Here is a 72,089-nt window from a genome sequence, read left to right on the forward strand (position 1 = left end):
GAAACTAAATACATGGATTAAACTTCCTAGATCCTGTAAGCAGGACATGAAAGGGAATTTGCTACGTCAAAAGCGAACAGGTCTGTGTTGAACTGTCTCATGTTTTTTGCTGTCTTTCTTCTCCCTCACGTCACCATAGAGCTGGTTGTGCCTAGGATTCATGCTGTTGCAGATCTGCCCCGATTTACAACTGGCACATGCAAGCATCTATATACCAGCTCATAGTCATATATACCGGTCTTGACTATACTGAACAAGGCAAAATCTCAAGATATTACAGGTTCTTGATAAATCTTGGCATTTGAAAAATGGAACATCATAAAAAGTAGGCTTTACTTTTACTGAAAAAGTTAAAAACTGAGGTAAAAGAGTATTAAAAATGAACAAATTAAAAAGAAAAAATGAAATCATAAAAAAAGTAAGAACAATCATAAATTTTTTCAAAATGTAGTGATAACGCATCATGATAACACCACAATATTTTAAATTGCCATTTTCTCTTGAAAATGTCATGATACGTTCCCTTTCGAATCAATTTTCCATTATACTGCAGCATTATCAAAATATCACCTTTATCTATGTAAATAATATGCATATACATTATACATGCACATGCATGCATGTACACGTCACATACATGTGATCTATATATGTGCAAAATTTACAAGAATTTATACTGGATATATTTGTGTAAATATTTCCTTGAACTTCCTCGTATCTGTGTTTAGAAAAGGTATTTGTGCAGTGGAATTTCATCTTTAAATCTTTGTCATAATTCTAACCATGGGAATGTAGCTGTGGTCAGTGTAAGAATCTCAAGGACTTGGGAAATGTTGGTTAACTAGTTTGCTTAGTAAAGAGTCTGTAGACCTAGTTTTTGGTTGAGCTTATTATGTGATTGGGGGTTTCAATACAGGAATTTCTTTTGATGACTGCAGCTCTTTTATTTTTCTTAACTTGAAGGCTTTTGTCAAACTTGGATGTGCAAAGGCTTGTTCCTTCGTGTCTGTTATACATTTTCCTTATTGCTTTTTATGGTTTCCCTGTATCATGTCCTTGTAATTTGATTCTCTGAACTCTAATGCTAGAAAATTTTACGTCTATTGGTTCTCATCCTTCAGAGACTATGAGTTATCAATTTTAGCGGAATGAAAGTATAGGGTTATGTGTATTTGAAGGGTCAGTTTTCACTGTTTGTATAATTTTTAACTCAATTTTAGGGTTTTCCCTATGTGCAGGTTCATCAAAGAGGTTATCTTGGAAGCTAAATTAAATATGCTCTGGATTTAAGTTAGTTTATTTCTGGTATTGAATTTGGACACCTGAATTCAGAATATCTAGCTAACTGAGATTATTCAGCTCAAATCAGAATGCATTCTTCTGAGCACAAAGTTGTATTGCAATCTTGAGATGGGTGTCTTGGGGGATAAGCTATCTCTTCCTTCAGACTTATGTTAAAGCACTCTTTTTCTAGTGTTCCTCAACTTTGTTATCCATTTTGTATGATATTTGCAAGGTTTTTCATGCTTTTACCTGATAAGCCATCAAGGAAGATTGAAGGCAAGAGCCTTAATGAGGCATTGGAAGTTCTCAATCTGCTGACCCTGGAAAAGCCTTGTAGTGAAGGACTGAATGGTCATCTACATCTTATTCAGGATTGCATAAAGGCCCTGGTTAACACAGAAAGAAACAAGTGCAGCAAAAGATTAAACAAGGTAACGTGTGTAGATCCAGCCAATGGTGATCAACTGATTGACAGTAGTCCTGTTATAGGATATAGAAATTTATGGAGGCTCTCAAACAAGACGGATGCCCCTGCTCTCCTTATGCAGATGCACAGTCAAGGGATTATACTTGATGCTGATGTTTTAGCTAAAGGCCTGAGTGCCTGTGGATCTGAGAGGTTTCTTGATCCTGGGAGGCAATTTCATGCCCTTGCAATTGGAGCTGGTTTAGATTCATATATCTCTGTTGGGACTTCTCTTGTTGGTTTCTATGTTAGGTGTGGATACTTGGAGGATGCATGTCAAGTTTTCAGTGAAATGTCCCTGAGGAATGTGGTGTCATGGACAGCAATAATTTCAGGTTTTGCACAATATGGGCATGGTAATAAGTGTCATGACCTCTTCTGCAAAATGAGATTGTCTGAGTTGAAACCCAACGATTTCACATATGCAAGCGTCTTGAGTGCATACATGGGTATTGGTGCTTTAGGACAAGGGAAAGGAGTCCATTGTCAGACAATTCGAACTGGCTTCAGTGCATGCACTCATGTTGCAAATGCTTTAGTCACGATGTATGCTAAATGTGGTAGCATTCCAGATGCATTTACTGTTTTCTCTGAAATGTCAAATAGAGATCTTATCTCATGGAATGCCATGATAGCTGGATTTGCACAGCATGGACTTGCCAAGCAGGCCATTGGCTTGCTTAGAGAAATGGTTGAACAGAAGATTATTCCTGATGCCATCACCTTCCTTGGTGTCTTGTCTTCATGCCGACATGCAGGTCTTGTAGATGAAGGCTGGAATGTTTTCCATCTCTTGGTTCATGAGTATGGTATTGAAGCAGGATTGGACCACTATGCTTGCATTGTTGATCTTCTTGGCCGTGCTGGCCTCATTGATGATGCAGAGAATTTCATCAGAAGTATGCCAGTCACCCCAAATGCTGTCATATGGGGTTCACTTCTCTCATCCTGCCGGCAGTACAGGAATGTCAAAGTAGGGAGTTGGGCTGCCAAAAGTCGGCTGTTGTTGGAACCCAACTGTGCTGCAACTTATGTCCAGTTGGCAAATCTATATGCTAGTGCTGGCTGCTGGGGTGAGGCAGCTAAAGTGAGGAAGTGGATGAAGGAAAAAGGGTTGAAGACCAACCCTGGATGTAGTTGGATTGAAATAGGGAATAGGCTACACAGATTTAGGGTAGAAGAAAGATCAAATCCTGCAACGAATCAGGTGTATTCTGTACTTGATAGTTTGCTAGACCAAATGAGAAACCTAGGCTATGTGCCTGTATTAGAGTTGCTTGAATAAGGTTAACATCTTTGATTGGCATGCTGCTGCAATATCACCACTGTGTATCCCATAAACCGAAGATGGAAATGGTGCTCTTTTGCATTCTTTTAGTATAAGTTTTGTACTTATACAACATTGTACAATCGCTTGTAGATGTGGATCTGTCGAGGAAGAAGAGGTAGAGTTAAGAGGAATTTCTATTATTTAAATGTATCTTTAGGGATTCACAACAATTTCCTGGATTTCATCCATGCTGTGGTTATTATTCTTTAAATAAAATCTTGGGTATTTCCCTTGACTAGCAGCTGTGAGTTTCTTTTCCTCCATCAAATCCATGCAACCCTCAGAAATGATAGGCAAGTACATGATTCTGAAATGTATAATTCAGATGGTTCCATTATAGTTATATGGCAGGTTTGCTCATTCTCTTCAGGATGTTTTCTATGGTTAAAGCTAGGACTGGGCAATTGGCTGGCATGGTCTCGTGGACAGGATGGGCCAAGTCAACCTGGCCCATCAATAGGTTGGGATGGGTCTGGCCCAAATCCTGGATAGTCAAGGTTCAAATACCTGGCCCAAATGGACTGGTCCATGTCTGTCTGCTGGTCTGACCATGTTTTAAAAGGGAAAGCCATATGGCCCATGTACTTTAACCAGGTTGGCCAGCTTGTTGACATGCCACGGGGCTGTGGCCTGTCAATGATCCAAGGACTCATGCATGTCTCCTCATAAAAGTATCATTGTGATTCACCTTGAAAATGTTGGTTCTTTATGAAGAAATGCTATGTCCTGACCCTAATAATTTGCTAATACAATTATAACTCTCATTCAAGTTTCAGCACTTTTTCTGCATCTTGATGCATAGCGCTTCAACTTTGTTTAAAGATTGTTTTTCATCCCAAAGTAACAATGAAAAATGCATTGTGTAGTGCCATCCATATTTGCCATGCATAAGAAGGATGGAACAGTGAGTCATGCGTGTGGCAGATGTTTGCAAACCCATGTTGAATTTCTAACCCAACTAGTGACAACCAAATTTCTTTGGGTTCTTTTTTCTATTCATCATGAAATCAAAGAGTTACTACCAAAAAAAATTAGGAGGTAAAATTCACTTGAAAATAGAGAATGCTACAGAAAATTGAGTTTTAGTGGCAGAGATGTAGTTCTTAGTGCTGCTACACTCGTTTCACCCTCAACTTAAGCTTTACCCCTGCTGCGAGACATGTTATAATTTTTCCTTTTTCTTATCTACTATACCCTTGTCGCTCTCTTCTTTCACAAACCCCGGACCTTCTCTTGTCCTCATTCTGCCTTCCAAACCCTACACTTCCTATCAGGCATCTCTCACGAACCTTGTCATCCCTCCATTCTTTCATTTGTTCCAAACCTCTCCCTCTCCTCTCTTTGGGTTCTAGGGTTCGCTGTTCAAATATTTCTTTGCTGGATTTTCATTATAATTTGATCGGACTTGTTCAAATTTAGGGTGCTGGATTTTCTAGGGTTCGATCATTTTATGATTGGACTGATCCAACGGTCCAGAGTAACCCTATATATTTTTTGAAACCTACCCACCCTTACCTCTCTCTCTCTCCAGCTGCAATCCCTCAACGCGCCTCTCTCTCCCTCTGGCCCACCTGCCTCCGCGCCAGTGACAGCAGATCCTCCATCTGTCTTCAGGTGGTAGAAAGAGAGCTCGACGCCATCTTCTTTCCTAGGTAAGGTTTCCTATTTCTCATTCTTTTCTTTTGTTTTCTTTGGGTGTTTTGTTTTACCTCGTCTCTTTCCCTTCGGCTGCAATCGCCCGATGTGCCTCCCTTATGTTTTGTTATATAGTACTTTATATTCTGGTGGTCGGTATCTTGCTATTTTCTGCTGTGTATCCCATATGATCGAGAAAAGGTTATTGCTTGTTCGGTTTCTGCACCAGCACTTCTCCTTTTTCCCAAAAGCTCTTAAAAATTATGTTATTGGGTCATTAGAGACATTTTAAAATAGGCTGGAAGATTGTAAATAGCTTCACATGAGAGGAAGAGAGAGACACCCTAACTTTACTGTACTCTAGTAGAAGTCATGGTAACAGGCTTTTATTTGAACAATCTGATACAATAGGTGTTTTAGGCATGGATTGGGTATTAAGATTTGCATATAGGTTCAAGCGTTTCTAGTGAAAAACATGAATATTTCCAATTGTGAAATTCTGTTACATTGAACTGTGGATTTTTTAAGCCCTAAGAGCCCTGCTTGCGCAATCAGTTAGATGAACTAAAACTTGTTTATTGAATAATTAAACCATGTATACATCATATAAATAAGGTTTGATCCCGTAAACAAAAATAATGTTCAAAATGGGTTGTTTTACTAGACATTTTAAAATAGACTCATGTGGCACCCATATTTGCTGATACTATAGTATGCATTCAAGCGGAACATCTGAAAAGTTATTTAGACTCATGGAATTTAGTTCATATTGACACTCTGTAAGGAAGTTTGCACATCAAAAAATTTCCAGCATTTGCAGACGGGATGCAGTAATGAAAATTGGCAACTCATAGTGAATCAATTGCATGTTCATTAATTTCAAGTCACTTTTGGCAACAATGATGACTCTTCATTATGATCTTTGAACAAGAACAAGGTATCAAGAGAAGAAGAGAACAAATTCATATTTTGTTTTGTGACCAGAGATTGCCTTTTCAAAATTGAAGACTTCAACTAGGTCAGTAAAAGATGTTCTGGTTGATTTACTTTAAAAGATAGGGAGTCATGCATATCAACTAAAACGACATGAAGCAATGGAGATATAGCAGAACCCATTTACATAAAATTGAGATTTTAATTCATGTATAACTTGTTGATGGTGTTTGTAATCCTTTCTGTAAACCTAAGAAAAACATGCATCTAGACTTATAGCAGACTGATAGGACGAATGGACTTGTATACTTTCTATGGGTTTGTTGATAAAAAAATTTGAGCGTTAGAAAGAAGGGACTTGCCGGAATTTTGTGTAATCCTTTCTGAAAGTGCAAGTTATGATTGACTTTTGCTTGAGAGAAAGATAAGGTCAAAACATGTTTTTTGATATTAGTAGCTTGAACCGTACCACTGTGGATTCAAGTATGCAAACAAAGATAAAAATATGTATAAATATCAGTTAAAAATTAAATAAAATAGAAGTAAAAAATTAATTTTATGAAAAAATACCTTTTTCGAACTCGGGTGTCTGTTTAGCTTTTAGGCTCCTTTGGTCTGTCAGCATCTTAGGGTAGAGACGAGAGTTCTTCAATGGCTTTGGGACAGAATGCATGCATGGCTTGAGTAGGCTTGTTCTTGCAGGGTCAGCGTTTCAGTATCTAATTTCTAGATCAAGCTATAGGGGTGAGCTTCTATTTATAGAGTTCAGAACAGGATATGGAACATTGAATTTTCTGAGTCCATATATGATCCCAAACAGATCTGAGTCTATCCCAAATGGGGGTAAGACTAATCCATGAGAGTCTTCTTGGATGAAGACTCATTCAAGAGGAGTCATCTTTCCTTGAGAAATACATAAGGTGGTTGGGAAGAGATAGGGATAAACCAAATGGCTTAGCCACAAATTCGGAGCAACGGATGATGAAACATTTGTACCATCCCATAGTGGATGACACTCTATTTTGTTGTCCCCAATATCGGACGACGGTCCATTTTGTCATCTCGTAATAGACTTTAGTTCGGTGAGCCGTCCTCTAAGTAGACAACCAAGTTGTCCAAGTTTGAGGGATACCTTATTGCTACTTCGTACCTTCAAACACTTATGTTGAAAGATGTTAGTAATTGGGCATTATAAAATTTTGTTATCTACAAAAGCCCTTCTTTGTCAATAATCAAATGTGATTTGATTTATAATAAAGAAGTAGGCACTCAAGGCTTGAAACATTGTCAAGACTAAGTTCAATCCTGTTGAACGAGGTTGAGCTAGTATTTGAAGAAAAATTGGGTTGCCGAAATCATGATTGGTCTCACTGAATGCAGTCAGGCCAATTTGAAAATCACTAGGTTTTGGCGACCATTTGGGTCTCGTCGAACGAGATCGGGTCAGTGTTTTTGAGAGAAAACAGGGTTGTCGAGACTATAGTTAGTCTCATCGAGCAAGGTCGATGCCAGCATTCGAAGGGAGTTGGACTGTCGAGACCATTATGGGTATCACTGAGCGAGGTCGGATTAGTCTGAGGACAATTGTATTGCCAAGACCATTTGGTGGTCTTGCCGAGCAAGGTCAATGCCAGTGTAGGGATAAATAAATTGCCGAGACTATTTGGTGGTCTTGTCGAACGAGGTCGGTGTCAGTGCCAAAAATAGAAAGAATTGGGATATAAAGACCGTTATGGGTCTCGCCGAATGAGATCGGGCTAGTTTAAGAACTACTTTATTTATAGTAGATAGAAAATATTGGGCTTCTGCCAGGGATAGCACAAAAGGAATGCAGCTTCATTTCATGCCTTTTAGGCATGTTTTAATTTTCAATGCCTTTTGGTGATTTTCTTTTGAAAATTTATGGGGCAAAAATTAAAAGTCATATATTTCTTATGTGTTCATGGATAGGGCAGAGTTGACCCAATAAAACCTTAGGGTGGAGGTGTACTTCATAAAATGATCAATTTAGACGTAAGACTTCTTGCCCTAGTGAGGAGAGTCAGGCATACTTTGATCAGGTGATAAAGAAAAAATGGTAGATCTAGTTGTGTACTCTTCGTACTCAGAATCCCTATGGCTAAACTCTTTGATGCATGCAATGAGCTTTTATGATATGTAGTGAGACTCATGCATTTATAATAAGGTGGGTAACCTATGAGAATTATGAATAATTGATCATATAAGGTCACAAATTTTTGCTATTTCTTGAAAAATTAAAACCTTCTTAACAATGTTAATTAATTCTTGCACTTAGATTCGTACATTTCAGACTTTCCTCCTCTAAAGTTGGTCTAAGATAATGACACTTGGCTTCACTGGTATTTTTCTCTTTTAATTCTACTTTGGTTTTTAAGTAACTAGCTATAGGGACATGATATTATGTTTCACGATATTCTTGTTAGGCTTAATGTTCCCCACTAAGGCTTGAACTCTGAAGGATTAGAGCTTGACGAGAATATGTTCAATTGCATCATCTATCTTTTGTTGAGCTCCTTAGAGTCTTTGATTTTAAATCGGGAGGGCTTTATTCCTCACTTTTACCATCTTTTGACTTAAGGCCTGACCACCATGAGTCTCATGGCTTTTCGATCTAGGAAGGATGGCCCTAACTATGCAACATCTTCCTTCAAAGGTCGTATGACTAGAGCTTGCCACCTTGTCATAAGTCCAGAGGTAAGTATTGATTTTCTCGTAGCACACACTTTTCTATTCCAACCTCTACCCTTAAGGAAACCTTATGACTGGAGCCTGCAACCTCGTCATGGGCTCGAAATAAGTGTTAGTTTAAATGCACTGCTCTTTTTTGTGTTTTGCTTTCTTTTCCTCTTTTTCTTGTTTTTTTAATATTTTTCCTTATCGAGATAAAAGAAAAGGACTCCTTAGGGGGGCAACTTATGAAGTAGAAAATAATCAACACTCAACCCTTTTCCTGAAGAGTTGGTTGCCTAGATGGGTTCCATAGACTTTATACTTACACATTGATAATGATCTTATGACCCTATAATACATCCTTATAGACACATGGGCTATAATAATTGGATTACAATACCTTAACATCACTGTGTCACTTTCTTATCTTTTCTTAGGACTTAGATATCTTATTTGGTAGACTTTCGGGTGTAGGGACCTATTTAAAGAAATGATCATTTTGAATAGAGCAAAATCCATTTTGAGAGAAGATTCTTGACCTTTAATGATCTTTTAATAATATGTCTAGCATCATGATGAAGCTCTATCCTTCTCCTATGACTATTGCATTCAAGGTCAACTAGACTGTCAAGATTGTTCTGGGTCTTGTCGAACGAGGACAGACCAGTTCAAGAACAATTGGGATGTGAAGACCTTTTTGTGGTCTCACTGAACGAGGTCATGCTAGTGTTGAGGACAACTGGGATGTGGAGACCATTAGGGGTCTCGTTGAACGAGATCAGGCCAATGCCCAGAGGTAAACCATGCTTTCAAGACTACTTGGGTCTCGTCGATCAAGGTCAAGCTAATTTGAGATTTGTATGCTTAGATGCTAGAGGTTCCTTCTTGCCTAAAAAAATTGGACTTTATATAGCTTTACTGAGTCTTAGATAGGTTAAGACTTCTTTGACATGCACTCACATGATTTTGACAGAAAGGCCATTGGAAATGATGAGAGAAAATGAAAGAAGGGTTTGACAAAAGCTTCCTTAGTCTTGTCAATAGGAATAATATAATCCTACGATGAAGAGGATAGCTTGACTCTAGAAAGAGAATTCTTTTTTAATTTTCTTGGCTTTTCTCATTTTTTGGGTTTTTTAAAATATTTTTTTTTAATTTTCAAAACTTTTCTATTTTTTGAGAGTTTTTTTTATTTTTTTTATTTTTTATTTTTCAAAAGACTACTTTACATAATCGAGGTTTTGAAGGCTTTACCTGGGGCGGTGGGATGGTAACCCGTGTAAGATGTTTTTTTTCTTCCATATCATTATAGTTTTGTCTTTGTGGTTGCCTTTTTCTTAGCATGCCAACCTTTTTCAGATGAAGAGGAAGAGGAGCTCGAGTGGTTGTTTAACCTTCGTGAGCCCAAGCTGAGTTGATGTAAAGGAAGTGCTAACCTTGTGTTCTCAGGTGCAACTGAACTCTCCATTGAGCTAATGATGGTTGATCCATTTCTAAAATGATCATTCAAGACCCATGTGAGCTTTTTCCCTTTTGCCCATTCTCTGTTCATGTCCTTCGTAACCTAGACCTTTGGTTCCCATTTTGGGTGCGACTGAGAGTGGCTTTCTGATGCCTTTGATGCCCTGTTGGTTTCTACTAATCTTTTGAAATGTTGGTACCCTATGTATAAGGCATTTCTCCACTTGTTGAGGCATTTAGAGACTTGTTTGTACCGAAGGTGACCTCTAAACTGAGAATCGATTATCCACTTTTTGTACTTGGGGCTTTTGGGCCGAGAGATGATTTGGTGAGGAAATAAGGGTATACCTTTTTTTACTTGGTTTGCCCCACCTCCCAAACATTTCTTCTTGAGTGAGAGTACATGGAGACTTAGGAGGGGAGACCCTTGTATGATCGTCTGGTGGGTCCAGGCGAATTACGGTTATCTAAGGGGACATCCTTAAAATTTCATTTTTTTCTTGTTGGACATATCGTCTCTATACTTTTATGCTCCCTTGATAGTACACTTTAGGAACTACTAATGGTTGGCAGGGACTGCCACTGCATGAGATGACTCGAGGAATGCATACCACTGTGTTGGTTGACGCTTTCTGCTCGTTGACCCGTTTCGAGAACCATTCCTCTCTAGGTTCACAGGTTTGGACTTCTTACTCTCTATTGTGGTTTACGTCCTTGTTTTCTTGTGACTATTCTTGCTCTTGGTTTATAAGGAGGTCACCACTTTCGATGTTGTTCTTGATAACGTGTTTGAGGATAAAACATTCCTCGATGTTGTATCCCACAACTCTGTGGTACTAGCAGTATTTAGCAGGGTCATTTCCTTTCATTTGTGGTGGGTTCGACACTTCGGGCAACTTCACCAACTCGTCCTTCAACAGGAGATCTAGGACATCTGATCGAGCTTATTGAAACTTGAAGAACACTCTGTCCTTAGTCCATTTTGGGTTCCTTCCATATTCAGTTGTTTTCGACCTTTTTGGTGTGGCTTGTTGGCCACCTGCTCTTTGGGCTTGATCGCCTTGCTTGGGCTGAGTTCGATCATTTAGCCTTCGCTCTTCTCGTCCTGTGGTTTGTACTGCATTGACTTGGTCCTTGATCGGGTCAGACTTCTTGTAGATGGTTATGTTCTTGCTGGTTTTTAGGAACCCATCATGCATTCCTCTTTTGATGCCTACCTCGAAGGTTGTAGCCTTTTTTTATAAGGTCGACATAGGTTTTGACCTAAGCCATGTTGATGAGGCTCCGTAGAGGCTGAGAGAAGTTGTCAATCAGGATGATCAGTGCATGGAAGTCTAAGATCAGTTTGTTTATCCTACTAGTCATGGACTGCCACTAATTGATGAATTTGTGGGCGCTTTTGTCCTTCTTTAGCTTAAGGTCATACAAGTGACTTATGGTGGGGACGACATCTATATGAAATATGAATATCTCTATTAACAGATTTATGATCTGCTTGAATTCTCTTTTGTTCTGGAGGTTTTGGGTAGCAAACCCTTCTAGGGTCATTCCCTTTAGACTTCTAAGGAACTAGTTGATCAGGTGCTTGCCATTTTTTTTGTTTTTAATCATGTTTTTCATGAATAGGGTCATGTGTGTTCTTGGGTCCCCATTCCCACTAAACTTTAGAAATTTTGGAGGGGTCTCATCATCGTATCTCTTCGGCAAGAAGTCATCCATAGAGTATTCTCTCTGGTCCATGTTCATGTATCTCATCCTCGTGCTTAGGCCTTAGACTGTGTCTTCCAGTGATTTGATATTTTTGTCTGATTCAGATGACATGATTCGAACTGGATGGGTCAACCTAGGTTTGTGGACTCTCTTCTCTACATTAGACTTTTTTGACTCTCTCCACTAACTGTAGACATATGCTCCTTCATGTTCTGACTCTTGGGCTCTTCTGTCCCTTCTATTGGCTTGTGCCTATTCTTGTTCTAGTTTCTTTTGAATCTCTTATTTTTTCTTCCATCATTTCCATGTTTTGTCTGGCTTGTGTTAGCACATCACTTTCTTTGGATCGGGCTTTGAAATGTGAGGTTGTAAGGGTTCATTTTTTGGTGGACTCGTCTGCGCTAGAATTGTCAATCTTATAACCAGCATAGAGACTTTTACGAGACTGGTAAAAGTGTCATTCTTCGGACCAAGCTTTGAAATGCGAGGTCCCTAGGATTCATCTTTTGGTAGATTAGTTTGTGCTAGAACTACCTGACTCATAACCCACATGAGGGACTTTACGAGATTGATAAGGATATTGACATGGGCTGGACTCAGTGAACATTGGGACTTTTGTTCTTTTTTGTCATTTATAGTCTCATCAGGAATGTCAGTATGAGTCATTTCTTCAGAATCCTCATCGAATATGATATTTGGCATCATGTGAGGTGACAACTATCAGACGTCAGAAGACTGGTGGATGGCAGAACCTACTGGGAATGTAGACAAATGTTGTCTACCGGATGATAGGTATACTAGATGGTAGAAGCTGCCAGGCTATGGATCTTGCCAGCGTTGCAGACAACGGGTGACATTGTCTGTTAGACGACTAGTCTACCAGATGACACTGCCGGTTGGACGATGAATCTTGCCATCGCTACAGACAACAACCGACATTGTTTGCCAGACGGCTAGTCTACCAAACGGCATAAGCCTGACAGATGACAGATCCTGCAAAAAAAAGACTTTGTAGATGGCTAAGTCGAGGTGGTTTGCAAGTGGTCGACCCACCGAACGACACAACATAGAATGACAAAATCTTGTTGGGCGGTGAGTTTTGCAGATGACATGGCCTTGTCGGATGGCACAATGTCGGATGACAGAAGGTCGGCAGATGGCGAAACAGAAAAAAAAACTACAAAGTTTGGGTCCGCGGACAGCAAAACCTTGCTGGACAACAGAAGGTTAGCGGATGGTGAAACAAGAAAAAAAGATGCAACCTTCGAGTCTACTGATGACAAAACAGGGTTTGTCATCCGAACAGAGACAGAAACCCGAAAATGAAGATTTTGGGCTCGTTAAGGCTCAAAATCTCCCTGTAATGCAATTCTAGGTACGAAAAAAAAAGTATGGTGCCCCATCGTGATCGCCAAAAACTATTGATAAAATTGTTTAAGTGTGGGAAAGAAGGGACTTACCTAGATTTTGTGTAATCCTTTTTTAAAGATGTGGAGTCGTCATTTGTAAGCTCGGACCATCCTTTGCTCGAGGAAAAGGTAAAGTCAAAATAGGTTTTTCGATATTCGTAGCTCGAATCATACCACCTCGAATTCAAGTATGCAAACAAAGATAAAAATGTGTATAAGTATCAATTAAAAGATTAAATGAAATAGAAGTAAAAGAATTAATGATCTGAAAAATATTTTTTTCGAATTCGGGGGTCCGTTTAGCTTTTAAGCTCCTTTTGGTCTGTCATCACTTTTGCGCAAAAACAAGGGTTCTTCAATGGCTTCGGGACAAAGTGCAAGTAGGGCTTGATTAAGTTTGTGCTTATAGGGTCAGCACTTCGGTATCTAATTTTTAGATCAGGCTATAGGGGTGAGCCCTAATTCATAAAGTTTAGAAAATGATATAGATCACTAAATTTTCTAGGTCCAGATCCGATCCTAGATGGATTTGAATCTATCCTAAATGGAGATAAGACTCATTCAAGAGAGTCTTGTCGGATAAAGGCTCATTCAAGAGGCGTCCTCCTGCCCTGAGAAACGTGTAGGGTGGTTGGAAAGAGACAGGGATAAGCCAAATGACTTATCTACAAATTTGGTATAGCAAATGGCAAAACATTTGTACCATCTCATAGCGAACGGCGGTCTGTTCTGTCATCCTGTAATGGACGACAATTCAATGAGTCATCCTCTGAATAGATGGCCAAATCCACTTCGTCATCCAAGTTTGAGGGACACCTGATTCTTGTCAGGTACCTACAAACATTTATTTTGAAAGATGTTAGCAATTGGGCATCATAAAATTTTGGTGTCTATAGGGTTATATCCAACATAATTACACCCTTAAGTTTAAAGCATTTAATCTGTCTTTTTATTAGCTTTTTTAGTATGTTATCTTTCATTTACTCTAAGCATTTAATGCTGCATATTTGAAGTCCTGACCTGAGATGTTGAAACTATTTATGTTGAACAACTTCATGTAGTGATTGTCTTTGTCTTCTGGTGTTTCTCTATTGTCATTAAGGGTTGACTGAGTCTTTAGTAATTCAAATATGGATAATATATGTCAAAGCTTTGTAAATTCAAATGTGGCAAGGAAGTTGGATATATCGATGAACAAGCTTGTAGAAATGAGTGAAGACATTCATATGATGTTGGATTTAGATATTAATAGGGACGCTAGAGATTCAGATGAAAAATAAGTTTTTGAAGAACATTTAGATGAATTAAATGCAAATGAAACAAATATTGAATTGGAAAAGTTGAATCCAAATTACATCCTGACTATGTCATTAAATTATGTCTAAGCATCAGTATGAAATTTGAGATTGATTTGGATGCCTATAAGATAGCAGGTGGCATGAGAAATGTGGCTAAGGAGGTATTGGGTGAGTCTAAAGGCGGTGCACCATTAGGTAAGGATACATCATGGTGGAACGAAGATGCCAAATTAGCTATTAAGGTTAAAAGAGAGTGTTATAGAAATCTAAGAGTCATGATAATGAGAATTTGGAGAAGTATATGATAGCAAAGAAGGAAGCTAAAAAAGTAGTTCGAAACGCGAGGGATAAGGTATATAAGGAGGTTTATGACAAGTTGGATACCAAAGAGGGCGAGAAGGATATTTATAGGCTTGCAAATATGAGAGATAGAAAATCGAGGGATCTGGGTATGGTTAGATGTATCAAAGATGAAACACAAAGGGTTTTAGTCAAAGATGAGGAGATTAAGGAGAGATGGAAAGATTATTTTGATAAGCTATTTAATGGAAGTCATGCTCAGGATCTTGGAGACTTCTCCATTCATTTTCATGAGATGAATTGTGACTTCATGCGCAAGATTCAAAAGAAAGAAATTGCAGAGTCTTTGAAGAAAATGAAATAAAAAAGGGTAGTTGGCCCAGATGTTATACCTATCGAGGCTTGAAAATGCTTGGGTGAGAAAGGTTTAGAATGGTTGACAAATCTTTTTAACAAGATTTGGCGGACAAATAAGATGCCTAATGAGTGAAGGAAGAGTACTTTGGTGCCTCTATATAAGAATAAGGGTGATATACAAGATTGCACAAACTATCGTGGTATAAAACTCATGAGTCATATTATGAAACTTTGGGAGAGGGTGATTGAGTATAGGTTGAGGAAGGTTGTCATGATATCGGAGAATCAATTTGGTTTTATGCCTGGAAGATCAACTATGAAAGCTATACATCTTCTTAGACAACTTATTGAGAGATATAGAGAGAACAACAAAGATTTGCATATGGTTTTTATTGATTTGGAGAAGGCATACAATAGAGTACCTAGGGATGTTCTCTGGTGGACAATGATGAAGAAATGTGTTTTTCTCAAGTACATTAATATAATTAAAGATATGTACGAAGGAGTAGTAGCCAATGTCCGCACTTGTGGAGGGGTGACAACCAATTTTCCTATAACGGTTGGGTTACATTAAGGATCTGCATTAAGCCCTTTCCTATTTGCTATAGTGATGAATGAGTTTACGAGATTAATTCAAGAAAATGTACCGTGGTGTATGTTGTTTGTTGATGATATTATTTTGATTGATCAGTCTAGAGCTGGGGTTAATGCTAAGTTAGAATTATGGAGACAAACATTGGAAGCAAGAGGTTTTAAGTTGAGTAAGAGTAAGACAGAATACATGGAATGTCGATTTAGTAAGCAACGAAGTAGTGATGGGAGTGTAGTGAAGCTTGGTGAGCAAGAAATATTGGTGGATGATTCTTTCAAATATTTGGGATCTATCATTCAAAAGTATGGAGAAATTGATGGAGATGTAAATCATAGGATAAAGGTTGGGTGGATGAAATGGAAGAGTGCAACTGGAGTGTTGTGCGATCGTAGAATGCCATTGCGGTTGAAGGGAAAGTTTTATAGGACGACTATTAGGCCCGCTTTACTATATGGTACGGAATGTTGGGCTGCCAAGAGACATCATATTCAAAAAATGAGTGTAGCTGAGATGCGTATGCTTAGATGGATGCGTGGAAACACAATAAAAGATAAGATTTGAAACGATGAGATACGTAAGAAGGTAGGCGTTGCATCCAGTGAAAATAAGATGAGAGAGAATCGTTTACGCTGGTTTGGACATATTCGGCGAAGGCCTAATGATGCTCCAGTTAGAAGGATGAAGAAATGGGAAAATATATTAGTTAAAAGAGGTCGGGGTAGGCCTAAGAAGACTTGGATGGAGTTGATAGGAAAGGATATGAATGCTTTGAACCTCACCGAGGACATGGCATTGGATAGAAATGATCGGAGGAGAAGGATTTATGTGGAAGACCCAGAATGATTTTCTGTTTTTGTTCATATCGCCGACCCCAATTATTTTGGGATGAAGGCGTAGTTGTTGTTGTTGTATGCTAGACTCAGTGGTTTTGATACATGCAAAAAAAAAATTGTAAAAACGATGAGGGAGCAGTATTTAGAGGCAGTTCATATGCAACAAAGAAGAGTTTAAGAAGCAAAAAGGGTTTGAGAAAAAAGAGAATGTTATAAGGCGATATTGTAAAATAAAGATGAACATTCAAAGGTGTTATGCGAAGAAAAAATGGGTTATTACCAGTATTAAATATGGACAATCATTACTTGCATTTTCCATCAAAAGTTGGCGTGCATAAAACAACAGATAATCCTCACAAAAAGGTTGTGGAGTCATCGGTTGGAGTTGGTTTGAGGGCATCACAAGTGATGAATGTGTTAGCCAATGAAACAGAAGGCGTTGCAAATTTGGCATTTACTAAGGAACAACTTAGTGCATTTCTGCAGATGAGAAGAAAAAACTGTTTTGGGAAAGACTGTCATATTGCATTTAACTATTTTAGACAAAAGGCATTGAAGAATCTTGTTTTCTATTTTTTTATTGAAGTTGATAAAATGAAACAAGTTGGCAACTGTTTCTAGGCAGATGTTACATATCGTCAAGATTACTATTATTTTGGTGAGGTGGTATCTTTCAACACAATCTACAAGAAGAATCAATATTTGATGTTGTTTACACCATTCACTGGGGTCAACTATCATAATCAATATATTTTATTTGGTTGTGAGTGTCCATTATTACTGATCAAGATCCAGCAGTGAAGGCAGTAACAAAGTAAGTGTTCCCTAACACCATTAATAGGTGTTGTACTTGGCATATAACACAAAGTTTCAACATATGTACTAATTTGAGATTTATCTTAAAACATTAATTAACGACAAAAATTTGTGATGGATTATTTTGGTCACAAATTTGCAATGAATTAACTAGAAAAAACTAGCCGTTCATAAAATAAAAAATTAGCGAGAGATTAGCGATAAAAAATTTCTGGCGCACACTTCATCACTAATTAGCGACTGCTAAATTTTGTCGTAAAATCCATCACTAATTAACGACAAATTTACTATAAAAAATTTTTATTGCAAAATCCGTTGCTAATTTTTTATTTAAACGGGCCCATTTAGGACACAAAATTCTTCCTCCTCTGATCACCCGACCCATACCGTCGTTCCCCACGAGATTCAAACGCCTTTTGTGTTTGATACATTTAAGCTGAGGGCTAGGGTTGCGGTTACAGAGTTCCTCGCACAGGGCGCAGGAGTGAGATAAATTCAAAGGAGGGTGAGGTGGTCTTGGTAGGTTCTGGTGAAGTTGAGGAAAACAGAGAGATGATAGCTCTCGTCGACGACGACGTTGGTCTCCCCCCTCTCCCCGGTGACAGGCATCTGGTAACAGCAAGCGCCAGAGGTAAGATTTCACACCTTTTTTTTTCAGTGTCACCGAGGCTGCCGTCACCACCAGCGGCCAGCTAAGGCTGTCGGCTCCAACGGTTGGTCGATGGCGACATAGACTGCCGTCATCCACCGCCGACTCCCATTAGAAGAGAGTGAAAGAAAAACCTTGTCGTCTTCACCGACGATCGACGAGACCCAGCTCCCGTTCGCTGCCACAGAGATGAAGAGCAGGCAATGCGAGGTTCTGTCGACGAAGGCCACCCCATGGCAGCACTCTGTCGTCAGCGAGTCCTCCCAGTAGACGCCGACGAAAGGTAACAAAAAAGGGGTTGTTTTTTTTTGTTTATACAGGCATCGCCCAGGCTGAAATCGCCATCGGCGGTCGGCCAAAGCAGTTGGCGGCGACAGTCGGTGGATGGCAACCAGACACCATCTTCTGCCGCTGTCTGTCGACAGTTGCAATAGCCGTAAGCCTGCAAAACCCAAAATCTCCTATTTTCCCCTTTTACTACCTGTAGACACAGCAACCGTTGGTGGCCTCCGGCAACCAATCCTGAATGTCATCGGCGATGGCCATCCACCGCCAGCCAGCCGTTGAATGCATCGAGAAGGAATATGGATGGAGCGGTGCCTTCTGTTATGGTCATAAGGAAAAGGAGAGGTTCAATGGTATCCTAAAGATGTATGTTGGTACTCATAATTTTTATAATTTAACAACACGAACAAAGGCAGAGGATCCATCGACTAATCGCTACATTGTGTCATTTGAAGCCAACGACGTGGCTGTTGATGGTATTTTCAACTTTTTCTTCCAAAATGTGGATGGTATAAAAAGCTGCCATTTTTTTTTAGCAGGAAGCGTGTTCATCCTGTATTATTTATAAATGCTCACTATTCTATTGGCATGATTCTTTTTTTTTTAATGTTATACATTGCCACGAATTGTTGCAAAGATGTTGAGAATCCCAATAGCAACCTAAAGTTTACTGTGCAATTGTTTATGTTATATCTTATTAGGGACAAAATTACACAATCCAACCAATAGAAGTAGGTCAATTATTGAAATTGACCCTGATCACACATTTCATAATGAAATGGACCCATGCATACAAATTTTTTAAATTTTTTTTAAATTTTGCGACGCTAATTCATCGATAAAATAACAATGGATTAGCGATGGATATGTATCTGTTGCAAAACTAAATCCGTGCTTATTTAGCGACGGACTCATGATGGATCATGTATGTCGTTAATTAGTGACAGATAAGTTCTATCGCTAATTAGCGACCAAGAATATGCGGTGAATGCTATCCATCGCTACCGTCGTTAATCCACATTTTTCTTATAATGTTTATGAGAATGAATGTAAAAATATGACTAGCTCATAACACCTATCCGTATAGATCGAACCATGCTTGATGATAATGATGAGCAACACTCAAATCATTGTTACAAATCTTGGTACCGAAAGAATCTTAGTGAGGATAAATTAATAAATTTTGTTGTCACACAAGAATCTCTCAAGTACATAAGCAAAATATAAAACTATAAAGAAACCTAAACATATAGAGAACAAGGAATTGTTTTCATGGCATTATTACCACAATAAAATCATGATACTGAGACAATATTAGCTTTTGGGTTCAAAATGTTGCAGGTATTTGTTGTACACACTCTTTTTTTTTCATTTGTTAGACGGAGAAATCATCCACGGGATCAGAGACCTAGTCATATTGGCTCAGCTTGCTGGACCTACGTTCACTGTCTCTGACAGCGTAAAACTCCAAGGGCTTACCTCTATCCCCCAAGGAGTAGCCATGCTTCGGCTTGCACAGGGGTGACACCCATGGGATTTTGAACCTAGACCGCCAGCCTAGTGGCCTAGGCCCCATCCCACTAAGACAAATACTTAGGGACTTGTTGAGTCACACTTTTATTTGGATTGGCTTTGGATCAGATCAAGCTTGTGGTCCAGTTAGACCATGAGTTCAGTCTGGCTCCATCATTTAATTAAGGGTGACAACAAAATTCATGCAGGACCATATATGACTAAGGGTGTCAAGGGTCAGGTTTACGCGGACCAAACCCTATAGGGTCTGGTTATGGTGATAAATAAGACCCAATTAACACCAGGTTCGGACTCAAAAGTCTGATTAATACATGGATCCAGGTATACTTTGTGAAATTTTAGACGAGACCCAGGCCCGACCCGAGTTTCGATTAAGACACAATTTTTCAATGTAAAAATGATAAAAAATATTATTTTATTGGGTATAGTTCATGTAGTTCTTATAGGGTTCGAGTATGATTTCTCTTATAGTGGACCTGATTAGACTCGGGTCTGGACTGGATATCATATTTGAAAATTAGGTTCAAGTCTGGTTTCACCTAGGTCCGAACCAAACCTGACCCATTGACACACCTATATATTACCAAACAGGTGGCATGCTGAGCTATAGAAGTTAAGCTACACAGAAAAAATTAAAGGCAGGGATGGACCCCCAAACTTTTATTGGGGGGAGAGCCCAAATATATAAAAAAAAATCTTAGGGGTGGGGGCAAAAAAAATTTTTTTGTGGGGGTGGGGGTGGGGGCAGGAAATTTTTTTTTACCTATGTTGGAGCTGCCAGATAAAAGCCCAGTCCTAATGTAGGTCCTTCTCTGCACAAAGGGACACCAAAGAGTTGAGATTAGAGTGGCTTGAATGTCTCGTCTGGTCCCAAAGTGATCAGTCAACTGTTCTAAAATATAGTATGGCATTCAGATCTTTAGTGCACCTGCCATGTGGGACGGTCGACCTATACAAGTCTGGTAACTTCACCCCATCCACGGTAAGAGTATCGAGGAAACATCCTAATTCTTTCTTGTCTATTGGTACAATATTTTCGTCTATAAAAGGGACATCGATACGAGTTCTCTTTCATTCATCATTCGTTCAGTTCTCTCATCTTTTGAAGGATGGGGACGATTGGACTGATCAGCATACTAGCTTTGCTGCTCCTTTTGAACATGGGAATCGTCATTGCTTGCTCAACATGCCGTCCAAATCCACTCCATCTCCCCAAGCTGCCTGATCCTAAGGAACTTCCTTCGCTACAACATCCAGCATTTGTTTGGCCACCCCCAAGACAAAACATTCCAGGTATTATTACATATCCAACTCCACCAGCAGCAGCAGAATTACTCTTACCACCCCTACCATCAGCACAAGTATAGTTACACCACCACCACCACCATCAGAAGCTCCTCCTACCAGCACAAACACAACTCCAACCCCACCACCACAAGAGACATGCCCCATTGATGGAACTAAGTTAAGTGCTTGTCTGGATTTGCTGGGTGGGCTAATTCACTTTGGGCTTGGTGGTGCCATACAAGAGAGGTGTTGTCCTGTGCTTGAAGGGCTGGAAGACTTCGACGCAGCTCTCTGCCTCTGCAGATCTATCAAACTCAGGTTCTTTAACATCATCATCACTTTCCCTCTGGCGATGCAGGTGCTTTTAGCTTGCGGGAAGAACCCACCTCCCGGATTCGAGTGCTCCATCTAGGAACCTAAGATAAAAATATATTATTATCTTATCTTGTGTGTGTGTTCATGCTGTGTGCGTGTCTTGTTTATGTACCTCGTGCAAGAGAAATGATAAGAATAATTTATGAGCTTGACGTCAAAAGTTGGCTTCTACAGGAAAATGAAGTGTACTGGTAATTTGACCCGATTTTTTAAAAACTCCATAATTTTCAATATTTTTTCGATATCAAAAATCATAAATATCTGACATCGTTAGGATCTTTTTACCCTTCGCAACTGTGAAATTAGGCCTCTTTACGATAAAATTGTACCACCCGTCGGCTACCTCCAAAACTCACTTAAATACAGAATCATAGGTTTCGTTATGCAAATTTAGACCCCACGAACATCACATAAATTTATTTGTGACATTTTGGTGAAACTTAAACCACCAAAAGCACAAATATTTTACTTTTTGTATATAATAAAATATTTCGCATAAAAATATTTGTGAAATACCTCTCGCAAATATCTTACTTTTTTGCATATAGTTTTCAAAATTGCATAAATTTATGTGTGAAACACTTACCACTAATTTCACAAATAACTTATTTTTCATATATATTACAAGCTCTCGTATGAAATTATTTGTGAATCTCCATATATCATAAATATTGTACTTAAATATTTATGAAACTATGACAAATATGAGTTATTCCTTATTTCTTACGAATTTCTCAAATCATATATAAATTTATGGTCCCCAACCTATGATAAATATGTGGTCCCCAACCTGCTTATTTTTGCATAACCTAGGGCTCTTTTTGTCTTTTCTACTCAATCAGTGGTCCCCAACCTGCTTCCCTTTCACAACTATTTTCAACTCATTAGCATATATCATACTTGTTCGCATATATATTATGAATTCTCGTGAAGTATATTTGTAAAAATCATATTAATTAGCAAAAATATGACAGTTTCTTCATATATATACAAGTCAATAAGATTAACATAAAACTAAATACAGTTGGTTTACATGAAATCAGATAACTTGAAGTTTAACAATTACAAAGTTACATTCAATACATAGGCTTTATTACAAAGTTATAGTCAAAGTTTAACTTGATTCATTCAATTAAAAAGTTTAACTTGATTCATTCAATTAAAAAGTTTAACTTAATTCATCCAATTATAAATGTAAGTTTAACTTGATCTATTACAAAGGTGCATAATTGTTCACAACTCAGCTAGCTGGATAGACTCTTCTGATACCTCTTTAATCAATGTCTCTGCCTTTTCATTATTTTTCGCACTCTTTGAAGCTCTTTCCTTCATGTGCCTGTAGAACTTAATCATATGATTCCTTATATCTGTGACATCCTGCTAAAAATAAACTTTTATTAGCAAACAACTAACTACAATATGAATCTCAAACTAGTGAATAATTGACATACAAACACATACCGGCATAAAGTTTAAGTTAAATATACTATAGCCATACCTGTAAAATGAGAAAATACCAAGTGAAAAACATCTACATGTACAAAATAAGTTAAACAAATTCTCTTTAGTAATTACTCGTTCTCTTGTTAAGGAATACTCTCCATTCTCTATGTCATTCAATCTTTGTAACAGACGAACCCAAATTGCACTAAAAAAATGAACCTGCAACACATATGCTCGAAATGGAGATAACAAACATACACAAAAATGAGATAACAAGCATACACAAAAAAGAGAGTACATTATTAAGTAAGTTATGTTATCGTACTATTTGTTAAAGGTTTTTAAATGTTAAATATGTGTTCGGCATATAATTGTACAGCCTTAAGTTCTTTTTCTTCATGTCCATTTCTCAAAGAATCCAGTACACATTGCCCTAATTAAAAGGAATTAAGAGCTACAAAATAAATCTATGTGTAACATCATTGTGCACGTGAAAATTTGTCATTGGTGTGTCACTTTCACCCACCCTTATTTATCCTATGTTATCATTGTCTTCATTCTTTTCTATCGACATAGTATACTCATCATCACTGATATTATCGAATTTTGCACTGTCAACGGGATCACTACTATCACTAATTGACTATTCGGTTAAAACAACTAAATCAAAATTTATTTTATGTATCGCTTCATTTGCTTCTATGTGTACATCATTCCTGCATTTTCAACATTCAAGGTTAACTATCAAACTTACATGTCAACTATAAATTACATCGAAATTACAACATGTACCTAGTATTATCGTATGCTCGAGAAGGTTACATGTCATTCAAATTATTGCAATGAATATCGGTAGCACTTCTTATTCTACATACAACATCGATATCGTCCAATGTTTGAAACATTTGGATAATCGGCAAAGGACTTAGCTCGATAGATGGTGCCTGAGATATATGCACATTCTCCATGGGATTTGCATCATTTTACTATTTAACTATTCCTTCATTAACTTTGGATACTTTCAAGTAAACATTACTATTGGTTAACATCGATTCTATATCATCATCCTCCAAATCTATTTACATTTCTTGGTTGTTTGAAGAATAACTATATTGAGAGCTTAATAAGTCTACCGTATATCTGGTTTTATAAAACATCAAAGCAGCAAATTTCTTAAATATAATATTTTTAGAGACCAATAAAAATTTTCAATTAGTATAATCAGGCCTACAGTAGTATATTTTAGCTCTCTCAGACATCATCATTGAATACCTACAACAATTACAATAGTGTACTTTAGCTCTTTTAATGCTTGTACACAGTGAACTCTAGCCCCATTACACTAACATAAGAACAACAAATATTAACTAAAGGACAAACAAACAATCATAAATCATCTACAAAAATACATATTTTTTATGCAAAAAACCATAAACATAGTAACCATAAATGTTAAATCTAATAGCTGGGGATGCCAATGACAATATAAGAAAACATACAAAAAATATCCATAACAATAACTAAATACAAATATGCATGGGGATATTCAATGATCGCGATACATATCGTTTCACACCCTTTATTGTAGGTTGTTATATTAAACAAAAATATGCATGGGGATGCCCACATATATATTGTATGAAACTCACCTTTAGAACCTCTAGATAGGGAAGTCGATCACAAGGGTGATACCGCAACCTCCTCGAAATGTAGGAATCGCTGCAAGGGTTCTACAGAGAAGTTCTTTGCAGACACAAACAAGAAGAAAAAACCCTAGAACAAAAATGAGTATATATATGATTCGATAAAATCATAACTATTAAGAAAAATCACATATAATAAAAATTTTGCAAACATTTAAGTAACATATGTGTGATTTTGTTGATTCCTTTTAAGTGGAGTTTCGCACATAAATTTATGTGATTTCGAAAAGTATATATGAAACAGTAGGATATTTGTGAGAGGTGTTTCACAAATATTTTTACACCAAATATTTTATTATATTCAAAAAAGTAGAATATTTGTTTTTTTGGTGGTTTCAATTTTATTGAAATTTTACAAATAAATTTATACAATGTTCGTGAGGTCTAAATTCGCATAAAAAAACTATGATTCTGTATTCAAGTGAGTGTTGGAGATAGACGACGAGCAGTACAATTTTATTGCAAAATGACCTAAATTTGTAGTTGTGAAGGGTAAAAGAGTTTTAACGATGTCGTTTATTTACAATTTTTGGACATCGAAAGAATATCGAAAATTATAGGGTTTTGTACTGGTGATTTTTTGATAGATATTTCAATTTCTTTGGCGGCACCATAACAAAAGGGTCCAAAAGTGAGCAAATCCATGAAAAGTAGTGGAGGTGTAACTGGGTTGGGATCCATTCTCATCTAGGTTAGGTCAAGTCAGACTTGTTTTCTGAATCGGGTCTAAAAGTTAAATCCAAGCCCAACCCAAGTTGGCTCAAGTTAGGTTCCAGGTTTGAGTTTGCTAAAATTCATAGACCCATATAGGTTAATGGGTTCGGGTGCAAGCCGGATCAGATCTTAAATATACCTGCTTTTCATTATGTTTAAGAATCAAACCTGAACCTGAACCAATTTGATTCCAGTCCGATTCCAAGTCTCAGTGTAGCTAAAAGTTGTATCCATATGGGTCAATGTGCTTGGGTACTACAAATAGGGTCAGGTTCAAACAGATCAAGCTTAAACAGACCCGGTTTTTTACCGTGCTGAATGCAAATTGCACCCCCCCCCCCCCAACATATGTTTGGTGTCACTGGGTAATACATCGGTTGGGAGCAAAGAAATTTAAAGTTATGATTTCAAGGCATGCCCAACTAGATCAGGGTCCATTTGGATCGTTAACTCAATGCAAATCAAGCAGAAATTTGAACTTATAGTGCAAACCCTAAGGCATATTCCCACTTTGTCTAAGAGGTCATAAAGCTATTCTAAGTGGATCCATATCTTGGGCCCCAGATCCAATTTTTTAAGCATAGCGATTCTGATCAAATATTCGTTTCTATTCAGAAAAATACATATTGTGTATGGGTCTGGTTCATGTAGTTCTTATCAGGTCCGGGTATGGTTTCTCTTATAGTAGACTCAATTAGACCTGAGTCCTGACCCATTACCATACCCAAAAATCTGGTCCAAGTCTAGTTTAACCTAGGTCCGAACCAAACCCAACCCGTTGACACCCGTAATTGCATAGAACTGTTTCGGTTAAGTAAAAAATGTGTAGGTGCTAATGGGATTCAGGACTATTTTCCATACCCAAAAACCAAGCCATTTTTTAAACAAGCTCGAATTTTAGAGCCGGGCCAAACCCATGGATCCATCAAGTTTGGGCTGGTTTGGTACATTGGTTTAGTTCACGTATACCCGACCCAGTTACACCCCAAAGTAGAAGGCTGGCAATATACGCAAGGATCGATAGTGGAATTGGTTGATAGCTTCAACAGCATCACAGATGCGCAAGCAAGGAACGAGAAGATGCTAAAAAGACCACAAGAAAGCAACATGTGACTTGTACAATTTGCAAGAAAGCATGTCAAGAACAAGAGACGTGTTGCAATACATTCTCAATAATGAAAATGGAAATATAAACTTTCACTAATTTTCTAGTAAGTGCGAAGATACATGATTCCACAGGTGGAGAAGCGTAATTCCAAAGAATGGATGCACTTGTTAAATATTGCTATTGTGCTTTGACAGGAATTGTACGTTTTCCTTTAAAACTTGCTTCGACCTTATGGCAAGGGATGCCACCTGTGGGTTTCGAACTTGTGACATCCCGTCAACTTGGTAACATTCACAAGCCGCCCCTAGCAGATGAGACGAAAGTTACCCAAGAAAATACCATCAAATTCTACAGCTAAAACTAATCTCACAAGACCATAGTTGAGCATGCAAAACACATTGAGAGTGGAAAGCTCTCTTTTATTCAAGTCCGATGAGCATGACACAGAAAACACTACCAAGACATTAAACACAAAACAACTCGGATAACTAGTAAACAGTAGGATTACAGCCCTTCGGATGCCATATTGTCTTTCTTCCATAGATGAGGCTTCGCAGCATGATAGGAACCAAGATTAATAACGCGAGCTTATTTCACCTGCATGTACACCACACTTTGTATACAGCAAGAGAGAGAGAGAGAGAGAGAGAGAGAGAGAGAGAGAGAGAGAGAGAGAGGGGGTTTTATAAGAAACTAGCATAAAAATAAGACTTTACCCCAAAACGAGTCCTGTATATATGGAGCAGTTCTTGTGGGTCCTGTTTGGTTTGTTTGTAGGCATCTATCTTGTTCACCTCCTGCTCCAAAGATTCCAGACTCACAATATAGATTTGAAAAAAAGAAAAAAAAAATTGCAGTTTCGCAACATGCTATATGGAAAAGAACGAAAAAGCAAAGGAACTCAATGCCAGAAAAAAAAAACATGTTTGAGATGTTTATTCATGACTGCTGCTAGTACTTTCTGACACGTAGGGATGACACGCTAATGAAACCAATTCTAGTTTATATGTCATGCATTTAAATTTTTCACGATCTTACATATGAAAAATCACCATGCAACATACATGCACGAAATATGATGCCTGTAATTATATGAATAGTACGAAGTTCATTTCATGGTTGCCTCAAAGTCCGGCATGATATTGAAAGAGCACCAAAATGAGGAAAAAATTCATGCAAGTGTATGGTAGTTAATGCACGTCAGCAAAATCAAGAGAATTCTAAATGTAAACCATATTCTTATCCGAGTATTATGAAAAAACTTGAGCCATCAAGAGTTATCGGTGATAACTGATAACCATGACTGATTTGCTTAAAAACTTTTCCTCGCTCTTCCCTTTTTTGTTTGGCTCCTTTTAGTTTGTTTGCAAGCTAAGTTAGGCAGACCATGCCCATTTATGCACTGCAAATATAGCGGATTAGATAAGCCCACATTTTTATTTATATGTATTGTAATAGGGCTATCAGTATCATCAAGTTAAATTATGTTAAATGATGGTTCCAAATTCATGGTAGATCTTGTTTTTCAGATTACATAGGCTGACATATCGACATGTATTTTATAGATACAATTAGTGCTCCCTACACTCTGCTCGCATATAAAAACAACAATGACAATTAAAAGCAACAAAAAAGTGATTGCCATATTTATGATGCCTTATTTCAATTTTTATTTTTTATTAGACATTAATATTGTTACATGTTTACAGAAAGGGTCATTTTTTTAACTTTTCCTATATTAAAAGAACGATGTTGAAATACTTGCACGCATAATGTGAAGAAAATATCATTAGAACTTTGGTATTATATTATGTCTGTTGAAAGACGGAAAATAACATAAATAGTTCATACATTGAGATCATAAAGCAACTGCATCATAAAAAAAAAAGAAATTCAGGGAAATTTAAAAAAGTAAAAGGTTTTAGAGCATCCTGATCACCATTATCAGCTCATCAGAAAACATGCACCAGATATATATAGACTCTGCAATTTTATTTTCAGATAAAAATATGGTTACCACATACATTTGGGCAACATGAAGATGAGCCATTGAAATCTGATCAAAATAGCTTCCTACACATCTCATGACTGTTAAATCTCAAATTCATTGCTGCTAGCTCCAAATATATGGTGAATGAGGGGCACAAATTTGATTCCATTTTATCACAGTTTCTAATTAGTGTGGCACAATGTTCTAGATCCTGCGAACTTAGCAAAACTAATCGTGTCTTCACTTGCATGAGCTGCTGCTACTTAGATGACCAAACACTTTATATACATAAATAATCTATGTTTCTTAGTTTATGTTCCCAGAGGGTTATACTCAATAAATTCTTGTGAGCTCAAGTTCCAAGATGGCTAACGTTTTCAAGAACACCACACATGCATTATGTAGGCAAGAGGTAATGGTGTTCTCCAACACCATGAAGTTAGATTGGCAAGAAACTTGCTGGATGAGAATGGATGGTGCCATCCTGTCAGTTACTAGCCAACAGAGTGTGGAATGGTGCGGGTCAAAAGGGAAGTCAATCACTAAAACCAAGGTCTAGTATCTAGTATTATGGGCAAACATGCAAACAGGAACACTCTCAATGGTTCTTGCCACAATGTGACTTGATGCTGATAGGTCTCCCTCCTGAGAATTGTACCAACTCCACCATTTTCCACTCTTGTCATGACCAGTAACAGAAGAATGTATCACGCCTAGCAGCTATACTATACACTGTGTAAGAGAGAGAGAGAGAGAGAGAGAGAGAGACTTCTAATTTAAGGAAATACATATGCACTCAAAAGAAAAGAAAATTCACAAGACCTAGCTGAATTCAATTCCAGGAGCAAAGTCTAGCACTTTCACTCCGGATAATACAGCTACATCAAGATCAACTATTTCAGTATACAATGTGCAGCTGCAGATATGGTTTGTATAATGATGAGACTGTCATATTGAATTCTAATGCTTGAGAAACTCAAAGTGGAAACCGAGGCAACAACCAAAGTTCATGGCCATGAAAATGATAAAACACTCAAAACATAAAAAAGAACAAGACTTTAGGATTTCTTGCACTTCCAGACATACCTCAATCCATAATGCTAGCTTAGGTCTTCCTTCAGTGATGTCATAATTCTTTACATTGGAGAATACTATATTATACCTTTCAATGAATGGTGCATATGCTATATCAACCTGAAGAAATGTGTATGCATCAGTAAAATATACTACCGCAAAAATGCCAACTACACTTCTAAAATAATAAATGCTTGATGCCTGCCTGAGCCATGTATTCCAATCATCACACCAGCAAGTGGTTGGAGCCCAGCAGGTGGGGTAACTGAATAAATTAAGGCACTGGCTCAATGACAACAAGGTTGATTGATATTGAATTCAAGATGAACTAAATCTAGCCTCTCTGAGGGATCTATTTCAAAAGTATGGACAAGTAGCTGGTAGTCTGACCAAGATAGCAACATAAGCACTACCTTAGATATATTAAAAACATTCCTGCCAGAACATAGCATGAAGCAATTAAAGTTGCTAAACCTATTGTTGCAAGGAAAAAGAATATTCTGCTCTAATGAATGTAGAACACTTTCCATTAGTAATTGGATAAGTTGTTGATAAAAGAATAACAAAGTTTGCCTATATGTATGTCAATATGCATGAGTTGAAATATGTGGATTAGCTGAAAGAAACACAATATTTTGCAATTGAAAAGTGAAAAAAGATGCTTCAATGAATCTAAAATACTATCCATTACCGAATGGATATCTGACAATTATAGATCCAACTGTGTAATGCTACAAACATATTTAATCTGTGTCAGTGCAACCACATATTCAGTAACAAAATTCATGATCAACACTAACAAAATTTTCTTATACATATGTAGTTGATATGTGGACATAGCTAAAAGAAACAAAATTTTGTGTAATAAAAAAAGTAAAAGTGCAACAGCCAACAGGATAACCTTTGACAACCTCTTACATAAATCAATTACATTAGAGGAGACTAAAAATAAAAAAAATGATATATGCTGACACGCACCACATGTATGCATTTACACATGCATGTGTGTGTGTGCGTGTGTGTGTGTGTGTGTGTATATATATATATATAGGGAAAGGGGACTGTAATGTCCATTTGGATTTTAGAAGATGGATTTGGATATTAGATCCAAATCCAAATCCATGCTCAATGATTTTATAGCTTTAAATCTAAGTCACAAGGACTCAGCAAAGCAGGTGCCGCACCCGCGTCGACGCGACACAACGCGGGTGCAGCACCGGGTCGGTCAACCCGACCCTGGGTGCGGTCAATGCACCCAAGGTCATTTAGGTCCAATTTTTAGACTAAATTTTTTTTTTCGCCCGATGAAAAGCGAGTGAGAGAAGGAGGATTAGGGAAAAATCCTCCTGAAGCCGGTGTCGGTGCCGATGTCGATGCTGACAATCTCCGACTCATTTCGACTGCTCCTCCTCAGTTCTCAGGTATGTCTCCTTCCGACTTGCTCTCTCTCTCACTCTCACTCGCTCTCCATCACTCTCACGGTCTCTCTTCTCTCCATCACTCTCATTGTCTCTCTCATAGTCTCTCTTTTCTCCGTCACTCTCACTGTCTCTCACTCTCACTCGCTCTTCGTCACTCTCATTGTCTCTCTTCACTTTGATTGTATTATACGTGTGTCATTAGCATCTAGGGTTTTTAACTTTTTATTAATAGGCTTTTTGGACATTTCAAAAATTTTCAATAATATTATTTGGGGGTTTTGGGCATTCCGAAAATTTTTCAATAATGTTATTTGGGGGGTTTGGGCATTCCGAAATTTTTCGATGAATTGATGATGCTATAGAGGTATATAGTTAATGAAATTTGTATTTAATTTTTTGGGGATCTTTGACTATTTGATTTTGGGGCTTTTGATTCTATGCTAAAATAGGTTTTGTGGAGCTTCTTGATTTTTTATTTCGTTTACAATCTATTTTATTAGTTGCTTATGTTTGATGACTTAAGGTCAAATGTTACTTTCGTCTTTTTTGAAAAGCCGTTCTATCAACCATTGCTTAAAATGTGTTGCTATGTTATGGGCATGTAATGGGTTTAATTTATTTGTTTTGGGATTGATTCATTATCTAAGTTCAGTTCATAGGATTATAAGATCTACCAAGTTATAGAAGTTATTGATTTGTCAATATTTTAAGGTGTAGTTGCTCACTTTCCTGTTTCAAGAAACACAAGGTATTCTCTTCATTCAAGTTCTTTTGTTGGTTGCTCTTCGTACAGGTGTATGCTTATATGTGTTTGTACTCGATTTTAGTTTCTATTGCGTGGTCATAATTTTGTTGCAGTTTGTTTCATAACTCATTTAATGACACATGCTGCGGAAGGTTTAATGTTAGAAATATGAAGTTACATTAAATCACTCAAGCATGTATATATTCATATAACCTTGTTAATGTACCCCTGTTTTGACTAGTCCAAGACATATAGTCTATGTCACACGGACTCGGCTAAGGAGGCGCCGCACCCGAGTCGACACGCCACGACACGGGTGCGGACACGGGTGCAGCTTCGGACACGGCCCGAACTCGGTCAATGCCGAGTCGGACTCGGTCAACGAGTCGAGGCCGAGTCCATCCTTGTTTTGGACTCGATCAACGTTGACTGAGTCTATCTTTATCCATTTTTTAGGACAAAAATGTATAAAAACTAAAAAAAATATATCTTTTATATATTTTTTATATACTTTTGTCTTTAGAGAAAAAGACTGTGCAGAGCACAGTCTTTACCAGACTGTGTAGATATATATTTTTTTAAATATATATATATATAGAGAGAGAGAAGGGCGTAATGTTGAACTCACAAAGAGTTCGACATTACGTCGGACAAACATGTGTCGCAATCAGCAGCACACATTATTTTTGCAAAATGACCCTTTAGCAGCAGTCCTGGACCGCCGCTAAAGAGTGCTTTTCCACCCAGACATTTAGTGGTGGTCCATGACCGCGCTAAATGTTGAAAAAACACAAGAAAAAGGAATCAGATGTGTTGGGTGCGTCTGACCCCGTTGGAAGATTGGGCGTTCGATGATACGCCCAATCGTGTGTGTGTATATATATATATATATATATATATATTGCTACAATCATTTGTATGTGCAAACGCCCTAGGATCTCATAATTCAGGTTGTTTCGACTCAATCCGACACTGCAGAGCATGTTGATTTTTTTAGGGATCAACCCTTAGATTGTGTTTTTCGACAAAATAATTATATTTTTTTGTGTCAACAAGTTTTGGTGCATTCACGACCATCAATTTTTTATAGGTCACATCTATATCATTAAAAATGCAAGGAAAAAGAAAAAAAGAAAAATCGAATTTGTTAGGTTGTTTCTACATGCAAACAATTGTAGCTTATATATATATATATATATATGTGTGTGTGTGTGTGTGTGTGTGTGTGTGTGTGTGTGTATGTGTGTGCACGCGCTAGGTTGTTTCTACATGCAGACAATTGTAGCATATATATATATATATATATATATATATATATGTGTGTGTGTGTGTGTGTGTGTGTGTGTGTGTGTGTGTGTGTGTGTGTGTGTGTGCGCGCGCACAAACATGAGAGAGAGAGAGGTTGTGACAGAGGAAAGTGGGTTTGGAAGCAATCTAGAGCCACCTTTTCCCACTGACAAGGAAACCACAAAGCATTTGGAATTTTGTGATTTGTTAACATTTGCACAAAGTTGAAGACAGAAATCATTCTCCACCAAATTCCACACAATATGATCATGCACTACCACATTAAAAGGTGATTATTGTCGGATTTCATTTTATGCTGCAGATCCAAACAAAGCCAGAATGTTTCCAGTTTTATTGTGTGAATTAACACAATTATGCAGTTCAGAGAGAGTTTTGGTCAGCATTAAAATATTTATCACGAATTAGAATAATCTTGAAAGATATACTACCTCCAGAACATTTTATTAGTATAAAGAATAAATTGAGTACAAGTGAAACTTCCACCTCATGCTCGACTTAATTTGACATAGTTTCTTCAAACCAGAAAACCAAACTAAGACGAATGGTTGATTTATAAATTATTTATATAAATAAAAATGTGATCAATAGTATTCTCCGAAAAAAGAAAAGCTACCAACTTAAAAGTTAAAAAGCTAAAACCAAACAGTAACATCATATATATGAATTAGCCAATAGACTATCTATTTATCTACACACACAATCAATTGCAATGTGTGAAAAGTGTACCATAAGGCGTATTGAAAGTGTCTAAGATATGGGCTTATTGTACTATCTTGTATCTTATGAAAAGACATGCAAAAGAAAATTTAAAATTTTACAAAAAATTGAAAGAAATTGGCCACAAAAAGAAACGAGACACAATTGAGCAGCCAAACAACAACACTAAGTAAACCTAATTATGAAATGCAACTAACATGGATAAACATGTAATAATTAACAAATGATACCTGGCAAGTACAATAAAAATAACCATAATTAAAATGATGTAGAAGTATACTTATTACATGTATCAAAAAGGTTTTAACATTCAAGATTAAAAATATGAAAAATATAAATGAAGTAATAAGTCGCAGCATATAAAATTGCAAATAAAACATCAATTATCAAAGTATTTACTTCAAAGGTATAATGAGTTGTAAGTATCATACTACATAAAAAGTACTAGTAGGTATTAAAAATTAAAAAATGATTTCATAATGTCTTCTTTCGATCACTTGCACTAATCACAATAAACACAAAATTAAATAAGGGGTACTTTGTCATTATAGTTATCTTCCTTCTTGCCTTCACTATTATTCACAATAAACTAAGAAAAATTTTATTTTTTCTTCTTTAGCTTATAAAATAGGTGAATAGGACTTTGATAAAGTCTTGTTCATTTTAAAATGCCTCATGAAAGATGAAAAAAAAATATCTAAAAGAAATTGCCTAAAGATTTTCAATCAAAATTCATGAAAGTTAGTTGTATCTTACAATACAACATGTATTGTGCGGTATCATCTAGTGGAAAGCCAAAGTTAGGCACTATTATGCAATCAAACCTTGTAGATATATTTACCAAACATTTACTGAGACATGTTTTGGACCTGATTGATTTGATGTAAAACATATATTTTTATTATGCAATTTTGGATTTTTGGTTCATTATGGGACAACAGCCCTTCCTTTCATGGAAGGTCTTATTCAGGAATATATACACATATACATATATATAAGGTCAAATACATGAAGCATTCAATGTAGACATAAAACATCAATGGGACTACACTAGCAAAGACGTGTATTTATTTATATTTTTCATTTATTTCTGGATGGGTCAACTCGACACAGTCTTTGGACGGGTCAACTGGCAATTAACAAACTGGGCCCAATCAAAACCAGCCAGTTATGGGCCAGGATGGGGACTATGCCTGGTTGGACTGGGTCAGGGCTCTAGCATAGGCCCAGTCCAGACACAGCCCACCTGCAGGCACACCATATTTTCAAAATGGGAAAAATCCATAACAACATGGCCTGTGTCTTTTTTTGTACTGGAGCTGGACTTGCTAGAATGGTAGCAAAAAGAGGCAAACCATGAGTTGTCTGCCAGCCTAGTTCCCACCTCAACATATATCTATACCATCCTCCAAACTGACTTCAAAAATTGTTGATCATATTTTGACCTATTTTTAAATTGAAAGATTGATTTCAAGGTTAAAATGAATGAAGTAGCATCCTTACCAGGCTAAATGTTCCAAGGAAAAAAGGACCCTCGTCGAACTTTGCAAGAGCATTCTCAAGAAAATCAAAAGCAGGACCTGAAATAGATTGTTAATAGAAACTAACTCAACATAAGCACTTCTTTATAGATGTTCAGTTGTATTAGCAACATCACTTTTATAAGGTATTACAACAAAAATTATAGAAGAAGCTCAAATACAAAGTTACAACCCACCAACATCCTTCTTCCAGTCTCCATCATTGGAAAAAGAAGAAAACACAGCCTTATTAAAAGTATCAGTATAAGCAAGCAATTCCTCAGCAAATTCTTTCTTGGCTGGATCCTGAAATTAGAATATACCATGATAATAAAATGATTCTTATTCTAAAGAAGAGGCCAATGGTTCTAATAATTAAGCAGTCAGCTTACCGCAGGAACAAGCTCAGGTCCTTCAAAATGTGTATCAACATACTTCAGCAAATCTAAACTCTCCCCAATGACTTCATTATTGTATTCTAGTGAAGGTACCTATTGAGAAGGCAAACACATATGAGATTATGTAGAAAAGTTTCTGATGGACATATGTTTCATCAATAATAGCTCATCGAACAAAACAAATGTTTCTTATGGAACTGTAATCTTCAACAAACTTGTGCCTCACTAAAAAAAATGGAAAATGCATATTCCTGTAAATGACTTCCTAGCAATTTTCCAATAACTCTCAAAGTAAGGTGGAAACAAATTATATGAGACAACGCAAAAGGCTTCCTGATCAATAGAGCTTGTGGTCATGATAGTTCAACCTACAAATAAATGGGTATTATTAAATTATAAAATTAAAGTGAAGGTGACAACATAATCAAAATGAACCATGCAAAATTTAAAGTTTAATAGGTTACCTTGGTATTATGTTTTAAGTTAGAAGCTAAGGATATGAATATGAATGAGATAGAAATGCTGGATTGCAAATTCTTGCAGATGATTTTATTGTTATATTTTAAGAGAGTTTTGAAGGTAAGGATATGCATAGGAATGAGATAGCAACGCTGGAAAGTTTCCTGATTATAGCATTTATGTTCATGATGGTTAATCCTGCAAACCAAATGTTCTCGCACAAATTGTACATTCATGGGCGATGCAATATTAAAAATAAATATGCAATGTTGAGACTAAGATGTTTTTAGTAAATAAGTTTTTCTAAACTAGAGGTTATTTGAATCTTATTCTTTAATGAGGGACCTGGGTGTAATTGTGTTCCTTGGACTATCTCTATTTAATATAGAGATTAGCCCTAATTGAATGGATGAAGTTCTATTATTCTCCAGCCGTCTCTCTCTCTCTCTCTCTCTCTCTCTCTCTCTCTCTCTCTCTCTCTCTCTTTCTTTCTCTCTATCTACCTCGGTTGTTGCGCATCTCACCTTACCTTCAACATGGTATCAGAGCCATCGTCCTTGGGAGCGTGATCTCGTGCCCTGCGCCAAGTTCGAGTGATTACAGAAAAAGCTTTCTTATCATCGTGAACCAGTGATCTGAAGCAGATTAGATGGTGATCGTTGTCAACATCTACAACTTGTGAAAGTCGAGGTAGTTGTGCGTGGAAGGAGCAAGCAATACGATCGATCCAAACTGCAGTCTGGATCGGGTTCTTCATATGGTGATCCAACTGTGTTGGATGTGATTTCAAAGTGAGTCAATGGAGGTAGAGTGGATGTTGAATAAGTCTCCAGTTTCTAGCATGAATCAGAGGCATATTCGTGGTGGGTGTGCAGTCGAGGTATGCATCTCTATCGTAGTTGTGATATGCATCTCTATAGTGGTGGATGTATAGTCGTAGTAGACAGCCTATTGTAGTCGTGGTATTCAGCCTGTCGTGGTCGTGGATGATGTTGGTCGTGAAGTGTGAAGCAGGAGTGGTGTCGCTGGATCGTGATCAGACTACTGCCAATCGTGAAGGGTGGAGCAGGAGGGAAACTTCTGCACAGGTCGTGTGTGCTGGTGTTGTGACTATATTGCGTTGAGGCTGCTGCTGATCAAAAAAAGCAGTCGTGAAATTGATTTTTTTTTGCTGTCATGATATATATGGCTGGGAGCAGATGTCGTGAGAAAAAAAAATATTTTGTTTCTGCTCATGTTATCGCTGGTTGTGCTCAGATTCTATTTAGCAAGCAGCTGGGTGTTGTGTCGTGATCTTTTTGATTCAGCAGGCTTGAAAGAAATCTCTGCGTGCTCATAGTATTGTTGGTCGTGCATCTAGTTGCTGTGTTGTGATCCTTTTGACTCAGCAAGAAGCTGGGTGTTGTGTCGTGATCCTTTTGACTCTGTTGATGTTTGAAACCAAGGAATCAGCAGGTGTGATTTCCTGCTGTGTTGAAAAATATTCTGTTTGTGGGAACCTTGTCTTTTGAAGTGGGATTCTGTGTTGGGTGCTGATACTGGTTGTCGTAGTGGCGGATGTGTGATGGTAACACATTCTAAGTCGTGTTGGATGTATGATCTTGATTTACAACCTATAGTCATCCTTGGTTGAGGTGGAAGGTTTTGGTCAAGTTTCTTTAAAATTATATTTGAAGTTTGGATCTGAACAGTCGAAGGTCGTGTTTCTCAGATTTCATTGGTGAAGTCAAAACTTGATATAGCCGGGCTTGTTGTTGATTGTGGGTATGCGCGTGTGGTTGCTCCTGCATTTTGTGAGTCAAGCCCATTAGTTTATATTATGGCTCAAGTGGTTAAATCAAATGCAGATTCCTCCAATAATTGTGTAACTCTTAGCAGGGCTGAATATGACAAGCTCCTTGCTTTACGATCATCCAATTTGAAGTCTTTTGTTGCGGAGGTTGTGTGCTCGGCAGGTGATGGCCTATCTACTCAAGGTGGTAGGTGGGTCATTGATTCTGGAGCCTCTGGTCACTTGTGCGGAAACTCAAGCAATTTTTTGAGTTTAAAACCTGTGACAGGTCAAAAAGGGGTACGTCTTGCTGATGGTAGCTCTTCCCCAATTGTAGGGCAGGGAAACATGTCTATTACCCCTACTCTTCAATTGTCGCATGTTCTTCATGCTCCTTGGTTTCCACAGAATTTATTATCCGTCAGTCGAATGACAAAAGAGTTAAATTGTAGAGTGATTTTTTATCCTATGGGATGCACCTTTCAGGACTTGCTGACGGGGAGAAGGATTGGTGTTGGCTATGAGGAAGGTGGTCTGTATTACCTACACCAACCAGAGGTTTCGGCCTATTCTGCTGTTACATCATCCTCAAGTCCTCTATTGTGGAATCATCGTTTGGGTCACCTTCCAGTGACAAAACTTCGTCGTGTCATTCCTCATATACCTCCCTCAGTTTCTTTTCAATGTGAAACATGTCAATTGGGAAAACATTGTCGAAGCTCTTTTCCCTCCGGTCAGAGTCCATCAAGTCAAGGATTGTTTGATCTTCTTCATGTAGATGCATGGGGTCCGAGTAGGATTCCGAATAGGTCTCAATGTCGTTATTATCTAGTTATTGTTGATGACTTCTCGAGACTATCGTGGGTGTTCCTGTTAAAAGATCGGTCTCAAGGTCCTATCATTCTTAAATCTTTAATTGCAGAGATAAAAACTCAATTTGACATGTGTTAAAATTGTCCGCACTGATAATGCTCTTGAGTTCAAATCCAAAGACTTACTTCAATTTTACTCTGTTAATGGGATTCAACCTCAATTTACATGTCCCCATACCTCCCAGCAAAATGGGGTGGCTGAGAGGAAACATAGACAAATCCTTAATGTTGCTCGGTGCCTTATGATTCAATCCAATATGCCTGCTACATACTGGGGCGATGCGATTTTAACAGTCAGGTTTCTTATAAATCGCATGCCGTCAAGTTCTGTAGAAGACCAGATCCCAATTCAAATTCTCCATCCAGAGGCTCCTCTCTTTCCTATCCCCCCTAAAGTTTTTGGATGTGTGTGTTTTGTGCATAAGCTGGGTCCTGATCGAGATAAACTTGTTGCGCAGTCTATTAAATGTGTTTTCCTTGGGTATCCTAAGAACCAAAAAGGATATCGTTGCTATGACCCTATATCTCATAAAGAGTATGTCAGTGCGGACGTTACCTTCTTTGAGTCTATTCCCTATTTTTCGAGTACTACTCCAAGGTTACAAGACAGTTAGGGTGATGTTTTTCCTCTGCCAATTCCCCCTTTTCCTTTAGAGTCGTTCACTCCAAAGCCTGTGGCTCCATCCTCTAGGGAGTCTCGATACAGAAACCCTCCTATAGTGTATACTCACAGGTTACCACCTACCTCCATGCCCCATTATCTCCTTCTCCTGAAGCAAGTATCTCTGAGCATACTGAAGTTTCTGCTATTGATGAGGATCTTCCTATTGCTCTGCGAAAAGGGAAAAGACAGTGCACCCTTCATCCCATTTCTCAGTTTGTTTCTGAAGTTAATCTTGGGGCTTCTATGAAGAATTTTATCTCGGCTTTGTCTGCCTCCTTTGTTCCGCTTCATCACAGTCAGGCTCTATTCGACCCCAAATGGATGCAGGCTATAAAGGATGAGATGGATGCCCTATGTTCTAGGGGCACTTGGGATTTGGTGGATCCTCCAACTGATGCAGATATTGTTGGCTGCAAATGGGTATATACCATTAAATACAACTCGGATGGGTCAATTGAACAGTACAAAGCCCGGTTGGTTGCAAAAGGGTATACTCAGACTTATGGTGTTGACTTTTTTGAAACTTTCTCCCCAGTTGCTCGTCTTGGCACTATTCGTCTTGTTCTTTCTGTTGTTGTGCACCATGGATGGCCCTTGTTTCAGTTGGATGTCAAGAATGCCTTTTTGTATGGGGATTTGCATGAAACTGTCTACATGCAACAACCCCCAGGCTTTGAGGTTCAGGGGGAGTGTAAGAAGGTGTGCAAGTTGAAGAAGGCTATTTATGGCCTGAAGCAGAGTCCAAGGGCATGGTTTCACAAATTATTTGACGTAATGTCGAGTTTTGGCTTTGTCAGGTCAGCTTCAGATCACTCCTTGTTCATCAAGAAAACCAGTGCTGGAATTGTTGTTATGGTGGTATATGTCGATGACATCATATTAACAAGGAGCAGTGCCCAAGATATTTCTACCACAAAAGATCATCTTCAGAAACACTTTGTTACTAAAGATCGTGGTCACCTTCGATATTTTCTGGGTATCGAAGTTGCAAGAAACAAAGAGGGCTTAGTGTTGTCTCAAAGAAAGTATGTGTTGGACTTATTAAAAGAGACTGGAATGCTAGGAGCCAAGCCAGCTAATATTCCAATGGATCCCAAAACTCACATGTTCGATGAGAAGTCTGAGTATGTGGACAGTGCCAGCTTTAGATCCTTGGTGGGTAAGTTATTATATGTGACTGTTACTAGACCTGACATTTCATTAGCTGTGAGTAAAATCAGTCAGTTCATGGACAAACCTACAAAAGTTCACTGGGATGCAGCTATGATGGTTATTCGGTACTTAAAGGCATCTCCTGGTAAAGGTCTGTTGTTTAAACGAAATCCATCTTTGGACGTTGTTGCTTACACTGACGCGGATTATGCAGGATCTGTTGAAGATAGGAAGTCAACATCTGGATTTTGTGTGTTTGTGGGAGGAAATCTTGTTACCTGGAGGAGTAAGAAACAAACCGTTGTAGCCAGGTCGAGTGTTGAATCTGAATACCGAGCAATGGCCCAGACTGCAACTGAGATTATGTGGATAAAATCACTCTTGACCGAGTTTCAGGAGAAAGTATCCCTACCTATGTTGATGATGTGTGACAATAGGGCTGCTACATATATTGCCAACAATTCAGTGTTTCATGAAAGGACTAAACATATTGAAGTTGACTGTCACTATATTCGCGACTTGGTTCAGGTTGGGTATATATGCACCGATCATGTATCTTCCGAAGATCAAATAGCTGATGTTTTTACCAAAGCCCTGGCGAGACCAAATTTCTCAAAGTGTTGTGACAAGCTGAGCATGATTGATATCTATGCTCCAGCTTGAGGGGGAGTGTTGAGACTAAGATGTTTTTAGTAAATAAGTTTTTCTAAACTAGAGGTTATTTAAATCTTATTCTTTAATGAGGGACCTGGGTGTAATTGTGTTCCTTGGACTATCTCTATTTAATATAGAGATTAGCCCTAATTGAATGGATGAAGTTCTATTATTCTCCAGCCATCTCTCTCTCTCTCTCTCTCTCTCTCTCTCTATCTACCTCGGTTGCTGCGCATCTCACCTTACCTTCAACATGCAAAACAGAAACTCTCTCTCTCTCTCTCTCTCTCTCTCTCTCTCTCTCTCTCTCTCTCTATATATATATATATATATATATATATATATATATATATATATATATATATATATAGAGAGAGAGAGAGAGAGAGAGAGAGTAGGTGGCAATTGCCTACCACTTTTCTAGCCCACTGCCAGCCTACCAGCTTTTGAAGGGTTTTTTGTATTTATTTATTTTTAAATCTGACCATAGAGATGTGATCTACATGCTTGATTTTATAGTAATCGACTCTTGGATCGTCCGATTCTGACACGTAGGTAGGTTTCTAAAAGAATTGAAAACCGATGGTCTGCAATTTTTATAAATATTCAACGCTTAAATGATCATGTTTTTTTATCGAAAAGCGTGATCCTATCATTTCCTAGCAAATAGACCATCCCAAACACATCTGCAGAGTCAGATTTGCGAAAAAACAACCTGAAAAAACATATCCACTGGTGGTAGGCTAAAAAAGTGATAGGCAGATACCACTTTTCCTATATATATATATATATATATATATATATATATATATATATATATATATATATATATATATATATAGTGTAGCTAACTACTCCGATCCGTGCCTACTGACTTCTGAAGGATTTTTTCATGTTTTTCTCAAATCTGACCATACAGATGTGTTATACATGCCTGATTTTACAGGGAAGGACTCTTGGATTGTCCAATTCCAACACGTGGGTAGGTTTTTATAAGATTTAAAAATCGATGGTCTACAATTTTCATAAATATTCAAGCTGAAAAATTTATGTTTTTTTCTTCAAAAAAACACAATCCAAGTATAGTTTTATAGCAAATCGACCACACCAAACTCATCTGAGGGGTCAGATTTATGAAAAACACCCTGAAAACCTTTGTTCGCTTGCGGTAGGCATTGAGTAATCTAACTTTAAACCCTTGTGTTAATGTTAATAGTGTTTAACCAAGAAATGATGGAAATGCCCTCAAAAGCAGTGGCATTTTTTGAAATAGGTGTGGATATAGCCAGAGATGGCAAAGAAACAACTGCTTAATTTTTTAACTTAAAATTACAGAAATAGCCAATTGTTACTTCTAAAAATTGCATTTGATTTTTTCATTTCTCTACAAAACAAGAGAGCTAATATACTCTTAAGACTACATATTTTCAAAAAATAATATCATTTTTTATAGGTATTTTGGTCATTTCAATCAGTTAAACATCTACATTGGTCATAGAATGGAACCTAAAAATAAATTAACTGTAATATATAAACATGGACATGGCATTCCCATGGTAATAATATGATAATTATCATCATAGTTTTGTAATTGTTAGAGAATACCAGATTCATAGGCATCAACTTAAGAGTTAGAACAAAGTCAGAACTTGGCATACATGCTAGTGTTCATGTTCATGTGATGCTTATATCTATTCTATGCATATCCAAAGGACTCATCACAGGCTTTATACAAATAAAAGTGATATGAGAAACAGATGGACCTTAGTAAGTTCTCATATTCTCCTATCGGACATGCTTGCAGAAAACAACACATCTCATCTACGAATCATAAAAAGTGGTCCAAGAAATGGCAGCAAATCCCATGATCTCTATCAAGATACTCCATGAAAAAACTAATAGATTTGAACATCCAAGTAATGAAAATCAGCACCTTATTCATTGGGTAAACCTTTTCTTTGTACCAGGCAGGTCTATTTTGAAGATTAATGGGAACTAGCTTGATTTTGTCCTGCAATCCCTGCAAGCCAACCACAACAATCTTAAAACATAAGAAACTTAATATCACGAGACACATGAACTTGATAGAGAGAGAAAGATTATACACGTACATATATACATACATATATATATATATATCATTTATTTATTCATAAAATTGGTATCCATGAGTAAAATCTTGTTGTCGTGTATATTTTAGCAAATCTGACCATATAGATTAATTTATTGTGGTTCATTTCCTACTCCATAAACAAGACAAGAGTATTCGGATAATCCATTCGAGTGATCTTCCCGTTGACCTTGAATTAAAAGTTTTAAATATTTAAAAATACTTTAAATAAAAGCAAATATAAGTGGTCATGATTGTACCAAATATAATTATGAAAAAGGCCATCTGCATCAAAATTGTTAGATTAAAACATGATCACCTATATCATTCAACGTAATTTCTCGGTGGGGGTTTTTCTCGGAGATATTTTCAAAAAGTGATTTTTATTAGAAAAATCTTGAGAAAATCTTGAAAGCTATGAATAATAGAAAAAGATAAGAAATAATAGGTTTTATAGTATTTTTCTTAAAAAAATATAAAGAAACAATAGCAAAAGGTTTTAAAATATAAAAGAAACAAAAATATACTTAAAATATATAAAAAAAATATATGTTTTTTGAAAATCTCAGAAAAATATCGCAATAATATCATGATATTTTAGGTTCTTAAAATATTTTGAAAACCTCAGGAAAAATATCAGTTGACCTTGAAATACCACTAATATCGTGATATTTTCAAAAAATATTGGCAACATCAATGACTATGGATTAAAAAACACTATTTATAATAAATAAATAGTGCTAGCCCACCAATAGAGTTCGATCAACTTGAAAATTCTAGAGTTGAGATTAAACTCTTTGATACTACATTCTCATCCATTATATGCATGCATACCAAGGTTACCGGAAATGCTATAGGACTCGGAGAAGCGTGCTTCCCCGAAATGCGTTTTGAAAGCGCGAAATGTATTGCTTCAGAAACGTGCGGGGAAGCAACAATTTTCAATGGAAAGCATGCTTCCCATTTCGCTTCCCACTCGCTTTCCCAATGATCAGGAAGTGAGTTTTCTTTTTTTTCAGGGGTTGGAGCCTTTAACAAATTTTTTTCGCCCAATATCAAGAAAACTTGATTTCTATTCGCTTCTCACTCAAATCCTAGGTCGCTTTCATCTTCGTTTCGTCTTCGCTTCCGAAATGATTCCCGGTTCGTTTCTAAGTTGTCCCGCGCTTCCCGCTTCCTAAAATTTTAGAAGGGCCTCGCTTCCCGCTCCCGCCTCCTCGATCGCCACCTCTGATGCATATATATATATATATATATATAGAGAGAGAGAGAGAGAGAGTGGGAGGTAGGTGCCAAACAAAGTTAAGAGCCTACCACGAGCGAATGGGGGGGGGGGGGGGCTTTCGGGGTGTTTTTCATAAATCCAACCCATGATGCATCCAGCATAGTCGATTTGCTAGAAAACGACTCTTGGATCATGTTTTTTCGATGAAAAAATGTGAATTTTTCACCTTGAATATTTATGAAAATTGCATACCATTGATTTTCAATCCTTAAAAAAAACAAACTACATATCAGAATCAGACGATCCAAGAGTCCATTCCAATAAAATCAAGCACGCAAAACACATCAGTATGGTCTGATTTGAGAAAAGCATGAAAAAAAAACCCTTAGAAGCCTGGTAGGCTGGTGCTAGGCATGGATCGAAATAGGCAGCTAACCCTACTCTCTCTCTCTTATAGGGGTAATGTTTGCGACCTTCATGGGTAAGGAACCTCCTAGTGAAAAACTGTATTATTTTTGTTTTTTTTAGTTTTTTTGCACTTAAATTTTATAAGGGTTGAAAAACCAATGACCTACAATGTACCAATTTTTTAAACATCAAAAGAACATATTTTTACGTGGAAAAAGTATGATCCGAGGGTCAATTCCTACTATTTTGACCATGTTGAACACATCCATGAGGTCAGATTTGATCGAAACAACCTCCTCCTATGAGTTCCAATTAAAGGTTTCCTTACCCACGAGGGTAGCAAATGCTATATATATATATATATATTTTATATTTTTTGCTGCAGTCAATTGTAAATACAATCAACTTAGCAAAGTGGCGGCCCCCTTTTTTCTAACATCTAACACATAGATGTGATCTACATGTTTTATTTAGTGGGAACCGGCTTTTGGATCGCAGAAATTTGACCGGTATACAGCTTTTTCTGGTTACCCAAAAATCAACAGCTATGAATATCGATTTTTTCCGACTCATAAAAGCATGCTTTTTTGTCCAAAAAACATGATCCAAGAGTCGATTCCTACTAAATCGAACATGCTGAACACATCTATGAGATTAGATTGTGTCAAAACAACTCACATCATGAGATTCCAACTTGACTGTAGGTACAACCGATTATATATATATATATATATATATATATATATATATATATATATATATATGGATGGATGGATGGATAGACATTTGGTACTAATGAACATACAAGACTATTGAGTATAAATCACCTTCATTTTCATATTTTTTTATCTTTTTGTAGATTAGAGATTATAAACCTGACCTACATGGTTTGTTTAATAGGAAATGGTTTTTTATTCAAGTGATTGTAGCATGTAAGTAGGTTTTCCAAGGGCTTCAAAAGTCCAGTGGCCCACAATGTACCAAAATTTGATCACTCAAAAAATTGTGTTCTTATGTTAGAGAGCATGATCCAAGGTCCAATACTTAGCAAACAAACCATGTTGAACACATGATTTCCACCTCAATATATATGATATAGGGCAGTGAAAGGTCAACAAACATCAAGTCTTAATACAGAACCATGTTAGGATAAACATCAGGATAGGTGCTTGATGAGCTTTTAGATATTAGTCTCAAAGCAGCCTGTAAGCCAAGTATCCTCATGCCTATGCTTTGGGTCCATTAGCTAACCAAGTGGAGTTCAATCACTAGGGCAAAACTGGAAACTTTTGAGTAACACCTCGCATGAGCCCACCTAAATTGCACATGTCTGCCCTCGTATTGACCCAAGATCAACTTAAGCATAGCTTTCTCCAGGTCCACTGATTCAAAATATTTCAATCCCGACATGGTCTGGCCCAATGACCGCCCCTAGAGCCACATCAATCGCCAGCTATGTAATCAAAAGCCCGACTAGGCACCGACTAGTCCGCCTAGTCGGTCTAGGTATAAGTAAAACACCTAGGCTTTGCAATTCCTAGGTGGGTACCTTAAAAGGTACCGATTTTACCGACTAAGGTGCCTAGTTGTTGACTAAGCTGCCTCCACCTAGGCATGTGGGCATGTGTATTTGTATGATTTGCTCTTTGAAATCATGAAAACATGCTTAGTTATTATATTTGAGTAATCCTACGGTGCTCCGGGAGTACCTACTCCCATATACTAGAAATCATGGTTGTAGGTTGTATCTTCTCAATTAAACTTTATGGATGAAGTCAACATAGTTTATTTGATAGGAATCATGCTTTAGATCATGTTTTTTTGACATAAAAATAGGGTTTTTTAAGTCATGAGATATTGATACATTGTGAGTCGTTGATTTTTAATGGTCTTAAAAAACATACATGTATGCTATAATCACATGATCCAAAACTTGTTTTCTACTAAATAATGATTATATATCATATCTATAGTGTCTGATCATCTAAAAAAGTTCAAGAAATTTGAAAGATCATATCTATAGGGTCTTAGGGGGGAGTAGGTACTTCGGGAGCACCTTATCATTACCAATTATATATATATATGTGTGTGTGTGTGTGTGTGTGCTACTTTGCTTTTGTGATTTATCTGTGAAACAGTGAAAGCATGCAGAGTTAATTTTAATTGATTGTGTTTTATATATATATATATATATGTGTGTGTGTGTGTGTGTGTGTGTGTGTGTGTGTGTGTGTGTTTTACTTTGTTTCTGATGGATTTTTCTATAAAAGCCTGAAAGCATGTTTAGCATTATGAATTATGTGTTATTGTGCTTCTGTGAAAGGTTGAAATCATATTCTGTTGATTATACTGAATATGTTATGAATAATTATAATATATATATATTTGTGTGTGTACAATTATATATATGTATATTCTGGTTATGTATATTAATATATTTTGTGAAAGCATGTGTAATTTTGTACTTGTATAATGAAAATGTCTTATTAGTAAAAGAAATAAACATATTTTCATGTATATTTTGTGTACTTTTTTATATTTTAATTGGGGTACAGACTAGTCCGACTAGTCCCGCCTAGCCCTCAACTAGTCTTTTTAGGTGTCTACCGACTAGGCACAGTCTAGCGCTTTTGACTACATAGACAGCCATAAGTCACAACTTGAAAAATAGATTAAAATGGTTGTAATATTAGATCAAGTTGTCATGATACTATCTATTAGTAATGAGTTTAAGTTGACTAATTTAATCTCAAGGTAGTCTTCAAGACAAGTCAAACTGTCACCTTACTATCAAATAGGAGAACAATAGAATTATTACATATTAGTTCAAGTCATAAGAATTACATCTAGAAGCTCATGTTTATGTTTTAACTGCAAGATCCAGAGATGGAGGGTGGTCCTAACCCTTAAGCATGGCAACCACAAGTGGAACAATAGTTGGAGTTGGATCTAGGAACACAAGATTAAAAGATGATAATCACCTAGATTATGCACGTGAGACAACACTGATTTTTTTTCTTATTTTGAAAATCACAATAAGTTGCATATCCTAATATTTCGCATCTATGTTTTGAACAAACTAGGTGAGAAGCTTCAGAAATCTAAGGTCAGACTTATCTTAGAGTAAGATTTATGCAATTTTTATAGAGGTAGAATCAAAGATTAATTTGGTTTAGACATATTAAGTATATGCAGATGCACAAATTAACAAGAAAACAAACAAGTGCACTAAATATTATTACAAAAATAGTCATGATGGAATGTGAAGGATGATGGAGGCAAGAACAGGCTCAATACTGTGGACATCTGATTTCCGACATTGGAGAGATGCCAACATATTACCAGAATATGGTTGAGGTGAGGTGCTAACCTATGAGTGGAAGCATGTTGTGCATCATCATGAAGAAATGGCATACTTGCAGAGAGCGTGGGGGGACAATAAGGTGACAAAGAAGCGACTAGGAGATCCTACTGCAGGACAATCAGAAAGGGAACCAGCACGATCTTCTACTGTATAGGGCATATACTGATCACAATTGAGGAAACTAAACTAAGAATTCCCAGAAGAGCTAAATGCATATCTAGCATGGTGGCATATACGAGACGTGAAAGGTCTCAACATGGAACATACGAGCAATGACATTAATGCAAATGTCTTAAACTGTTTGAGACAGTAGATGCTTCTTTTATGGAGAGAAGATAGCAATTGCCATTGGTGTGACACTTATGTTTCAACCACTGTTTTCCACCCAAATTAGCCAGGTAAAGAATGGTTGGAGGGAATCAGGCTCTTCTTATAAAGAAAAATGGGTGATTGTCGAATCAGAGAAGGCAAGGTGTGACAAGATGATTCTTCAATATTTTAATGAAACATCAATGAGAAAAGGAGACTGGTGGCATGAGAAGTTGATGACTCAATTTAAAGTATAGGGAAATTGCATCTACTGTTGCTTTAGCAAGGCATTGAAATATCTTGATCTACGCAACGAAGCTACACCAAAGTTATGGCGAGATGAAGCCAGAGGGAAACAAGTCATCGATGATGATTGGTTCCAAGGTCTTCAAAAAGCCAAAGCCACAATGCATCCAAATTTGATTCCAGAAAATTGTCATTAAGTGCAATTACTAACAAATAGACCATGTTAAACACATATATGAGGTTAAATTGAGTGGATGTAGCTTGCAAATATGATTTTCCAACTAGATCTTACCTATGATCGACCATATAGAAAATATATGTGTGTGTGTGTGCATTATTTGCTACATTAATTGTAGGTATAACAGACCTGTGTTCTCAGAGGTGCAAGTTGTTTTGATTCATCTGACACTGTAAATGTGTTCAGCATGGTTGATTTGCTAGGGATAGATCCTTGGATCATTTTTTTAACAAAAAAAATGAAATCTAGAATTTTGGCATGTTTGCATCCATCAGTTTTTTAATCACCAAAGAAACCTATTCATACACCAGAATTCGACAATGCAAATGTTGATCCCAACAACCAGGCCATGAAGATCGCACCTGTAGGTTAGATTTAAGGGGAACCATCCAACCAAGGAAAAATCCATAGTCCATGAAGGAGGGGTCGGAGTAACAGTGGACAACTTAAAACGTCGCGCTGAGCGTCTGCCCAAAGGGCCTTTAGCGGCGATTGAGACTGCTGCTACAGGCTTATCGCTAAAGGCCCTTTTTTGCGCAAAACAGTGAGCGCTCATCTAACCCTTGCGTACACTGATACGTCTCTCTCTCTCTCTCTCTCTCTCTCTCTCTCTCTCTCTCTCTGATGATGATGATGATGATGATGATTTTCATTTCACTTTTCTATAAGTAGGGTTCTTTAGGATGCAACGGAGAAGCTTGACCTTGTGATTGCTTGGTTACTTTTCTAGTTCATCATCAATTCATGAGCGTGCTTCAGTTTCCTTGAAGGGAATAGATTGGTTAGCCTTCTTTTATCAGGTAATTGATTAGAAAAATTCGAGGGGGCAGAATCTCTTCCCTCATTTCTTTGCATTTGAGCCCTAATAGTTAGCAACCCTCATTTAACAAATCCAAGGGAATAGCTTTTTGCATCACCAAGATAACGTAAGCAGCAAATCTGAGAACAGTGACAGAATTCAGTTTACCTTGTAGTTTCTGGCTATCCAGACACGCTGCGCATAAGGGCATGTGTAAGATATATAGAGTCTGCCAAAATCCAAAGAAAGTTCACATCACAATAAAAAAAATAAAACTTTTGAGAAAAGAAATCACAAGCTTCTCCTGCAGTTCCTCACATAACCAAACTCATCTTTTGTGTTAGTAAAAGAGAAAAGGGATGGTTTGCACCTCGTGGTTCCATCAAACAGAGCAGGTGGTTCGGACGTGGAATCCAGGACAGAGGGAAGCACCTCTTGCACTCTGCGAGGAAACAAAAAACCAACAATGGCCCATGATCACGAACCCATTAAAGGAAAAGAAAAACCAGAATTCCCTTAGGATTTTAACTTGCGAAAAATAGAAATCGACACAGAAGAAAAGATAGAATAGGATGATTTCAAAGCAAACAAGTCAATTGATCGCCTCGGAAAACGGAGAGTCTTTCCCGACTCAAACACCAAATGAGATCAACAGAAAGAGAGGAAAAACGAGAGCAAGGAGAAGGGGAAGCTGGAGCTTACGGAGTAGCCATTGCCAATATGAAACTTCCACAGTGAGGTTGGGTTGGTAGCAGTTGCTGTTCTGATCAAGATTTCCGGCTTGCAAATAAATAAAGTCCCGGACGTTTACCGCAATGTGTGATTTAGGCAAATACACGTAATGCGTGACGCATTGGCCAAGGTCTCCAACTTTCTGGGAAGTTTGGACAGCTCGGTTCCGTTCGGGTGGCTGTAAGTAGAGGGGTGTCAACCGGCCTGGCTTACCTGGACCCGACCCGAACCAAACTCTATAGGTAGTACGGTGATAAATAAGAAAACCCGATTAAGACTCGTGTTCACACCCAAAGGTCTGATTAATACATGGACCCAGGTATAGTTTGTAAAATTTTATACCACACTCGGATCCGACACGAGTGCTAATTAAGACCTATATTTTTTTAATATAAAAATTATATAAAATATGGTTTTACGGGGTTTGGTTTATTTTAGTTCTTATCGGGCCTGAGTATGGTTTTTTCTTATAGTGGACACCATTAAATCCAAGTATGAACCCGATACCAAATACCAAATCCAAAAAACTGGTCCGAGTCTAGTTTTACGACCCAACCAGTTAACACCCTAGCTGTAAGTGGAGTAACAAACTATACTCGGTACATATATTAATCGGACCTTTGGGTCCGAACCCAAGTCTTAATTGGCTCTTCATATTTGTCACCATACCCAAACCTTATAAGGTTTGGTTCTGGTCGAATCCGGGTAAACCCGACCCGTAGACACCATTACTTTTACCCTTTGTGGATTTCTTTAATGAGAAAAAAGAAAGAAAGAAAAAAGACAAGGATGATGGCCCCAGCTAACAATGCAGCGTTGATGCATTGAGATAATGAATGTGACCACTCCAACCGCTTACCAGTCATGGAAATGTCCAGATTCAATGAACTTGTTGGCTTGGTAACATCTAAAAATGACAGCCCTGTTTGCCAAAACTTACAATTTTTTTTTTTTTTATAACTCGAACAAACTGATCGTGCTGGCTCATCCTGCCATACCTACGATCATTGTACCAGCAACATAAAACTCCAAGGCTAGGACCACCGCTCGGGGACCTATGCTACATGTTGGCTTGCACAGCTACTCAACACTCATGAGAATCGAACCTTGACTACCCCCCTAGCAACAAGGCCCCACCAGAGCCGGACCTGTAAAGAGGCCAATGAGGCTTGGGCCTCAGGGCCCCTTGGGCCAAAAAAAATTTAGGGGCCCATTTTTAAGGCCCGAGCTCCCCTATTTTTATTTAATATAATATAAATATTTGGAATATTATATTTGTTTAATGTGAATGCAAATTTTATTGTTATTTTGATTCTTTAAAAAAAAATTCGAAGGCGCTGCCCCGAACTCCTACTATTAATAGGGGGCCCATTTTTTCCCTCCGCCTCAGGCCCCATAAAAAACAGGTACGACTCTGGGCCCCACCCCATTATGCCAACCATAGTGACAAACGTTTTTATCGGCAATTTCTCGTTTTTCAAAAACTCATGAGAAATTGAAAAAATTTCATAAATCTTGCATTTTTTTCGGCAAAATCTCAGCAATAAAAAATAAAAAAAAAATATTTTTTATAAGAAAATATTAATAAAAAATATTTAAAAATAAAGTACATGATTTTTTCATGATAAATAGCCATTTAAAATGTAAATATTGAGTCTAAATCACGGTATTTATGTTTTTTCATAAATCTGACAATATTTTGAAAATCTCGCAAAAAATTGCCGTTTTAAACTTTCACGCAATTTCTGACGATATTATAGCGAGATTTTTTCGCTACCATGCCAACCCCTCTTGGGGGCACCAAACGTGCGTTTATTCACGTGGATATGTGAACACGTGCGTGATTGAAAAAAAAATCTCTTCAGAGGTCCATCCTTTGCCTAATGTTCTAAGAACAGCCTCCAATTTTTATGAAAAGGCATTTCAAGACCCATCTTTCCAATTAAACTGTCGTATGCGGAGGTCGCTCTAATTAGCTTGTGTCAACCGTGTATTAGATATCATAAATTCATTAAACCACCCCTTATATTTATCGAAAGGTGCTCCTATTTTTTAAATAAACAAATAAATCTTTTATTTTGAAGTTTGGAAGTTGAGGCCAAAAAAATTCTCCTTTATAACTTTTTTTCAAATGACAGATTTATCATGTACTCCTTGGATGAAACCATAAATGTTTTTTGGCATTTATAACTTTTTCAATCTAAAGATGATGAACTGCTTTCACCGTCTTATTTATTTTTTAAACAAAATTAATAGATCACTTAATGGGCCCACTCCTGCACAGTAAACCCACTAACACCCAAACCCTTACCTAAACCACCAGTTACCAGTTAAAAGCACCCATATATATAGGTAGGGGTGGCAATTTGGCGGGACAGCATACCTCAACACAAACCCGACTCGTTTATTAAATGGGTCGGCTGTGGCAAACACAAACCCGACCCATTTATTAAACAGGTAACCCGACACGACACGGTTAACCCGTTTAATAAACAGGTCGGATCGGGTAAACGGGTTGGCGGGTCAGGTTCGGGTAAACTGGCGGGCGGGTTGGGTATGAGTAAACGGGTTGGCGGGGTCGGGGTGAGTAAACGGGTTGGTGGGTCAAGTTCGGGTAAACGGGTTGACCTGCCCGCCTAACCCGTTTATTAAACGGGTCAGCCGGGTTGGCATACCCCTAATATGAACCCGACCCGTTTAATAAACGGGTTAGGCGGGTTGACCCATTTACGACACGAATCCGTTTAAGCAAAACTCGAACCCGGCTAAAAAGTGGGTTGGCGGGTCGTGTGAGATTTTGTCACCCCCTATATAGGGATGGCAATGGACCGGGGCGGGGGTGGAGGACAAGGTCTCCACCCCCACCCCATCTCAAAATCCGAACCTCCATCTCCATACAAGGATGGATTTTAACCTTCACCCCTGTTTCATGTCCTCCATCCCCGGTCCATTGTCATCCCTTAAAAGGATTGGGGCTGGGGTGGGCTGGGGCGGGGCAAGGCGGGGATTGGGGGTGGGGTGGGGCAGAGCGGGAGAAAGCGTAAGTTCATCCCCACCTCCGTTCCCGCACGAGGATGGATTTTAACCTTCATCCCTGCCTCCATCCCTCTTTTCATGCCCTTCATCCCCGGTCCAAATGGGGGTGAGGCGGGGCGGGGCCCGTAGTCAAACTTGGGATGAATGGGTCAACACCTTCTTCTTGGGCCTCCCTCTCTCTCTCTCTCTCAATGCTTACATGACCTACCAAAGGTCATGCCCCTCCTACACTCCACTTTTCTCGTTAAATTGTGGTAAGTTACTTCCTCAATTACAGGTGGTATATAAGGTATTCTTTTATTTTAATATTATTTTCATATTTAATTTGTAGTAAAAATATATTTTTTAGATGTATACATATTATATATTAATCATTATTTTGTTATAATAAAAATTTTAACATAAACTTTGCTTATCTAGAGCTCAGCCATGTCTATGGGCTGCTATACCGTGCTAATGTTTTATTAACATAAGTAGAGTTCTAGTTTTTTCTTTACATATATCATGTGCACTTTAATCATTAAATTAACTTGTCAGCATTTTTTTATGACAAGAAATCCACCTGTGATTGAGCCACATTGTGCTCCACCTTGTGTGGTAAACCAAGGACTGAAATTGGCTCCACAATATTACTCCTAGTAAAGTCACAACCTGACCTCTAGATGTCCGAAGCCCCATACTATGAGAGGATCAGTTTCAATGTGATTGCACCCTTTGAGTGCTAGGAAAAGATCAGGTACAAACAGCACACTAAAAGTGTGCAATCACATTGCACATGATACTTCGACTACAAGAAATCAGATTTTTACTAATGCTAAATTAGCGTTAGTAAAGACCTTTATCGGCGCTAATGTAGCACCAATAGTTTGGTCAATAAAAGTATCGCCGGTAATACATCTACTGACGCTTGCTGTCAGTACAAATTTTTACTGGCGCTAATGTAGCACCAATAGTTTCGTCAATAAAAGTATCGCCGGTAATACATCTACTGACGCTTGCTGACAGTACAAATTTTTACTGGCGCTAAAAGCAGAACCAAATGAAAATGATTTTTTACTGGCGCTTTATATTAACGCGCCAGTAAAAAAGTTTTTCCATGTGGTGTTCATCATTTACTATGGGGTCACTTGACTTTATTTGATAGTTTCGTGGAAAAGGATGAGTCATGAGATGCTTTTATAGTTTGTTTTTGAATTATTGGAAAAGACTATCTTCTAAATGAAACTGTTCTAAAAAAGGGTCAGAAATAGGGCTAGGTATGTGCTGGAGATGCGTTGGATTTGTGAAAAGATCAGGTGCAATATGATTGCACAAATATTTGTGCATTAACAGGGCCTGTCTGGCGTGGAGCCCAAGACCTGATGGATAGCAATGCACAATTTTTGTGCAATCACATTGCAACCGATCCTCTCTCATTGGGTTTAGGTTGTGTGCGGCATGAAATGTGATAAGGCATTAACTTTTTTTTTTAGATAGTCAAGCTGGGGTTATCCTTCCATACATGATCACAATTTAGGATTCCCAAATTTGATAAATGCATATAGGAATATAATTGCCATCCTTGGTAATCCAGCCACAATGAACTCTTGGGATTTGCAAGAAGAAATCAACCACATTGCTATCCACCTTGCTAGAACCAACTCTGCCTTCTAAGGCTTTTTCAAAAAACTTAACTACATCTTTTCTCGATGATTCTATTATCAGATTGAATACTAACAACGATATCCATCCTTCTGGAGGAGGTTTCCACCATAGTGACAAAAGTTTAAAACTCAGTTTTTTGGGCAGTCAAAAAATCGTAAGTTTTTTATTTATTTTTTTAAATCTTGCATTTTTTTGGCAAAATCTCTGCAATAAAAATAAGTTAAAAATATAAAAAAAAATATTTTTTATAAGAAGATATAAATGAAAATATTTAAAAATAGTTGTTAATATCATGATCATGAGATAGCTTTCCATTCCCACCTAATAGAATTCACATGAAGATAGTTGTTATTGATCAACTCCACCCAAGGGTCATCCTTCTTAGCAGCTACCTTCCACCCCAACTTGGCTAATATGGATTTCCTCCATTTTATGAATATCCAAACCCCCCTCATCATTAGGAAGGCATATTGAATTCCATTTAATAAGGTGCATATGCTTCTTCTCTCCCACGCCACTCCAATGGAATCTTTTTTCATAACAGCCTCCAACTGGTTGATCACTGAAGAAAGGTTGACAACACAGCCCTTATGAGCACCACCCTGCTTGCCATGGACAACATATGCTCCTCCAAGACTCCATCTGTAGTTGAAATTTGCATACAAGAGGCTGACACATACCTCTCTCTTGAGCTTGCCTATGAAAATAGGGAGGCCCAAGTATTTGATTGGGAGAGAGACATGTCTCCATCTACACAACTGAGTAACTTGACCAACCCCTAGACTTGAAAAGGCACCATAATTGATTTTTCCTCACTCACCTTCAGACCAGATTTATTCTCAAATTCCTTCATTACAATCAAGAAATTTTCCATTGAAGGTACACGTCTCTTAAGAAAAAGAGAGTCATCCGCATAAAAGGAATGGCTCCAACTGAATCCTCAACAATCACTTTCCTTCTCTGCAATCACCTAGTCAGTCTCTCCATCACTGCCAGGAAAAGGTACAGAGGCAAGGGGTCTCCTTGGCGGATGCCACGGGAGCTAAAGAATTCAGGTCCTGAGTGACCATTAATCGACATAGCAAACTTGGGAGATCTAACACAAGTCATTCACGGTGAGCCAAAAAACTTGAGGGACACTTTCAGAAAATCCCAGTTCACCCTATCATAGGCCTTCACCAGTCAGTCTTGAATAAAAAGGTTCACCAACTCATGAGCTAACATATAATACTCTCTTAAATGTTGCATCCTTTCAAAAGAACGCTCTCTAATTATGAGAGATTATCCTCTGAAGGATGGACCTGATCATACGATCAAAGAAATTAATGAGACTTACCTCATGATTTATGATTGGCCTCAAGCCTTGAAAGAATGCACCATTAAATCCGTTCGGGCAGGGAGAGTTTTTATCCAACTCAAAAACTGCCACCTCCACTTCTTCATAAGAGACTTTCTCGCAGAGATGAGCGTTCTATATATCATAAACCTGCGGCAAGGCATTACCGTAGAACTCATCTTGCTGAATATCCTCTGCTGTGAAAACGGACTGAAAATACAGTCACCTCCTGCATGATCTCCTTCTAGTTGTAGATCTTGCTATGGTTCATAAGCACCTTAATCCCATTTTAGATAAGATTATTATGAAATCTGAAATGAAAAAAGGTGTTTTTATCGCCTTCCTTAATCCTTTTACTTTTATTTATGGCGCCATAAGGATTCTTCACAAATCAAGAGCTCTTTAAGCTTATCCGTAAACCTTGCTTCAGATTCTACCAAAAAAGATGTGCCCTTCTTCCATGCGTCTTTGAATTTCCAACAAATGAGATTTTCACAATTTAATATTCTCGCTAATGAGTCTGAACTCCCCCTGTTTCCATCTTTTGAGACGATTTTTTATAGTATCCCACTTAGAACATCACCTTGAACATCAGACACCCTACCGTTAGAGTCATGGATCTCTAACCAGATCTGGATCCAAAATCTGTTGCTGCACCAAATGAGGAACCACATATGGTGCCAACCTAAGGATAAGAGAGAAGTTTCATCAAATGTGGAACCTCCCAACCACATTTAAGTGGCACCACCTAAAGATAAAGAGAGAAGTTCCAGAGAGGGTGGTGTATGTCCCCCCCCCGATGATTCACTGAATCCCACGTCTGTGTTTGGGGCTTTGAATGAGCACCACGTATACAAGCACATGGGGCTCGTATTCCCGTGTATGTTGACATAACTTTGCATCGGACTCTGGTGTTGTTGCAAAGACTTAAGTACTCTTTCTTGTTATTCTTCTCATAAAGTGATGGTTTGAGAAAATGACAAAAATGCCCTTCATTCAAAAAAGAAAAAGCAAACAATTCAAAAAAAGGACAAACATGTCCTCCATCCAGAAAGTCGAGGATGATGTTGACTCTTCAAAGTCTTATTCTTCTTTCTCCGTTCAAAAAAAGGACAAACATGTCCATCCAGAAAGTCTAGGATGATGTTGACTCTTCAAAGTATTCTTCTTCTTTCTCCGTAAAACATTGTAAAACCCTCTCTCTCTCTAGAGAAGAAATCAAGGGAGGCAAAGAGTTCTCCCTGGAGAAGGCCATGAACATCAACTCTCTCACTCTCTCTCCCTTCTCTCTCTACTTTTGTGCACATCCAACAGACGATCCTACATTGCTCAATCAAACATCGACTAACCTGCACACTGACTGTAGCATCGTTCAACTTGAAGAGTTGTGGAGTCTGATTCAGAGTTTTTACCCTTACAGAAGGGGGGGTCTGAGGGCTCCTCCCAGCGTGGGTAGCATCATTCAACTTGATTCGTTGTGGAGCTTGATTTAGAGTTTTTGCCCTTACAGGAGAGGGGTCCGGGGGCTCCCCCCGGCGCAGATTTATAGTGTTATTCGGCTTTTCAACAGCGATTTGTAGTGTCTTCCGCAAATTGCTATAGCGATTTATATTGTTATCGGGCTTTCCTACAACAATTTATAGTATTTTCGGGTCTCCAACGAGCCCCACAACGATTTATAGTGTTATCCGGCTTTTCAACAGCGATTTGTAGTGCCTTTCGCAAATTGCTATAGCGATTTATAGTGTTATCGGGCTTTCCTGGGTCTCCAACGATTTATAGTATTATCTGGCTTTTCAACAGCGATTTGTAGCGTCTTTCGCAAATCGCTATAGCGATTTATAGTGTTATCGGGCTTTCCTACAACGATTTATAGTATTTTCGGGTCTCCAACGAGCCCCACAACGATTTATAGTGTTATCCGGCTTTTCAACAGCGATTTGTAGTGTCTTCCGCAAATCGCTATAGCGATTTATAGTGTTTTTGGATCTCACTATAGCGATTTGTAGTGTCTTCTGCAAATCGCTATAGCGATTTATAGTGTTTTTGGATATCATTATAGCGATTTGTAGTGTCTTCCGCAAATCGCTATAGCGATTTATAGTGTTATTCAGTAAGCAAATCGCTGTAAATCGCTACCCGAATTAGGACCAACTTGTCAGGGCCATATCTCCCTAACCGGAGATCATATTCCAAATCCGTAAAAAGTAGTGTCTTCGTTATTGAGTCTAGTTTATTATTGTAAATTTTAAGTAATTTCTATTATCATTTTATTCCCCATTTTAACTTCAACGATACATTACAACCACAATCATCAAAAGAAAGATTGCCCAAGCTAAGAGTCTTGAGAGAGTAGAGGAGGGCCTCACCACCCACCGAACAACAAAAAATACAACGACTCAACTTCAAGTGCAGTAAGGACCCAGAGTCGAATAAATTTAGAGGCAGCTCATTGATTGGCTCACGTTCATATTCAGCATGACATCCAGAAAACTTAAGAACTCGTTTGTCAACATTAAATGATTATACAAAAGTTGCCCCAAGACCCCTCTCCTGTAAGGGTAAAAACTCTGAATCATGATCTACAACTCATTTAGTTGAATGATGCTACCCACGCTGGGATGAGCCCTCAAACCCTCCTTCTGTAAGGGTAAAAACTCTGAATCAGGCTCTACAACAGTCAATGTGCATGTCAGTCGGTGCTTGATGGAGCAATGTAGGATCTTCTGATGGATGTGCACAGAAGCAGAAATAGAAGAGAGAGAGAGGGAGAGGGTTGATGAGCCCCCGGACCCCCCTTCTCTAAGGGCAAAAGGCCATGAACACGCTGGGAGGAGCCCTCAGACCCCCCTTCTGTAAGGGTAAAAACTCTGAATCAGACTCCATAACTCTTCAAGTTGAATGATGCTACCCACATTGGGAGGAGCTCTCAGACCCCCCTTTCTGTAAGGGTAAAAACTCTAAATCAGACTCCACAACTCTTCAAGTTGAATGATGCTACCCACGCTGGGAGGAGCCCCTAGACCCCTCTCCTGTAAGGGTAAAAACTCTGAATCATGATCTACAACTCATTTAGTTGAATGATGCTACCCACGCTGGGATGAGCCCCCAAACCCTCCTTCTGTAAGTGTAAAAACTCCGAATCAGGCTCCACAACAGTCAATGTGCAGGTCAGTCGGTGCTTGATGGAGCAATGTAGGATCTTCTGATGGATGTGCACAGAAGCAGAAATAGAAGAGAGAGAGAGAGTGAGAGGGTTGATGAGCCCCCGGACCCCCCTTCTGTAAGGGCAAAAGGCCATGAACATGCTGGGAGGAGCCCTCAGACCCCCATTCTGTAAGGGTAAAAACTCTGAATCAGACTCCATAACTCTTCAAGTTGAATGATGCTACCCACATTGGGAGGAGCTCTCAGACCCCCCTTTCTGTAAGGGTAAAAACTCTAAATCAGACTCCACAACTCTTCAAGTTGAATGATGCTACCCACGCTGGGAGGAGCCCCTAGACCCCTCTCCTGTAAGGGTAAAAACTCTGAATCATGATCTACAACTCATTTAGTTGAATGATGCTACCCACGCTGGGATGAGCCCCCAAACCCTCCTTCTGTAAGTGTAAAAACTCCGAATCAGGCTCCACAACAGTCAATGTGCAGGTCAGTCGGTGCTTGATGGAGCAATGTAGGATCTTCTGATGGATGTGCACAGAAGCAGAAATAGAAGAGAGAGAGAGAGTGAGAGGGTTGATGAGCCCCCGGACCCCCCTTCTGTAAGGGCAAAAGGCCATGAACATGCTGGGAGGAGCCCTCAGACCCCCATTCTGTAAGGGTAAAAACTCTGAATCAGACTCCATAACTCTTCAAGTTGAATGATGCTACCCACACTGAGAGGAGCTCTCAGACCCCCCTTTTTGTAAGGGTAAAAACTCTAAATCAGACTCCACAACTCTTCAAGTTGAATGATGCTACCCACGCTGGGAGGAGCCCCCAGACCCCTCTCCTATAAGGGTAAAAACTCTGAATCAGGATCTACAACTCATTTAGTTGAATGATGCTACCCATGCTGAGATGAGCCCCCAAACCCTCCTTCTGTAAGGGTAAAAACTCTGAATCAGGCTCCACAACAGTCAATGTGCAGGTCAGTCGGTGCTTGATGGAGCAATGTAGGATCTTCTGATGGATGTGCACAGAAGCAGAAATAGAAGAGAGAGAGAGGAAGAGGGTTGATGAGCCCCCGGACCCCCCTTCTCTAAGGGCAAAAGGTCATGAACACGCTGGGAGGAGCCCTCAGACCCCCCTTCTGTAAGGGTAAAAACTCTGAATCAGACTCCATAACTCTTCAAGTTGAATGATGCTACCCACATTGGGAGGAGCTCTCAGACCCCCCTTTCTGTAAGGGTAAAAACTCTAAATCAGACTCCACAACTCTTGAAGTTGAATTATGCTACCCACGCTGGGAGGAACCCTCAGACCCCTCTCCTGTAAGGGTAAAAACTTTGAATCAGGATCTACAACTCATTTAGTTGAATGATGCTACCCACGCTGGGATGAGCCCCCAAACCCTCCTCCTGTAAGGGTAAAAACTCTGAATCAGGCTCCACAACAGTCAATGTGCAGGTCAGTCGGTGCTTGATGGAGCAATGTATGATCTTCTAATGGATGTGCACAGAAGCAGAAATAAAAGGGAGAGAGAGTGAGAGGGTTGGTGTTCATGGCCTCCTCCAGAGGAGATTTCTTTCTCGGTTAATCCTGCAGTGCAGAGACTGTGTCTTAAATAATCATCTTCGGGGCACTTATGTCTTTACAACCACTCCTTTTCAAGAATCGTCATTTTTTTTGCACCAATGGAGGAGAGGGTACTTAAGTATTTGCAATCGCATCAAACTCCAACGCTAATTAATGCTGACAAACATGGGGATACGAGACGCACATGCTTACATACGTGGTGCTCTTTGGGACCCCCGAACATGAGATGTAGCTAACTGCCCTGTTCGGGGGGGAACATATAACCTGCTTTGGAAGTTCCATCAAATGTGGAACCTCCCAAAGCCCCAAAATGTGGAGGTCGACTCCTACAATGTAATTTATTTACATATAGTAAAAGCCCCACATAAGTGAAAGGGTGAGTGTGTGTGTGAGGGAATCTTACTGGACGTAGGTGCTATTGCATTGAACCACGTTAACTTCTTGTGCATTTTCTCATTCTCTCTTATATGTATCTCTCTCTCTAGTTTGTTTATGGTATTAGAGCTAGTGTTGGGATCACTCCTCAATCAGCCTAGGATCACACTTCACATTAGAGAAAAATGGTAGGATCATCGTCAGCGGTCTCTTCTCAAATAAGTTCTATTTCGCTTTCCATGTTACCTGCTCTTTTCAGTCAGCAGTACTTTCTAGGTACGAAGGTAGATGCTGACAACTGTTATGGGAGTCGCAATTCACTCCCCTTCTCCTGTCCTATGATCTTTATGGGTTTACCGATAGATCAACTAGCTTCTTCTCAACTGGATTGTTTTGTCTCTTTCTAAGTTTGTCCATGCTGAAGTTGTTGGTCTGAAGTCATCATAAGACATGTGAACTGCTCTAAAAAATATTAATGTTGCTCAGTCCCGTTCCAAAGTTTTGCAGTTAAAAGAACAAATGCATAACCAAAAGAAGATAACCAAGACCATAAATGAATATTTCCAGAGAGCTCTCTCATCAGTTTGATATGGCCTCATGACCTGTGGGCGATGAAGATATGGTTCTACATCTTCTAAGAGGCCTCTGTCAAAAGTATGTTTCCTTTAAAACGTCCATCAAGACTCCTAAATAACTTGTGATTGTGAATGAACTTCATAACCTATTGTTGATCGAAGAGGCTTTACTTAATGATGTAGATCATGATGATGTGATGTCAAGCCCATCTACAAATTTTGTGCAACACCAACCGTTTGGTGGACAATCTAAGCAATACCAAAATAATAACAAAGATACTGGTCAGCAAAGAGGTATAGGAAGGTTCAAAGGAAGGAATCAAAGTAATGATCAAAACTGTGGCACTGTGGTTTGCTAATACTATGAAAAACCTAGGCACTCAGACCAAGCAATTCCTTTTAGATCACTCAAAACTTCTCTAAAAATCTAAATAATTCTTGTGAATCTTAACAACAAGCATATCAAGCTAGTACCTTCAATCTGAATGAAGAAAATTGGTTTCCAGATTCTAGTGCATCCCATCATGTTACTCATGATCTAAACTCGCTTTCTCTACACTCACCATATGAAAGCAAGGTTACAATTAAAATTGGTGATAAATCAAGTTTGTAAATTCATCACATTGGTTCATCTTCTTTATTTGTTGATAATTCAAAATTTTCTCTTAAAGACATGGTGTTGCATGTTCCGCATATCACAAGAAATTTGCTTTCAGTGAATAAGTTTACCCATGATAATAATGTCAATTTTTATTTTCACCTTGAACATTGTTGTGTTAAGAATCCTGCTTCAAGGAAATAGATCAATTAAGGGAGGAGCAGTGAGGGACTCTATCAGATAAAGTTCTTGTCATATGAGAATAAAAGAAGTAATAAAGTTGTTGCCCTTGTAAGAGAGCGAGCATTCTTAGATTAGTGGCATCAGAGGTTGGGTCACCCTGTTGTTCTGGTAGTGCAGAAAGTAGTATAGTAGTTTGGTCTTCTCTTTTATTAGAGCTCTTTATAGAGCTTATGTGATGTTTGTCAATAAGGGAAGAGCCATGCCCTGCTGTTTTTCAAATCTATTCAAAAGATCACTAAACCTTTTGAACTTATTTTTTCTGATGTGTGGAGTCATGCCCTAGTTATTAGTTTGGATTGCTATTGTTACTATGTTCATTTTGTGGATGCATTTTCTAAGTTTACTTGGGTTTATATGATGTATTTCGTCTGTTTTAGGCAAATGTCAAAACCATTTTTTTGATGAAAAATAAAATCTTTTTAAACTAATGGAGGAAGATAATATAGAGTTTTAGACCCTTTTCTACATGGGTGTGGGATTTCACATAGAATTTCTTGTCCACACACCCATGAACCAAATGGTATAGCTGAGAGAAAGCATCATCATATTGTGGATATTGGGCTAAGCTTGATGAGTCAAGCAGTCATTCCAACCAAATATTGGACTTTTGCTCTTTGCACAACTGATTGTTTGATAAATTGTCTTCCTTCTCTTGTTATTCAAAATAAATCTTCATTTGAAGTGTTGTTCCAGCATCCTCCTGATTATAAATTTTTGAAGGTGCCTGATTATAAATTTTTGAAGGTGTTTGGATAGGCATGTTACCTATGTTTACGAGCTTACTCTTCCAATAAGCTGGATTATAAAATGGGAAAACATATTTTTCTTGGCTATAGTGCTAGTCACCATGGTTATCGATGTCTCAATATCACCTCTGGGAAAATCATTGTTTCCCAAAATATGATATTTGATGAGATTCAGTTCCCCTTTATTAAAATAATGTTCTTCACCATTTCGCCCACCCGTCCTCCGGCCTTTTACTTGATCTTGATTCCATGGAGTGTCGCCACTTTACCTCCTTTGGATCCCCATTTGAACCTTTGAGTTCACCAACTCCACCCGACAATTATGATTGGCCCACTAGTCAATCACCTCTATCGTCCCCTAGCAAACACTTTGTCTAGTCTCCCCACATGTCTGACCCACCTAATCGTGTTTGTGTGGTTGAGTCTCTCTGCACTCACTCCATGGTCACCTGATCCCAAGATGGGTCACGTATACCTAAGGTCTATCTCTTGACTCTATACCTTTTACCTATTGCTTTATTAACTAGTTCACCCAAGATACTGAACCCAAAAATTTTTGTCAAGCTGGTCAGTGTCCACATTGGCGAAATGCTATGACTCTTGAATATGAGGCATTAATACATAATGGTACATTGACCCTTGCTCCATCTCACCTAACTCAAAATGTGACTGGGTGCAAATGTGTATTCAAAGTCAAACGTAGAGAAAATGAGTCTTTAGAATGCTACAAGGTACACTTGGTTGCTAAGGGTTATGCTCAAGACGAAGGTATTGACTATGAAATGTTTAGTCCAATAGTTAAACCCACAACTATTTACATTGTTTTAACCATTGTAGTGAGCTATAAGTGGCCTATTAAATAGTTGGATGTTCAAAATGCCTTCATGTGACGCCCCAAAACCCCGACCTTGTAAAAACCTTTGGTTTTTGAGCAAAAATTTTTTTTTTGAAAGGATTTAAAACGAATAGCGGAAGTACAAAGGGGTAAGCAAAGGCCGCAAGTCTGGGCGGGCCACAGTAAAAGATACAAACCACATATTCATTCCCATTACATATAATATCAGAGTTTTACAAAATGAGACTAAAAACACCCATACCACGAGTCTCTCCCAAAATGAGAGGAAAACTCCCCTCAAACCCCAAAACAAGACACGGACCAAGATCTGCAGCTAAGTGTGGGTCTCAAGTCTCCAACCGTACACCGTCGCATCGCCACTGCGCCTACTCATCACCTGTATCCCCATAAAACGGGGTCAGAACTCTTGCGAGTTGGTGAAGAACAACAACATTGCATATCCATTTTATCCAGAAAAGGCACATATCATGCAACAGGTAAAGTGACAGATATATGTGCAAGTGTCAGGTAAGTGCTCGTGCTAGAAGACTGTAAAACTACAAGTAAGTAGCAGTGCAACAACTGAAACAGAGCAGGAGCTAACCAGCAAGGTACAATAATTAAAGGAACTACAAGCAGTGCCAAAGTAAGCAAGTAACCAACTACTGTACGTTAGTCTGTTTGGTTAGTCTTTATGTTTTTCTTTTTAACCTCCTTCGGGTACGCGAAGGACAGACCCTCGAGTTCTGCGAGACATGCACCCGGCGTCTGTTATTAAATTTCTAGTGTGGTAACCGGGGATGCTACAGAACAAGAAAAACCACCTGCGGGCGACACGCAGCCAGGAGAAACCTTTCGCAGGGGCAAAGGATTGCAATCCGTACTACTGCAGTAGCAAAGGTCCCTGTGGAGGGCAACCTTGACCTCCCTAACTCCGAGTGACTGGAGGTCAGAGGGCACATCGGCTCCTCAAAAGAACAGGTCGTAGTAACGACACGTCACTCGGGGCTGTACCATCCACCCTCTCCCTGGGTGACCAAATTTGTGAATGGGGCGCGGCAGGATTATCTTATTTAGGCTCATTCTTCAAGTCGTACCTCCCTTCGAGGTAATTGTGCCTCGTGGTCCCCGCGGGGTACGCAAACAAGGACTTGGCCTGCCCATCCACGTGCTCAGCCTCTCACGGCCACCACGAGCACATCGCCTGTGAAGACGATATTATAACATTTTCATTTTTATGCCTAGGGTGACACAAGGTGTGAGTACACTCTCACAAACCCGGGCCACTGCCCGAAGACTCCAACCGAGTCCCAAACCTCAACAGGTCAAAAGTGTCATACCCTACAGTGCTTTCAGTTCTTTCCAGGAGTATGTCACATCGAGTACAAAACACACCTCTAGTGCGTCGTATATCCATTGATATACGAATGTGAGCCAAAACAAGAAGTACTCGACGGACCTTAACGGGTGACATACATGTCATGATGTGCCACGTGCATAAACCACACATTATCACAATTTGGAACACATATTCATAGAGGCACAAATCTGAGCGATAACAGGCTCCAAATATATATATCAACATGTTCGTACGACAACCAGTGTCCAAAGCTTTAAGCATGAATTTCCCAAACACACATATTTTCGCCGCCCTACGTCGGCTCCAACACTTAGCGAAACCATTCGCTTAGGGAAGACCGTAGTGTAGACACTGATGAGTGTCGAGAAAGGTTCTTAAAGCAACCCCAAGTGTACGGGGATTACGTCAATACATCCGTGATGTGCCACTGCACTAGCAAAACTCAAAAAAGTCAAAACGACGGTTTTCTGCTGAAAACGTCGAAAGACCCAATACTTGGGAAACGTAATAAGGTACATGGGCAGCGTACCGCTCGCCACACTATACCCCTTTCCAAACTCACCACGATGTGGCAGCGAAGGCTAAGGTGGTCATTCTGGACCACTGACGTGACAGCAAGGGTATAATGGTACAATGTGTGCCAAAATTCCAAAAAGGCTAATCGTAGCCCACCAGGCCCTATAGGCAGTTCCAAACCATGCACCGTTGGTGCCAAGTGTACAAAACGGCTGTTTGGACATCATACACGTGCTACAAGGAGTCTATTAGTGACTCTCTATCGGTTTTGCCTTCATGCGTGCATTTTCGTGCTTTTTGAAATGGCGGCAAGTGGAAATCGCATATGTAGGTAGTCTAGGCCTGTCGTCCCAAACTCATAGGGCTGTGCCAGCCACCAACACGAGCTTCACTAAGCTCTACATGAGGCTACTGGGTGGGTGCAGCGGTCACGCAACCACCTAGTGGTTGGCTAAGCTTTGCGGGCGCACTTAGCACCCGCCGCCACCATGAGGCTCCAACCGGGGTCGTTTGGGCAGCCTGGTCTGCTGGACCAGACCCGGACCTACCTTGGTCTGACCTATGTGTCAGACCCTAGGCTGTTAAGGCAGCAGCCTGCAATGGGCCGCGAGCAGCCTGCACCATGGGGTGCAGCTAGGGTGCGGTTGGAAGGCGACGGCCAGCGACCAGCTGGTCTGGTCCACGTTGGACCAGACCCTGCCGGGTCTAGGAGGGAACCTCCTTGGCCAAGGGACAGCCAGCAGCAAGGCTGCGGCCTGCTGGCTGCTGGGGCGTGTCCCAACGAAAAGGGCGCTCCGGGTGTAAGGCACACCCGGTTACCCAAAACCATGGGCGTCCCGTGTGGCGCCCCTTCCCCATATGATTGGGGAAGTCCCAATAGGTGGGTCCGAACCCCGAAGTGGGTCAGACCACCCTGCCATACCGAACGCTGCAGAGGTTGCAGCGGGACACGGCGAGTCCCGATCGATCTCTCTCTTTTTTTTTTTTTTTATACATATATATATAGTTATATAGTTATTTGCATGGCCCAAAAATAGCCTGAAAGATGACCCGATTTGGGGTCCGTCCGCACCAAAATAGCAAAAACTTCAAACACGGAACTCGTAGATCCGCGTCTCAGCTTCGCACAGACACCAAGATCACTCCGATCCGACCATCGGTCTGGAAAAGGGCGCTGTGTTACCAGACAGTGTCTGGAACTTTCTGGACCACTGTCAAAACCCTGTCAGTCTGCAAAAACCTGACTTTTTGAAGGGTTTACAAAACGAATCAGGGAAAATTTCTAACATCGAAGTCGTAGATAATCATTTTACCTTTCCGAAAAGTTATAACATGAAAAATTCCGACAAACGGTTTGAGAAATACCACCGGATTACCGGACAATGTTCAGGACTTCCTGTACAATGACAGAAGTTCTGAACGTCTGCTAGAAACGAGGATTTTTAGGGATGGTTGCAGACCGAACCAGTGAAAACTGCAAACACAAAGGTTGGAGAACGTCGTCTCCCCTTTCCGAAAAGTCCAAGAACGCTCCATTCGGACCAGTATCGAGTGAGATACGGTCTTTTGAGTAGAGGAGACTCCGGAGCTCCAGAACTCCGAAATCGCCTAAGGACAGTCCCATTGCGTGGAACGTCCGGTGTGTGCGTGTTTACCACAACGGTGTGTCGATCCCCCCCTAAGACACACCCACACTCATACAAGTTTCATGGTATAGAAAAAGAAAGAAAACCCCAAACCAACCATAACAATTTCTACATGCATTCTTTTTTTTTTTCAAAGGAAAATGGATTGTAAAGTGGAAGCTCTTCACCTTCGAGGTTTTCCGGCGTAGGGACGGAGATGGTTCCGGCGTGGTGGTGCTGGTGCCCTCACTTGCACTCTCTCAGCCACACTCACCTCACTCTCTTCACTCTCACACTTGAGAGTGGAGGGGAAAATGGAAGGATGGAGGGAGATGGTTGAGGAGGAGGAAGAGAGAAATGAATTTCTCTCTCCTCCCTCCCTTAAATAGCCACTCCAAGAGATGGAGGGCTGGGATGAGAGGGGAGGAGATGGAGGGTTCTCCTCCCACACGCCCCCCCCTTCCTTTAGGTGCTATAAGGCTAGCCCAAGGGGATTTGACCCCCTTCATGATGGGCCTAGCTCAAGGGTGTACAACCCTTGAGCCTAGCCCACAACTACTCTCCCTAAATTAGGGAGAGTAGGTCTCCCCATAGACCACCTTTTGACCCTAAGGTCAACCCCCTTTTTAAAATCAAATCAACCCTTTTTTTTTTTTGTTTTTTTTTTTTTGACATGATGGGCTGGAGCTACCCCCCCCCTAAGGGGCGCCCCCTCCAGCCCAATAGCCGTTGGGTTTTGGGCTACCACTTGTGGTAATGCCAAAACCCAACCCCAACTTTTGAAAATTCATGCTTTTCAAAAATGCTATTTAAATACCATTTTTTTTTTATATTATTGTTTTATTTTAAGAGTAGCATGGGCTGGGCTCATGCTCACGTGGGCCCCATGCTAACTACCTTTTCCAAATTCCAAATTAGGTCTTGGAGATTTTGAAAAAAAGTCTCTTCTAACTTTACAAAAATCCAATTTTAATATCTCATAAAACCTTAGTAAATTTTTCCTTTAAAAGCTAGGTTTCAAACTTTGAAGGAATTTCATTTCAAACCTTACCCTTTTGAATTAAAACTTAAGTTTTAAGCTTATTTACTTAGGCTTTCCATTCTGACAAATTCACTCTCGTCGTGACTCGTATTTACCGATATACCCGTTTCGCCCTACTACCAGAAATATTTCCTAGTTTAGGTTTCCAATTCGGGATGAACCTACTTAGATGAGTTATAAATCTATTCTAGGGATATCGGACCTTAGTTCGCCAAGGTCGTCCTTAATTGCTTCGTAAATCGAATCTTACGCGATTAAGACTTCGTATTGCTATATTAGCACAATCACGAAAAATTCTTGCGACAAAGCAAGAATAACAATTAATGAAGCACATGCCACTACAAAATATCTCAGAAATATTGTGGTTCTTACATCCTCCCCTCCTAAAAAGGGATTTCGTCCGCGAAATCACGAACGCTAGGCCACAAAAAGATCAGGGTATTTCTCCCTCATGCTGGCCTCCGGCTCCCATGTGCATTCTTCAATGCCATGGTGTTGCCACCGTACCTTAACCAACGAAATGGTCTTGGTACGCAGAACCTGATCACGACGATCGATGATCTCAACAGGCCTCTCGGCCACAGTTAAGTCCTCTTGTACCTCGACATCTTCGTATCGGATGACGTGCGATGGGTCCGGAATGTACTTCCTCAACATCGACACGTGAAAAACATTATGAATTTGAGCATACCGCTGTGGTAGCTCAATACGATAGGCTGCTCCACCGATCCTCTCGAGGATCCTGAACGGCCCAACATATCTAGGACTCAACTTTCCCTTCTTTCCGAAACGAAAGACGCTCTTCGTCGGTGATACTTTCACGAAAACCATGTCGTCCACATCAAACTGAAGCTCTCGCCGCCTCTTATCGGCGTAGCTCTTCTGTCTGTCCTGAGCTGCCTTCAGACGTTCTCGGATCTTCTGCACTTGCTGAGTGTAGTGCTGAAGAACAATCGGCGATTCACTGGATCGATCGCTGATATCGTCCCAATATGACGGTGATCGGCAAGGTCTCCCATACAAAGCCTCGTACGGAGCCATACCGATACTAGCATGATAACTATTGTTGTAGGCAAACTCGACCAAACACAAGTGTGAATCCCATTCACCCTTCCAGTCGAGCATACACGCCCGCAACATATCTTCTAGTGTCTGAATCGTCCTCTCTGACTGGCCATCAGTCTGAGGGTGAAAGGCTGTACTGAACTTTAACTTTGTTCCCAAAGCTGACTGCAACTGTCCCCACAGTCGCGACGTGAATCTGGGATCACGATCCGAAATGATAGATGTAGGTACGCCATGTAACCGTACAATCTCCCGGATATACAAGTCTGCTAAGCTCTCAAGCGGCTGACTAATCCGGATAGGTAAGAAGTGAGCAGACTTGGTGAGTCTGTCCACAATCACCCATATCGCGTCGTGCTTTCCCCTGGTTCGCGGTAAACCTACCACGAAATCCATCGTGATATCCTCCCATTTCCACTGAGGAATCTCAATCCTCTGCATGGAACCACCGGGACGTTGGTGCTCGATCTTGATTTGCTGACAAGTCAAACACCTCGAAACATACGCTGCAACTTCACGTTTCATCCCGTTCCACCAATACCGTCGTTGAAGATCCTTAAACATCTTAGTACCACCAGGATGGATGGTGTACTTCGACAGATGTGCCTCATCAAGAATCTCCTTCCTCAACTCAGGGGCATTTGGCACCCAAAGTCGATCCTTCATGCGGATACAACCGCTGTCATCAATACGAAAGACTGAGCCGTCTTCACGAGCTCGGTCAACAAACTTCTGATACTGAGCGTTCTGCTTCTGCGCCTTGATAACCTTAGGCAAGAACTCTGACCGAATGGCCAACCCCGACAATCTAATCGTTCCGCTTTCAACTGCAAATGGCTTCCAAGCCACAAAATCTTCGATCAACTTCTGGCTCCGCACAAGACTAGCTAGAACACTGCTCGATTTGCGGCTAAGCGCATCTGCCACAACGTTCGCCTTACCAGGGTGGTAAGACAATGTAAACTCATAATCCTTAATAAACTCGAGCCAACGACGTTGTCTCATATTTAGCCCCTTCTGGGAAAATAAATACTTGAGACTCTTATGGTCAGAAAAGACCTCAAACGTATCTCCGTACAGATAATGTCGCCATGACTTCAAGGCGAACACCACTGCTGCTAACTCCAAGTCATGAGTCGGATAGTTCCTCTCGTGAATCTTCAGCTGTCGCGACGCATATGCAATAACACGACCATGCTGCATGAGCACGCATCCTAGGCTTGTACCTGAAGCGTCTGTGTACACCACAAAACCGCCTCTACCAGAAGGTAAAGCTAACACCGGAGAGGTAGTCAGCTTCGTCTTCAGGATCTGGAAACTCTCTTCACAAGAGTCGGTCCACTCGAACTTGATTCCTTTACGCAAAAGCTTCGTCAAAGGAAGCGCGATCCTGGAGAAGTCCTGAATGAAACGTCGGTAGTAACCAGCTAACCCGAGAAAACTACGGATATCGGTAACAGACTGCGGTTGCTTCCAGTCCAACACCGCTTCAACCTTTGCTGGATCAACTGACACACCATCACTGGATATCACATGACCCAAAAACATGACTCGCCGAAGCCAAAACTCGCACTTGGAGAACTTGGCAAACAATCTGTGCTCTCGAAGTACTCCCAACACGATACACAGATGCTCTCGGTGCTGCTCAGGGGTCTCTGAGTAGATCAAGATGTCATCGATGAATACGATCACGAACGTGTCCACAAATGGACGGAAAATACGATTCATCGGATCCATGAATGCTGCTGGTGCATTCGTGAGCCCAAAAGGCATCACAACGAACTCGTACAACCCGTACCTAGTTCGAAAAGCTGTCTTTGAGACATCTTCTTCTCTGATCCGGAGTTGATGATAACCCGATCTGAGGTCGATCTTCGAGAATATCTTCGCCCTCTGCAACTGGTCAAAGAGATCTTCTATTCTCGGCAACGGATACTTATTCTTAATCGTTGCTTGGTTGAGCAT

General features: G+C 39.2%; 1 protein-coding gene and 1 pseudogene across 2 annotated transcripts in view; one reads left to right on the forward strand and one right to left on the reverse strand.

The window, feature by feature from the left end:
• The window catches only part of LOC149823463 (pentatricopeptide repeat-containing protein At2g37320 pseudogene), a 10,543-nt pseudogene extending 7,234 nt beyond the window's left edge, over positions 1-3,309 (forward strand). The window contains exon 2 of the transcript XR_016435084.1: positions 1,239-3,309. The product of XR_016435084.1 is annotated as a pentatricopeptide repeat-containing protein At2g37320 pseudogene (transcript). The remainder of the gene's footprint in view (positions 1-1,238) is intronic.
• A 23,283-nt stretch (positions 3,310-26,592) lies between these two features.
• Positions 26,593-50,546, reverse strand: LOC149823464 (glutathione S-transferase L3-like). The gene is made up of 10 exons (XM_090018851.1): positions 50,359-50,546; positions 50,027-50,098; positions 49,825-49,885; positions 42,891-42,977; positions 35,380-35,478; positions 35,185-35,293; positions 34,971-35,047; positions 29,289-29,396; positions 26,929-27,009; positions 26,593-26,809 (listed from the first exon to the last, which is right to left on the reverse strand). Exons 1-10 carry the CDS (start codon positions 50,367-50,369, stop codon positions 26,801-26,803), a joined length of 714 nt encoding a protein of 237 aa, XP_089874977.1. The 5' UTR covers positions 50,370-50,546; the 3' UTR covers positions 26,593-26,800.
• Positions 50,547-72,089: the final 21,543 nt, after the last annotated feature.

Source organism: Nuphar pumila, chromosome 10, assembly GCF_984573655.1.
Source record: "Nuphar pumila chromosome 10, dmNupPumi1.hap1.1, whole genome shotgun sequence".
Lineage (NCBI taxonomy): Eukaryota > Viridiplantae > Streptophyta > Magnoliopsida > Nymphaeales > Nymphaeaceae > Nuphar > Nuphar pumila.

What these genes read in the sequence shown, in the direction of transcription:
- LOC149823464 (XM_090018851.1), bottom strand. An exon ending in CTGTTTGATGGAACCACGAG is followed by an intron (nt 49,886 to 50,026) that starts GTGCAAACCATC and finishes GGATTTTGGCAG; the next exon opens with ACTCTATATATCTTACACAT. An exon ending in AGCTAGCATTATGGATTGAG is followed by an intron (nt 27,010 to 29,288) that starts GTATGTCTGGAA and finishes TCTTTGGAGCAG; the next exon opens with GAGGTGAACAAGATAGATGC.